The 70447-nt window shown below is 48.5% G+C and overlaps 2 protein-coding genes and 2 non-coding genes across 4 annotated transcripts; 2 read left to right on the top strand and 2 right to left on the bottom strand.

The window, feature by feature from the left end:
• Nucleotides 1-23654: 23654 nt before the first annotated feature.
• TRNAL-CAG (transfer RNA leucine (anticodon CAG)) lies at nucleotides 23655-23737 on the top strand. Its single transcript has one exon. It is a non-coding gene; the product is annotated as a tRNA-Leu (tRNA).
• A 235-nt stretch (nucleotides 23738-23972) lies between these two features.
• TRNAL-CAG (transfer RNA leucine (anticodon CAG)) lies at nucleotides 23973-24055 on the bottom strand. Its single transcript has one exon. It is a non-coding gene; the product is annotated as a tRNA-Leu (tRNA).
• A 15549-nt stretch (nucleotides 24056-39604) lies between these two features.
• PLLP (plasmolipin) lies at nucleotides 39605-60789 on the top strand. Its single transcript, XM_060084719.1, has 4 exons — nucleotides 39605-39851; nucleotides 56580-56753; nucleotides 58725-58847; nucleotides 59978-60789. The coding sequence occupies exons 1-4, from the start codon at nucleotides 39717-39719 to the stop codon at nucleotides 60092-60094; spliced, it is 549 nt and encodes a 182-aa protein (XP_059940702.1). The 5' UTR covers nucleotides 39605-39716; the 3' UTR covers nucleotides 60095-60789.
• Nucleotides 60790-62629: 1840 nt separating this feature from the next.
• ARL2BP (ADP ribosylation factor like GTPase 2 binding protein) lies at nucleotides 62630-70018 on the bottom strand. Its single transcript, XM_060083602.1, has 6 exons — nucleotides 69646-70018; nucleotides 68847-68908; nucleotides 66814-66920; nucleotides 65514-65599; nucleotides 65196-65292; nucleotides 62630-64317 (listed from the first exon to the last, which is right to left on the bottom strand). Exons 1-6 carry the CDS (start codon nucleotides 69681-69683, stop codon nucleotides 64216-64218), a joined length of 492 nt encoding a protein of 163 aa, XP_059939585.1. The 5' UTR covers nucleotides 69684-70018; the 3' UTR covers nucleotides 62630-64215.
• Nucleotides 70019-70447: the final 429 nt, after the last annotated feature.

The raw sequence follows: 70447 nt of genomic DNA, 5'->3' as shown, positions 1-70447 counted from the left end.
TCCAGCAAAATGTAAAAAGGATTAACTATGATCAAGTGGAATTTATCTCCAGAATACATGGTTAGTTTAACATACAAAAAACAATCAATGTAATACACCATATTAATAGAATAAAGGACAAAAACCACATGATCATCTCAATAGACCCAGAAAAAGAATTTGACAAAATCCCATACCCTTTTTTTTTTTTTTTTTTTTTTTGCGGAACACGGGCCCCTCACTGTTGTGGCCTCTCCCACTGCAGAGCACAGGCTCCGGACGCGTAGGCCCAGCGGCCATGGCTCACGGGCCCAGCCTCTCCGCGGCATGTGGGATCCTCCCGGACTGGGGCACGAACCATGTCCCCTGCATCGGCAGGCGGACTCTCAACCACTGCACCACCGGGGAAGCCCCCATATCCTTTAATGATAAAAAATACTCAACTAACTAAAAGTGGAAAGGAACTTCCTCAATCTGATAAAGGGCATCTATGAAAAACCCACAGCCAACACATACTTAATGGTGAAAAACCAAATGCTTTCCCCCTGAGATCTGGAGCAAGATAAGGATTTCTGCTCTAGTCACTTTAAGTCAATATTTTATTGGAGCAACAAAGAGAAATAAGAGGCATCCATACCGAAAGGGAAGAAGTAAACTATCCGTATTTGCACATGTCATGATCCTATGTACAGAAAATTCTCAGGGGATTACAAAAACAAAAACAAATAAACAAACAGAACCACAAAACCCTAGTAGAAACAACAGCAGTACAGTTGATTGTAGAGTAGATCAATATACAAAAATCACCTGTATTTCTGTACACTTATGAACAATCCAAAAATGAACAGTTCCATTCACAACAGTATCAAAAGAATAAAATACTTTGGAATAAATTTAACCAATGTGGGGCAAGGTTTGAAAAGTGAAAATTATGTCTTTGCCGAGAGTAATAGAAATCTAAATAAACAGAGAGACATTCTGTGTCTATGGATTGGAAGACTCATTATCTACAGGAAATTCTCTTCTATTTGATCAACAGATCCAACTCGATCCTTACCAAAATACAAGCAAGTTGTGGGGGGGGGGTTGAACTGGGATTGACATATATACACTAATATGTATAAAATAGATAACTAACGAGAACCTGCTGTATAGCACAGAGAACTCTACTTCCCTTTGCTGCACAGTAGAAACTAACACAACATTGTAAAACAACTATACCCCAATTAAAAAAAAAATTCAAGCAAGTCTTTTTCTTTTCCACAGAGATTGACTAGCTGTTTCTAAAGTTTATATTAAAAGGCAAAGGGCCTTGAATAACAAAAACAATCTTGAAAAAGAATAACAAAGTTAGAGGATGTAACTTCCCAATTTCAAAACTTACTATAAACTACAGTAATAAAGAGAATGTGGGACTGAATAAGGATAGACGTATAGATCAACGACACAGAAATAAACGCTTACATTTATGGTTAATTGATTTGCAACCAAGGAGCCAAGAGACAACGAGATACCTACACAAAAGAATGAAGCTGGACCCCCTACATCACACCATTCACAAAATTTAACTCAAAATGGATCAGAGACCTAAATGTAGAGTTAAAACTATAAAACTCTTAGGACGAAATCTTTGTGACCTTGGATTAGGCAAAGCTTTTGTCACCAGCAAAGCCCACTGGGGTCCAGGGAAAAATAAGATTGAATCTAGGTGATAAGGTCTAATTTCTTCTGGGCTTAGTCTACTTTCCCTTGCCTGTAGGGGACCAGGTACAGAGGCCTTGCACCTAATACCACGGATTAGAGTTTCCATAGCAGAACCACTAAGCCCAGCACCCCAACTTGGCAGGGCCGTGTGCCAGGAACGCTGCACCTGGCACTGCGATCTGGAGCGTGAGCAACATGCCTGCGCCAGACCTGCAGGAACCCCGCCCCCTCTCCACTTGACAAGAGCCCTGTAAAGCGGCCCCGCCCACGGCCTTGCTGGAAGTGGGTAGCGCGTACTCTAGAGCCAGAGCTTGCACCTGTCCATTCTTTGATTTGACCAAAGAATAAAACTTTCCTTTTCTTTAAAACCAAACTTGGTCTCGTTCTATTGGTGCAAGCAACATGGGGCAGGAGGACACTTGTGGAGGCTCGACTCGAAAGAGTCGGCAGCAGTTTCTTAGATGCAACAGCAAAAGCGTGATCCATAAAATTTTAAGTTAATAAATTGAATTTCATCAAAATGTAAAACTGTATGAATCACCATTAAGAAAATCTAATCACTACAATAAAATATTTGCAAATTACCTATCTGCTTAAAGATGTGTACCCAAAATACAAAGAACCTTTTACAGAACACGACAAGTAATCCAATTTAAAAATAGGCAAAGAGGGCTTCCCTGGTGGCGCAGTGGTTAAGAGTCCGCCTGCCGATGCAGGGGACACGGGTTCGTGCCCCGGTCCGGGAAGATCCCACATGCCGTCGAGGGGCTGGGCCCGTGAGCCATGGCCACTGAGCCTGCGCGTCTGGAGCCTGTGCTCCGCAACGGGAGACGCTACAACAATGAGAGGCCCACGTACCGCAAAAAAAAAAAAAAAAAAGATAATAACAAGTGTTAGCAAGGACGAAACTAGAGCCCTCAATAAATCAGTGGAAATGCAAAATGGTACATTTAGTTTGGAAAACAGTTTGGCAGTTTCTTAAGAAGTATAAATTTTATATATGACCCAGCAATTCACTCCTAGGAACACATTTCCCCAAGAGAAAGGAAAACATATGTCCACACAAAGACTTAAATATGAATATTCAGACCAGCATTATTCATAATAGCCCAAAAGTGGAAACAACCCAAATCTCCACTGATGGATGAATGAACAAAATGTATTATACACATACAACAGAATACTATTCAGCCATAAAAAGGAATGAAGTACTGATACACATTAAAACATGGATGAATCTCAGAAACACTATGCTAAGTGAGAGCAGCCAGACATAAAGGGCCACATATTGGATGATTCCCTTTAGGGGAGATGTCCAGAAAAGGCTTATCTACAGAGAGAGAGTAATTAGATTTAGTAGTTGACTGGGGCTAGGGATGGGGAAAGGGGAGTGACTGTAAATAAGCATGAGGTATCTTTTGGAGTAAGGGAATGTTCTACAATTTTTTTTGTTTGTTTGTTTGTTTTTTTTTGCTGTACGCGGGCCTCTCACTGCTGTGGCCTCTCCCGTTGCGGAGCACAGGCTCCGGACACACAGGCTCCGCGGCCATGGCTCGCGGGCCCAGCCGCTCCGCGGCATGTGGGATCCTCCGGGATCGGGGCACGAACCCGTGTCCCCTGCATCGGCAGGCGGACTCTCAACCACTGCGCCACCAGGGAAGCCCTGTTCTACAATTTAATTGTGGTGATGGTTGCACAACTTTGTACTTTTACTAAAAATTATTGAATTGTACACTGAAAAGTAAAATGTGTGCAAACAAAAACAACAAAAAGAATATATAATTTATTTAATCCTACTGTTAATAAACATTTGGGTAGCTTCAGTTTGGAGCTATTATAAATACTGCTGCTATGAACATTCTTGTATATGTCATTTGGTGAATATAAGTAAACATTTCTCTTAGGTCATATCTAAGAGTAGAATTTCTGGATCATAGGGTATGTATATATTCTGCTTTAGTAAATACTGCCACAGAATTTTCCCAGGTCTTATAGCAATTTACATCTCCATCAGCAGTGATGAAATTTCTGGTTGCGTTACATCCTTGCTGACACTTGGCACTAGCTCTAATTTTTTTTTAGCCATTCTGATGAATATGTAGTAGTAACTCATAATGGTTTTAATTTGCAGCCCCTAATGATTCATGAAATTGAACACCAGTTCAAGTTTGCTTTGTTTTGTTTCTTTGGCCATTCGGAAGTTCTCTTTGTGAAATGCTGTTTCAAGTATTTTTGCCCCTTTTTCCCCCTAAGTATTCTGTCATTTTCTTATTGATTTTTGTGGGAGTTCCTTATATATTCTGGATAAGAGGGGTTTTTTAATACCACTCTCTGACTTGACTTTTCACTTTCTTAACAGTGTCTTTTGACAAACACAAATTTTTGTTTTAATGTAGTCTAATTTAACGATTTTTTTTCTTATGGTTAGCATTTTTGGATATCCCCAGTTGAGATCTCCTACATCTAGGTCATGAAGATATTTTCTTGCTTTCTTCTAAAGTATTTATTGTTTTACCTCTCATATTTAGATCAACAGTCAATCTGAAATTGATTTTATATATGTAGCTTGAGATACGGGGTCAATATTCCTTTTTTTTTTTCCATTTGGATAATTGATTGATACGACATGTTTGGGTTTTTGCTTGTTTGTTTTGTTTTTTAAGCACAGCAGCTTTATAGTAAGTCTTGAATCTGATGGGCTAGTTGTTCAACTTTGCTTTCCTTCCTCAAGATTGCTTTGGCTATTCTTAGCCTTCTGCCTCTCCAAAGAAATTTTAGAATCTGCATGTAATAAAAACTATTCTGGGGGGCTTCCCTGGTGGTGCAGTGGTTGAGAGTCTGCCTGCTGATGCAGGGGACACTGGTTCGTTCCCCGGTCCGGGAAGATCCCACATGCCGCGGAGCAGCTGGGCCCGTGAGCCATGGCCACTGAGCCTGCGCGTCCGGAGGCTGTGCTCCGCAACGGGAGAGGCCACAACAGTGAGAGGCCCACATACCAGAAAAAAAAAAAAAACAAACTATCCTGGGAACAAACAATCCTAAAATTTGTATGGGACTACAAAAGACCTCAAATAGCCAAAACAATCTTGAGAAAGAAGAGCAAAGCTGAAGGCATTATGATCCTTGATTTCAAACCACATTACAGGGACTTCCCTGGTGGTCCAGTGCTTGAGACTCCATGCTTCCACTGCAGGGGGCACGGTTCAATCCCTGGTCAGGGAACTAAGGTCCCACATGCTGCATGGCCAAAAAAAACAAAAACAAAAAAAATACATTACGAAGAATGAAGTCTTGCCTTGAGGGCCTCATGCTAAGTAAAATAAGTCAGAGAAAGACAAATACCTTTAAATGTCACTTACATGTGGAATTAAAAATAAAAAACAAGTTTATGAATACAAGGAACTGGTTGCCAGAGGTGGCAGGTAGGGGTGGGCAAAATGGATCAAGGGGGTCAAAAGGTACAAACTTCCAGTTATAAAATCAAAAGTCATGGGGATCCAATGTACAGCATGACTACAGTTAGTAACACTGTATTGCATATTTGAAAGCTGCTAAGAGAGTCAATCAATCTTAAAAGTTCTCATCACACACACCAAAAAATTGTAACTATGCATGGTGACAGATATTAACTAGATTTATTGTGATGATCATTTCACAATATATACAAATATTGAATCATTATGTTCTACACCTGAAATATAATGCTGTATGTCAATTATACCTCAATAATTTTTTTTAATTTAAAAAAATTAGTTTATTATTAAGCATTTAGAGAAGAAAAAGTCACAAATGATTACGGAAAAACATTATTACAATAACATTAAAAAAGAAAAAACAAAAGAATAATAATTTGCAAGTAAATTGTAGTCATCATGACACTCTATTCTTTTTTTTTAATACTCAGTAAGTCATGCATGCAATGATTGTATAACAAACCTGTAGCACTATTGTTTCCAAGGCTACCATGAAGCTGCAAAAAGCCTAGCTTTCAAACAGGAAAAGGAGGTATCTTCCTTTCTGTGTCCTTGTGAAGACTCTTCCCACATTAGATTTATATAGATGTTTCTCACAGGCTACGTGAAAGAAATTTTAGGCACAGCGTTCTTTCAGTGAAAGGAAGCTATACTCATTGGGTCATGCATGTAGTGAATTGTATAACAGACCTGTAGCACTAGTGTTTTTAGTTATTTATTTATTTTTTTGTGGTGAGCGGGCCCTCTCACTGTTGTGGCCTCTCCCGCTGAGGAGCACAGGCTCCGGAAGCGCAGGCTCCGGAAGCGCAGGCTCAGCCGCTCCACGGCATGTGGGATCCTCCCAGACCGGGGCACGAACCCCTGTCCCCTGCATTGGCAGGCAGACTCCCAACCACTGCGCCACCAGGGAAGCCCAGCACTAGTGTTTTTAAAGCTGCTTTGAAGGTGGGAAAAGCCTAGCTTTCAAACAGGGACAGGATGTATCTTCCTTTCCATCTGCATGTAAGGGTTTCTTCCTGCATTATATACATAGATGTTTGTTACATGCTATATGAAAGAAATTTTAGGTAGAGTATTCTTTCAGTGAGAGGAAGTTATACTCAGTGATGACACTACATTCTTAAATATTTCAAACATGTATCTTTCTTTCAAGAATAAAGACATTCTATATATATGTAAAAAAAACTTGGATTTTTTTCTACTGGAATTGCCTTAAATCTATAGATCAATTTGAAGAAATGAGAAGTAGACTCTTTATAATCCTGAGTCTTTCAATCTATGGTCATGGTATATTCCTCCATTCATTTAGCTTTTCTGTAAATTTTTTTCACAAATAGTTTGTGGTTTTCAATGTAGAGGTCTTGTACAACTTTTATCAGATTTCTTTGTAGGTTTCAAATTATTTATGGTACTGTATAACATTTAAAATTTTCCTTTAAAAATTTTTAATCATCTCATCTTTAAATTTAAGTATCTATTTGTATGTTGCTTGTTTATCAAAATATAAGTAACCTTGGGTGCAGAAACCGTGCTAAATTTCCTTATCAATACCAAGAGCTAGTGTGTAGATTCTTTTGGAAAGTTCTCTGTACTCAATCATGTCATGAGTAATGATAGCTTTTTTTTTTCCTTTCTAATTCTTATGCCTTTTATTTCTTGACTTTTTGCACTGGCTACCACTCTAGTACAACGTTAAAGAGAAGTGGTGAGAGTGATCTAAATCACTTGTCCAGTATACTATCCTAATTGTAGTAAAAAGGGGAACTGGGGCTATATGTACATATATGCTTAAAATCTTTGGATCTCTCTGGAAAGATATACTAAAAACTGGTAACCTATCACTAAGGCAGCAAGTGTTGGGACCAGGGGTTAAATCTAGAGCCAATGGTAGCCACCCCAGGCCTGCCCCAGGCATGCTCTGGAGTGGAGGAATAACCTATCTCATCAGATTTTAAAGCCCACAGAGCAGAATCACAGTCAAATTCTCACACCAGGAAGAGAGGCCCAAATGGGATGCATGAATGGGAGCTTTCACCATTGTTTAGACAGGAAAGTGGCCCAGAGAAAAGACTCTTCCCTCTAACTATGTTTTCTGGGCATTTCATGGTCCTGCTTTCCTACTGCTTTCTCTTGGGACATTTCATCAGCAACACAGAAACTCTCAAATCACAAATCAACATTGAAGTTATTGTTGAAGAAACAGGCAAGAGTAGTTACCTCTGGGAAAAGTAACTGGGGGTCAGGGGACAAGGAGAGAGGCTTGTCTTTTACTGTTATACCATGTACGTGTGTTATGGACTGAATGTTTGTGTCCCCCCAAAATTCATATGCTAAAATCTAATCCCCAGTGTGATGTTGGAGGCAGGGCCTTAGGGAGATACTTAGGTCCTGAGGGTGGAGCCCTCATGAATGGGATGAGCGTCCTTATAAGAAGCCTGAAAGCTAGTTCACTCCCTTTTTCCACCATGGGAGGATAAAATGAGAAGTCAGCAGTCTACAGCCCGGAAGAGGGTCCTCACCAGAATGGACCATGCTGGCACCATGATCTTGCACTTTCAGCCTCTAAAACTGTGAGAAATAAACTTCTGTTGTTGGTAAGCCACCCGGTTCACATTATTTTGTAACAGCAGCCCAGCTGACTAAGATAACATGTAATACTGATTCAAAAACAAATTTAGTATTTATTTACCTTATAATAAATAACTCAATTAGATGTTAAATCACTCAGTTGAAAAGCCAAATTTTGGGAAAACACCCCTCTCGGAGAGTGTGGGGCTGTCAGCCCCTCTCCCCACACTGTGCTTCTGACATGGAGAAGAGAGGGGCACAGAAGCCAAGACCTCCTTGGCTTCTGTGGTACAGCAGTGAGCAGGGGCCACAGCAGTGAGGGATGTGAGGGACAGGGTGCCACGGTTGACCTAGGGAGACTGAGCAGCCACAGAAAAAGACACAGAGACCCAGAGAGAAGCTGAACCACAAAGATGGCAGAGTGCCTGGCACAGGAAACAGGAGTTCCTGTTCCTGAGTGGGGAGGACCCCCAAGGCATCCTTAGAGACACTCCCATCTCCTCAAGTCCTGTTTCCTGTGTGTCCCTATGACATACCCCACCCGAGAAGTCATGAGCATATCCTGTTCCTCCAAGACACTGGCTCAAGTGGGGCTCTTCCACTGACCCTTGAGTCGTCTTGGGAAGGCAGCTGCCTCTTCTGGCACCATATCCCCCGCCAGCTGGTCAAGGTGGGCTGGTGACTCCGGAGGCCTCCTGCCTGCCCCAGACCAGAGGAGGGGGCTGAACTGCTCAAGGCAGCCCCAGTGCTGCTCTGCCCTCCCCCACTCTTCCCCACTCCAGTTGTTTCTGGATATTCCATGTCCCTGCCTGGGAGGCCCAGGCAGATTCTTTCTGTGTTTACAAATGGCTGTAAATCTGTGACCTCCCTCTGCAGCTGACCAGTCCCGTAAGAGCTTTCCGGAGCCCTTAGGCAAGAGGGCCCCTGCGTGGGGTTGGGGGCTGTCTCTCTGCTCCATTTGGAGCAGCCCCCCTTCCTATACTCCCACCTTCCCAGAGGATCCCCTCCTCTCATGTCCTAACCCCTGCGGTTGGATCCCAATCGACAGCTGGGACTTTCCAAAGGCTCCACTAGGCCTATTCCCAGAATCTCCCCCTCTCCAGGCTACCCATCAGGGATCTTGAACACTGGGTGAGGTGAGGAGAAGGCTTCTTGGAGCCCCAAGAGCAGAGGGAAGAGCACTAGACCGCCACACTGGAATTCTCCCTGAACCCAATTACAGCATTGTTAACAGAAGCTGAGAATATGTGCCTCGCTCTCTTTTATGTGGACTAATTTATTTAATCCTCACAAAAACGCTTTGAGGTGGGTACTACTGTTTGCCCCATTTTACAGAGAAGGAAACAGGCACCAGGAGTTTAGAATGCTTGCCAAGGTCCACAGCTGTAAGTGACAGAGCCAGGGTTCAAACCTAAGTAGTCTGAGTCCAAAATCTCGGCCTTCTGGGCTTCCCTGGTGGCGCAGTGGTTGAGAGTCCACTTGCCGATGCAGGGGATGCAGGTTCGTGCCCCGGTCCGGGAAGATCCCACATGCCGCGGAGCGGCTGGGCCTGTGAGCCATGGCTGCTGAGCCTGCGCATCCGGAGCCTGTGCTCCGCAACGGGAGAGGCCACAACAGTGAGAGGCCCCAGTACCGCAAAAAAAAAAAAAATCTCGGCCTTCAACTCATACATTCTACTGCCTCTCACAGTCCCTGGGCACGATCCCACCTCTGAGCTTTTGGTCATGCCATTCCCTCCTTCTGGAATGCTTCCTCCCTTCTCCACCTGGCAAAACGTACCCTTCTGTGCCCACACAAGTGCTTTCCCTGATATGTTCCCTCTCCTTCTCTCTCCCCCACTAGACAGAATTGCACGGCATCCTCCTCTGGGCCACCAGGCTGACACTTCCTTCCACCATGGGGTGGACATGCCACAAGGTCTTTGCCCAGTCATGACGTCACTTCCCACTGAGCCATGAACATTTCCAGGGAGGGCGTGGGCTTTGTCCATCTTGATGTCGCCAGCCTCGCACACAACAGACCTCTCCAAGAGTTGTTCAGTGTTGCATATAGGGCTGGCCTCAGCCTCCAACTTTCTGCAGGACTTTGGATAAATCACTGCCCTTCTCTGGTCTCTCTCAGGAGTGAGATTTTTCTCTGTTCCTCAGCTGCTGAAAGCCCCATCTCTCCCTGGCAGAGAAATCACCTGGGGACCTTTTCTCCACACTCTATGGGAGAGAGACCGGGAGCTGCTAGTTGGGTCAGCCCGAGGTTCTGGGATCTCAGGCTGGACTTGTCCCAAAGTCTGAGTCACCTTCCTGTCTACAGATGGTGCCTGGCTGCTTTCTCTTGGGTGATGAAGGCCCAGGAAATGTCCAGACCCCTCCATCCAAACCACCACTCCTCTTGTCCAGGCCCGGGGAGAAGGGTCATCCAGTTACAACACCCCACTGATAATAATAACTGTCACTAGGTATCATGCAACACCGCCCCCCATTCATTCTCAGTGCTGTGCATTCCCAAGCCTGGGAGGCAGAGCGCTGGGATGGTTAGGACAATAGGCTGGGGTCAGGCCAGAGATCCAGCTCCAGGGCTTCCACACCTTCTGAGCCTCAGTTCCCCCATCTGTAAAATGGGTCAAGTGCCTTTCCTCAATGGGTCGTCGCTGTGAAGAAAATATGCGTGAGCCGCACAGTGCCTGGCACATAGCTACGGCTCAACGCCTGACTTAGACCACTGTATGGATCAGAAGATCTGTGAGCAACCTGGGGGCAAACTGTAGGTGTTCTATTCACCTCCCTGCCCCTGGCACCCTGTACATGATAAATATCCAAAAGACCGAAGGAAATGTTCCATTTTCTGCTCTGCCCTGGTGGCTGTGTGCCTTTGGGCACTCTGCTTTTCCTCTCTGGGCCCAGCCTCTTTGGGGGTTGATGTGAAGCTGTCTAGGCTTACACTTGAATATCAACACCCAAGGGAGTGGTAGGTCACATTAGGGACCGTGCGGTCGGCAGAGCCGGCCTGCTATGATTTCTGTCTCCAATGCTAACTAGCTGTGTAACACAGGGTACTTCCTCGACCTCCCTAAGCCTCAGTTTCCTTATCTGTAAAATGCGTAAAATGTGTCCAGTTTCTCCCTTCCCCTCAGTGTTGTTTTGAAACTTCAGTGCATGAAGACTGCTTGGCACAGACCCAGAACGTTGTAAATGCTCAATTAATTAAAGATTATTTGAGTGAAAGGAGGAAGTGGTGGGGACCGGGGAAGGATGGTTGTAAATCACGAGTTGTGGGAACCCAGAAAGGCAGCAACAAATTCCAGCTGGTGAGGCGTAGAGAGGAGCTCCTTGGGGAAGCTGAACCTGGAGGCCCAGAGAGGGAAGGTGACCTACCCAATGCTACACAGCTGTTGTGGCAGTACTGGAAGGGGGCTCAGTAGATTTGGTCCCAGTTTGGGCTGGGAGGCAGCGATCTGTGACAAGGGCAGGCATTGTCTCGCAGATGACCCCCGGGGAAGGCGGGTGCTGTTTTCTAGTGTGTACTTGGGAAGCTGTGATTTCCTCTCTTCCTCTGAGAACCAAGGGCTCTTAAACAAATCTTGGTCTAAGCCCTATTTCACTCAGTGAACTTGTTTAAAATAATATCTCTGAGTGGAAACAGTTCATCCCTGATGATTTCACCCTCCAACTTGAGGAACGCTCCCCAGACTGTGAGGCAAGACAGGGTTCTAGAGCTCTCTGGGCCTCAGTTTCCCCTTCTGTAAAATGACCAGATTCTATAGGTATTCGTGTACTCTTGCAAACAACCACCAAGATATATATATATATATATATATATATATATATATATATTTTTTTTTTTTTTTGCGGTATGTGGGCCTCTCACTGTCGTGGCCTCTCCCGTTGCGGAGCACAGGCTCCGGACGCGCAGGCTCAGCGGCCATGGCTCACGGGCCCAGCCGCTCTGCGGCATGTGGGATCTTCCTGGACCGGGGCACGAACCCATGTCCCCTGCATCGGCAGGCGGACTCTCAACCACTGCGCCACCAGGGAAGCCCCAAGATATATTGTTAAATGGTGGGGTCGGGGGAGGAACGGAGCAGAGTGTATAGGAAACTACAGCATCAGGAGGGGAAGGAGAGGAAATAACTGTATGTATCTGCTTGTGCGTGCAAAGATGTCCTGGAGGGCTGCATGAGGAACTGGGAACAGGGGTTGCCTCTGGGGAAGGAAACTGGGGTCAGGGATGAGAGGAAAGTGTTTCACTGCTTATTCTTTTGTACCTTTTGAAGTCTTTTTTTTTTTTTTTTTTTTTTTTTTTTTGTGGTACGCGGGCCTCTCACTGTTGTGGCCTCTCCCGTTGCGGAGCACAGGCTCCGGATGCGCAGGCTCAGCGGCCATGGCTCACGGGCCCAGCCGCTCCGCAGCATGTGGGATCTTCCCGGACCGGGGCACGAACCCGTGTCCCCTGAATCGGCAGGCGGACTCTCAACCACTGCACCACCAGGGAAGCCCCTTTTGTACCTTTTGAAAGTCAAATTACATAAATGTAATGCCTGTTAAAAATTTTTTTTTAATATGTAATGCGAAAAAGAGAAAATTAAGTTTTGGAAGCCAGCATTTCAGGATTTTTAAAAATTATATAACAGTGACTGCAGTTTTTATTTCCCTTTCACACACTGAGCTTCGAAGAAGAAAATCCCCAGTGGCAGGCTCTCTGGCCAGAGACTTCCTGAAACCAGTGAGAGGAGGAAGCAGGAGCACAAAGAGGAAAAAAGGATATGGTTCCAAAATTCAAACTTTACTTTGAAAGGTACAAAATGAAAAGTGAAATCCTTCCCTTTCCCTCCCCAGACATAACCTCTGATAATAGCTTTTTGTGATTCATTGTGGGGAGGAGGGGGACCTAAAAAAATAAAAATAAAAGGAGGGAAAAGAAAACAGACGTTGTGAAAGGCAAGTTTCCATTTAATTTAACCCTTAAGTCTGTTTCTGCAGGTGATTTTGTCCTGTTTCTCCGGGCACCAGGCTGGGCCCGATTCTTCTTGGCCAAGAACGCAAGTCGGGAGGCTTCCGAGAAGCAGCATTCCTGTCTTCTCCAAGTTAGGCAGTGACATCCCTAGCTGGCTCCTGGGGAGAGGGAGATCACCCAGAGCCTGCCTGGTCTGAGGATGTGACCCTGGCAAATAACCTCACACCCAGCGGTGTCCACCATGGTCATCTGTCCGCAGAACCACAAGCATCACCCCAGCCAGACTGAGAAAGGTGGTAAAGGTTTCCAGAGCACAGATGCCTTTTCCTAACATCTCCACCATAAAAATCATACATGCTCTTGGTAAGAAATTCCAAGAGTACAGAGAATGGAAACTCTATTCTCATTTCCTCTCCCCAGAGGGGGCTGAGTTACCTTGGCATCTGCCCAGAGTAGGTCAGCCCTGGGAGGCAGTGAGGGTAATGATGCCCATTCTACAGATGAGGAAACTGAGGCTTGGAAAGAAGGAGAGACTATTGAGGACACAGCTGAAACGTGGCAAAGTTGGGATTTGAACTTGGCTCTCCTGCCCTCAAGTCTTCAAATTTCCACAGGTTTCCAATGGTGAAAGCTCTAAATGGCTCCATGCCGAGTTTACAGTGCTTCTTTGCCCCATCCCTTGTCACACGTACACATAAAACACGTTCACACACAGCACACACACATGACTCAGCCACACAAAAATGCCCCACATACATATACACACACTGGCCCGGTGGGGTGCCCACACTCCCTCAGACACACAGCCATCTCTAAACCAGCATACACACTCACACATTTAATCACACATGTGCACACATCAGACACACACGTCCTCACTCCCAGAGACACACGCTTCTACACACCCACAGACACACACACTGGGACATGCCCTGTCCCCACCCAACTCCCCTCATACCCTCTGTCAGAGCCTACCCCTCAGAGAGGCCACAGTCCCCCTCTCAGCTGAGCTGTCCACAGAAGCTCTGCCCTCTCTGCCCAATTGAATTCCAGCTGCTGTTTTCTAGACCACATTTTGTGCCAGTGGATGCCACCTGCCCCCAGCCACAGCTGGGCCCCCCACCTCCCCACCCTTCCCCTCTGGCCAAGATTCCAAGGCAGCAGAATTCTAAGGCTCCTGTTCTCCCCTTGAAGCCCCGGTGCCTCATGGAATTTTGGTGAAGAACCTCGCGGTTCACCACTCCCACCTCCTGAGGTTTACATGCACAGATATCTTGAAGGGCGCCTCGGCTGGGAGATAAAAACTCCAACCCTAGGTGGAAGCCCAGCCCTAACCCTCACTCCAACCCCGGTGACCTTCATCTTCTCCAGTTGCTCCATTTGTAGAATGTTTCCAAATCCCTTGCCTCAGTTTCCCCCAGTAGTCCTCATGCAATAAGGAAGGACCTTAGTATTTGAAGTTAATCACCAAAGGGATGTTGCCTATAAGCTTAAAGTATACATAATGGCCCACCTCTGGGAATCCTGCCTCCCAGAAAATGAGTGGTAAGCTAAAGTACCTTTGTTTAGCTCACAGGAACCATCCTGACCAGGCCCACCTGTGAATGACTGCAGGGAGGGAGAAATTACCACCACCCCTCCAGAGTCTGGCTGGAACCAGGACTTTACCCCTTGCCCTTTTGGTATAAAAGAAGCCTGAGTCCTAACTTGAGGAAGTTGGTTCTTTGGGACACTAGTTCACCAACTTCTCCATCTGCTGGCTTTCCAAATAAAGTCATTATCCCTTCCCCCAACAGCTCGTCTCTTAATTTATTGGCCTGTCATGTGGTGAGCAGTACGATGAGCTCAGACTCAGTAACACTCAAGGGATGGAAGCATGTACGTTCAGTCTGACTTGAAGCTCTCCTATAAATGTGGCTTCTTAACGCACCAGAGACTGGGATGAACCTCATGAAAATGCCCTCCTGCTCCCACACCTACTTGGGGTCCTCAGGGCTGGGGTGGAGTGGGCACTCAACCAGGAGGCTGAGTAGGAAGGTGGAGAGAGGAAGGTTCCTCTCTTCCACAGACTGATGTTAACTAGGAGAGACTTGCGTCCCCTGAAATGTAATTTCGAAGATTCGAGCACAAGGACTGAGGTCCTTATTTGGGGTGCTGTAAATACCTGGGGGGTTAAACTCTGAATTTAGGATTCATTCATCTGCTCAATTAACAAATATTTCCAGGGTGCCTACCTACAAGATGCCAGGCGCTGGGGATCAGTGGTGATTCTCAGTGGCCTGAGAATCTCACACACACACACACTCACGTGTGCCATGCTGAGGGCTCTGGTGCAGACAGGGGAGCTGACCCAGGCTGGAGGTCAGCTTCCCCAGGAAGGGGTTGTCCAATGGACAGCTGAGGGCTGTTAAGATGCTGAGGCCCTTCAGCAGCACAAACTTTTTATGACCTCCTGACCTAGAAAAATATTGCATCACACTGTCTCATTTTTGTGGGGAGCTTGATAACTAAGATACTTGCTCTATATCTCTGTGGAAACCTTTGGAGAACAAACGAGACATCAGTAATGCTCTTTTTTTTTCAGAATGAAAAGTAATTTTCATGGCTTTTTTTCTTTTGCATTGCAGAAGGTGAACTGGGGGGACATGGCTCCCCCAGGATGTCTCTGGCTGGGGCACAGAGCACCCTGATTTTGTACTACTCAGTGATGCCCTATTGGGACTCAGTGAGTCCACCTGTCACCTTTCCAGGCCCCTGCTGGCATGTCCTCTGTTGAGGTCCAAGGACATGAGTATGTTTTCTAGGAGCTGGATGCCAGCAGCCACAGAAAGGGACTACAGGAAACAGGGCTAGAGAAAACAGAAAGCATTAGGCATAATCTAAAGATCAGAGGGAAACTGGGAGCTATTTGAGGATCAGAGAATTTCCAAAGGAAATGTTGAAACTCTGAGTGGCTCCATGCTGGTGGGAAAGGCCTGCAGATTCTGGTTCCTGTCCCTCCCCAGAATTAGGGCCCTTCTCTCCCTTCTTGGAAGCCCCAGTTTGATGGGTGAAATCGACGGCCCATCTTTTTTTTTTTTTTTAATCTTTCGGCCACGCTGCGCGGCATGTGGGATCTTAGTTCCCCGACCAGAGATTGAACCCGTACCCCCTGCATTGGCAGTGGAGAGTCTTAACCACTGGACCACCAGGAAATTCCCTTGACAGCCCATCTTAACCCTCAAGGCTCCCTTATTCCACCCCCGTTTCTCCTCAGACTCCTCTCCTGTTAGTTCCACGTTCAGGCCTTTGCTCATGCTGTGCCCTGACCTGGAATGCCTTCCCCTTCCTCTCAACCCCTGCAAAGCAGAGCTAATCTTTTGTGCCCACCTTCCTCAGGAAGCCTTCTCCTCCTTGGTATCTTTGGAGTGTGTTTCTGGTGAGGATGCATCATTATTTGGGTAGGCTCTGATCTCTTGATTCCTGATATTTTACAGGTGGGTCATCAAGGCCAGCACTGTCCAACAGAAGCATAACACAAGCCACATACACATGTAAAATTTTCTACTAGCAACATCGAAAAAGTAAATAAACAGATGACATTCATTTTAACAATATGTTTTAACACAACATAGCCAAAGTATTATCACTTTAACATATCAATATTAAAAATTAGTAAGAAAATAGAGTTGACCCTTGAACGACACGGAGGTTAGGGGTGCTGACCTTCCCCACGGTCAAAAATCCGTGTATAGGGCTTCCCTGGTGGCGCAGTGGTTGAGAGTCCGCCTGACGATGCAGGGGACACGGGTTCGTGCCCTGGTCCGGGAGGATCCCACATGCCGCGGAGCAGCTACGCCCGTGAGCCATGGCCGCTGAGCCTGCGCATCCAGAGCCTGTGCTCCGCAATGGGAGAGGCCACAACAGTGAGAGGCCCGCGTACCGCAAAAAAAAAAAAAATCCGTGTATAACTTAGTCTGCCCTCTGCACCTGAGTTTCCTCCATATCCGTGGTTCCTGCCTACCTGCGGTGCAGCATCCGTGGATGGATTCAGCCAACTGCAGACTGTGTAGTACTGTAGTACTTACTGCTGAAACAATCCACACGTAAGGGACCCACACCGTTCGAACCCTTATAGTTTAAGGGTCAATCGTAGTTTACATCTTTATTTTCATACTTTCTTTGAAATGTAGTTTGTATGTGACACGTGATCTGCCTCAATTCAGTGTAGCCACATTTCAAATGCTCACTAGTCGGCTCCTGACTACCGTGTAAGCCAGCACAGATCTAGGCCATATTAGTCTTTGGGTTACAGGTGACAGAAGTTCACATTAAACTGGCTTAAGTGCAAAAGGGCATTGGCTCATGAAACTGAAAAGACCAGGGGCGGATGGTTTCAGGCACAACTAAATCCAAGTGTTCGAATAATATCGATGTCAATAGAGTTCTGACTTTCTGTATTTTCCAGCTCTTCTCAAGCAGGCTCTGGATGGCATAGCAATGACAGCCACCACCAGCCTCAGACTTTACCGGCTCAGCCACCTGAGCCCCACACCCACTTTCTCTTCTCCAAGAGTCCCCTCTCGCCAGACTCCCATTGGACCAACTGGAATCATGTGTTCATTTCTGAACCAATCACTGTGTAGCTAGGTGAATGGAACTGACTGATTGGTCAGACCTGAGTCACAAGCCCATTTCCCCCCAACATGGTAGGAGAGTAGAGTCCGCTTCACGTGACCTGCCTGGACAGAGAGTGGGGGAGGGGTTGTTTCCAATGGAAAATCACGGGGCTGGTACCAGAAGAGCGGGGTGGGGAGCGGGAGAGGGAGGGGTGAGTGGTGGGAGTGGGAGGTGGCCAGAGTAGGGGTGGGATTGAATCAGAAGGGGCTCCCAAAGAGTAGTGGAGCATCAGGTCAAAGAGGAAAGCCATAATGTGGTCCTGCAGAAATGTTTAATATCTTTAATGACTTGCATCGCACCTGCCCATGACGACGGACGACAGCCTTTGTGCTGGAGCCAGCCGGGAGGTTGGTGGACTGCAGGAATCTGGAGTGGGGAGGGGCCAGGGTGGCGGTGGGGACTCAGGGCAGCCCTGTTTAGCAATTGGTACAGCAGTACTTTACTCCGTCGACAGGGCTGTGGTCACAGGGAGGGAACCAGGGTAATAACCTGAGTTATCCCTAGACCTCAGACACCACGTCCGCCTTCACCCCTGCACTGAGTACTCAGCCCACCCTGAGAGAAAGCCCTGGGCTGGTGGAGCCCTAAGCGGAACACCAAAACGTTTTAGCCAAAAGAGGCAGAGCAGATGGGGCCTGCGAGAGGTCTGGGGGTCCCTGAGCCCCAGATAGGCAAAAGGAACTGATGTGTCAATGCAGAGAGCTGGGCGCATGAGTCAGAGCTGAAGCCTCAGGGGAAGGCAAGGGGTCATAAATGGCCTCACCTGAGGAGGCTTCCTGAGCTCCACCTGAGACGGACAGAAAACTGACTTGAAGAGCCCAGGGATCTCACCTCGGAGGTGCAGACACCCCTGCAACAGAGGCAAGATAAATTTCAGACCATGTCCGACCAGATCATTGGAAGAATTGATGACATGGGCAGTCGCATTGATGACCTGGAGAAAACTATCACAGACCTCATGACGCAGACTGAGGTGGAAGAGCTGGATGGTGAAGACAGATCCCTGCCACACAGAAGAGGTGAAGGTTGCTCATCTGCACTGGAACCTGGAACAACCTTTTTACAAGCCAAGAGAAGACGATGGTTTTTTGCAACTACTATGTGTAGACAGGTTTTATATTATAAAGTGTGCATTCTTCTTACCATATACTATAGAGTTAATTTATAGAGTGATTTCTCTCCCATGCCCCCCACATTTCCTGAACACGGTAACTTCATATCTTGGACCTTGGTCAGTTGTGCTATTAAACACTAATACTTTGGCAGTTCCTGGGGGGGAAAAAGAAAGAAATGGTACATTGCTTTATTTTTCTAGGCTAACATTTAAAGCATTATTCTATTCCAGGAACTCTAAATGTATTAACTCTTCAATCTATACAACCCTTTGAGGCAGATACTATTCCTAAATTCATTTTACAGATTGGGAAACTGAGGAACAGAGGGACAGAGAGGCTAAATAACTCCCGATGGTCACAGAACTAGCAGAAACAAGATTTAAACTCAGGTGGTTCCAGAATCCACACGCTGAGGTGCTCAGCCATGCTGCCTCAAGTCAAAATGGGCCCTACACAGCTTGCTTCTCAGAGTGGCATGCTACAGAGTCTCCCCCATTCCTGGGGTTCTCCTTCTAGGGTGATCAAAGGCCTTGGGGGCATGATAAGCAGTCTACAGAACTTGAAAGTGAGCTTCTGGCCTTTGGTCCATTCTGGTCACCACTGTCCACATGATCCATTAAAAATCGGGGAACTGGGCTTCCCTGGTGGCGCAGTGGTTGAGAGTCCGCCTGCCGATGCAGGGGACACGGGTTCGTGCCCTGGTCCGGGAAGATCCCACATGCCGCGGAGCGGCTGGGCCCGTGAGCCATGGCCGCTGAGCCTGCACGTCCGGAGCCTGTGCTCCGCAACGGGAGAGGCCGCAGCAGTGAGAGGCCCACGTACCGCAAAAAAAAAAAAAAAAAAAAAAAAAAAATCGGGGAACTGGGTTGCCCAACTCTCCACATCAAGGGGGGACCTGGGGTCTTTGACTCTGGCTCCAGAGGGACCAAGCTGTTCCTATCCCACCCCATTAGAGATCCACACCTGCTTCATCCGCTTCACCCCTGAGGTCCGCCCTCAGTGGATCAAGATGCGCAAACCAGGCCTTGGCAGGGATTCACTACTGGCGCCTGATGGCTTCTGTCCCTGAACCTTGGCCAAGAAAATCAGATCCTGAGGCACAAAAACTTGGCCTTGCCACTTGGACTGGCTTGCTGGGAAAAGCCTACTCTTTCTTTTAAGTCTCCTCCAATAATGAAAACAGAACTAAAATTAACGTCTCCAAATCCAGCCTGCCACCTTAGTTGGCAAGCCCTCATGGCTTTTGCTTTTAAAAAGAAACAATGTAAATAAAGTACCTATCACAGTTCTAGGCTCAGAATAGTTCTCAAGAAGGAGTATTGAAAAAAAGAGTATTAGGCCAGAAAAATCAGGTTCCACTTTTCATCTGTGTGACTCTGGGTAAGTTACTTTGGCCTCTCTGCACCTCATTTTCCTCATCTGTAAATGGAGGTAATGATATTCGGTGTTGTGGTGATGTTATGAACGTTAAGTGAAATAATGGATGTAAAGGAGACATTCGCTAAAACTCAGCTTCCTGCCACTCTTTTCCCAAGCAGAGGTGGGTATGTGTGCCAAGGTCACAGAGATGCTAGGATTCCCCCTTTCAGGCCCCTGGGCTGGCTGAGCACCAGGTCCCCACGGGGACTGACTACATTGGTCCCTATTAGGGCTGAGCAGGGCCGTGCCGGGACTTCCCCAGTTGCTGGTAGACTTTCCAGGCTGAGCTCAGGGGACTTTCCTCTCCCGACCTGGACAAATGCCCAGAGTGGAAAATGAGTGAGGTCTGTGCCTCAAGGATCCATTGTTGGTGTCTAGGCTGCTGAAAAGGGGGAAATGGAACAAACAGGAATAGTGGCCCTTTCCCATTTTTGGTCTTGGGGGTCTGAAGCTGGAATGGGATCCTGAAATGGCTTCCCCCAAGCCACAAATCTGGCACCTGAAAGGTGTCAGGGGAGGACAGCTGACCATCCACCCAAACGCAGGAGGTAGGGCTGAGTGGGGCCTCAGCAGCTCCATCCAATGAGCACTTTCTCCCAGCCAGGCCAGGAGGGGAGCAGGCAGAGAGGGTCCGGCTTGGGCTCCAGCTCTGGGCTTGCCACTGTTTTCTTACCTCTAAAATGATGGGCCCATAGAAAGGTTGGTGCTGTAAGGCATGAGGGGAGGGTTCCAGAGGTGGAGAGCACAGGGCTTCTGCCCCAAAGAGGATGTTGGCAAATCACTCAGCCTGTGTGAGCCTGAGATCCCTGGAGTAGGAGTAGGGAGCAGCTCCTGCCCACAGCACTGATCTCAAAGGGAAGTTGTGAGCATCGGATAACCTCTATGATCTTGGTGACTTTCTGCTGCATCCCTGCATCCCCTCTCTCCACATTCACGTGCACACGTGTGCACACACACACACACATACACACCAGCCAGCCAGCAGGGCTTGTTCGTTATACCTCCAAAACACATCTTGAATCTTGAACTTGACCACCTTTTGCATCTCCACTTCCCTGGTCCAGCCACCATCATCTCTCATCCTCCTTTCCATGGCCTTCTCCCTGGACTCTTGATTTTTCTCTTGTCTCTCATGTCCTTTCTCCTACAGCAGCCAAAGGGATCATTTTGAAAGGCCAACTGAATCATGTCACTCTCCTGCTTTTAAACACTCCAATGACTCCAACACACACAGAAGAAAAGCCAAACTCCTCTTCCTGGCATCCCAGCCATGTGTGATATGGACTTCAGCCTCCTGCCACCCATACCCTTGCCCCATTGGCCTTGCTGCCCCTCCAACAGACCACAGCCCCTCCCTGCCTCAGGACCTTTGCACTGGCTATGCCTCCCACCTGGAACACTGCTACTCCCGGCTTTGACTGTGCTTGTCTCTCCCTTTGGAACTCATTGTCACCTCCTCTGAGAGTGGCCCTCCCTGACCACCCTTCCTATGAGAGACCCTAGGCACTCTTTTTTTTTCTTTTCATACATCTTTAATGGAGTATAATAGCTTTACAATGTTGTATTAGTTTCTGCTGTACAACAAAGTGAATCAGCTAGAAGATATATCCCCATAACCCCATCTCCCCTCCCTATCCCACCCCTCCAGGTCATCACAAAGCACCGAGCTGTAGCTATCTGTTTTCCATTTGCTAGTGTATATATGTCAGTGCTACTCTCTCACTTCGTCCCAGCTTCCCCTTCCCCACTGTGTCCTCAAGTCCGTTCTCTACGTCTGTATCTTTATTCTTGCCCTGCCACTAGGTCCATCAGTACCATTTTTTATGGTGGGAGCCCCTAGTCACTTTTTTTTTTTTTTGGTGGGGAGGCTGCGTTGGGTCTTTGTTGCTGCACAGGCTTTCTCTAGTTGTGGTGAGCAGGGAGCCACTCTTCGTTGGGGTGCGCAGGCTTCTCATTTCAGTGGCGCCTCTTATTGGGGACCACAGGCTCTAGGCGCGCAGGCTGCAGCAGTTGCAGCACGTGGGCCCTAGAGCGCTTGGGCTTCAATAGTAGCATCATGCGAGCTCAGTAGTTGTGGCTCACGGGCTCCACCGCATGTGGGATCTTCCTCCACCAGTGATCGAACCCATGTTCCCTGCATTGGCAGGCAGATTTTAACCACTGCGTCACCAGGGAAGTCCCCCTAGTCACCCTTGATCACTATTAAAAGAGACTTTTTTTTTAAGGTAAAATCGTGATTCTCACATAATTATAAAATGAACACAAGTCAAAGATTTCATCTAACTCAGTAATTTGTGGGGAAACCAGTAAGACGTTACAACCGACTCAAAGGACACACATATATTGGCAATCACAAATGGATTTATAATACAGATGTAAAAATGGTCAATATCGGGCCTCCCTGGCGGCGCAGTGGTTGAGAGTCCGCCTGCCGATGCAGGGGATACGGGTTCGTGCCCCGGTCTGGGAGGATCCCATATGCCGCGGAGTGGCTGGGCCCGTGAGCCATGGCCGCTGGGCCTGCGCATCCGGAGCCTGTGCTCCGCAACGGGAGAGGCCACAACAGTGAGAGGCCCACATACCGCAAAAAGAAAAAAAAAAAAAAAAAAAAAAAAAAAATGGTCAATATCCACAGGGCAATAATTAATTGCATTCCACTCCAACAAAATCCACTTGCATTTCCGTGAATAAGAATCATTTGTATGTAGAAGTAATGAAAGGTGCAGGCCCTTGAGAATCAGCCAGCCAGGACTGGTGCCCCAGACAGGACACCCAGTTATCTTTCTTGGCCTATTTCAAAGTCTCTTGCAAGTTTCCTGACATCCTCTTTCTTGCACTTAGCAGCACCTTTAACCTTTTCTTTTCTTTCTTTCTTTTTTTTCTTTTTTTTTTTGTTGTTGCCATTTTACCTTTCACGTATTTCTTATCTTTCTCCCTTCGTCCCAGGCTTGAATGTGTCTTAAGGGCGGAAATTCTGTTTTGTATGCAAGCCTCCCCGAAATCCCGTGTTGAAAGGTACCCTTGCGACCTGAGGTCTTCTGGTCCCTGGGCAGAACCAGTGCGTGGGTAAGTCTGGGGTTAGGGAGGAGACGTGAATCACGAAATGACGCACTGCGGGAAGGAGGAGGCGAGGGACGGATTAATCCGCGGTCATTCCCTGCACGCGTACTGTGTGCCAAGCAAGGTTGCGAACTAGGAACACGGTCAGGAAAAAGGGTGGATCCGGCTGTGCCGCTGCAGGACTCGGTGTAACCCGGAGCCTGAGTAAATGAGTTAAACACACATACAAATGTGAAGTTGCAGTTTTGACGAATGTACGCGTGCCAAGAGACCCTGCTATATCCGGGCTTCACCTGGTTCGGGCGCCAGCAGAGATCTATAAGCCTGTGCGAGTGTGCGGACTTGACTGTTTCTCGCGCAACAGGCAAGAGGGCATGTATGCAGAAATGCAAGGGTACTTACAGATATGCAAGAATCAAAGCTGATGTGAATAGTAAATGCATGAATGCAGAATGAATGCCTGTCGGCGGCACAAACGCACACGGGTCGAAGTGATAGTCCTCGGTCTCTCCGCCGTTCAGTGTCCACCACACCGCGCGCGCCCTCTGCCGCTGCCCAGGCGCCTAGTTCTGCACCTTCTTGTTCCGTCTCGCTCCTCCCCTTCGAGCCAACGTCAGTATCTAGCTCCTCCCAACGCAGGGAGGAGAACGAGACAGTGCCCGTGGTTCGCTACGCATGCGCACACTAGAGCCATTTTGAAGAGGATTGCTGTAAAATCACCCTACTAGTAGTCAGGATGGCCGAGCGGTCTAAGGCGCTGCGTTCAGGTCGCAGTCTCCCCTGGAGGCGTGGGTTCGAATCCCACTTCTGACAAACTTTCGGTTTTTCTTTTTTTTTTTTGCTTTTCACCTGAAGTGGCACATCAAATAGGTAATACTACTAATCTTTTTACGAAACAAGTATTTCCTTCTTAAAAGGTGTTTTTTTCTTAATGATATTTATTTGACTTTTGGAATGTAAAAGAGAAAGATCCGATCTGAAACCGCAAAGACACTCTCCTTAGACCCTGGAACGGAAAAAGAGAAAAAAAAAAAAAAAATGGGAAGGTTGTCAGAAGTGGGATTCGAACCCACGCCTCCAGGGGAGACTGCGACCTGAACGCAGCGCCTTAGACCGCTCGGCCATCCTGACCCTTGGATAAACGTTTGTGGCGTCTTTTTTAGTGTACTGTATGGTGCGATGCGGTTTGGAAATTATCCAAATGATTTTTGAGGTCCCTGGTAGCTCCAGATCCAACCACACAGCCCCTCGTCATCCGCAATCAATAACCACCCGCGTTGCCAAGATTTACCGTAATCCTTAAACTGGTTCAGTCTTTTTACTACTTATATGTTTTAAATGGAAACTCTAGCCTGAACAGAAAATGAAAATTAGTTTCTCTTGCCATCAATAGAAAATAACCATAAAAATAAATACTATGGAAATGAAACTATATTATTAAATTCTAGTCACTTGCCAACGCTCGGAACCTGAAGTTTTGACATTATTTTTAATGACAAATACTATCGAAAGGGTCGAGACTATTGTTGAGCCCCTGGGGGAAGTGAGGAGGGGGTCTACATGATTCTTTTTGGAAGGGGGTGTGCTCGGTTATGGACTTTGCCATGGGCTCCTCCATGGATGGGAAGACACGGGCAATGGGATCCCATTCCACAAGTGTTTATCTGAAGCCTCATCAAGAGAAAGTTGGCTTTTATACCTTTTTGTAAACTGGCCAAGGGCAAAGCTGGAGGATGTTAAACCTGGAGAAGAGATAATTTATGTCTATAAAACCCTCATGTGTACAAGGGATTTAGGTTGTGGCTGTTGATCCTTGCTCCGAGAACTGGGGCTTGAGGTGGGCATGCAATGGGTGAGAGGTTACCACGAAGGAAGGTTTCCACAGAAGAAAGAGTTTGCTGGAAAGAAAACAGGGTGCCTGTGGAGACAGTGATATCCCCATCATTGGAGGCATTCAAGATGAGGCTGGACATTCACTGGCAGAAAAACTGGTAAAGGGACTTGACAGTTCCTGTTTCTTATTGCTGCTGTAACAAATTACTACTAACTTAAGAGACTTAAAACCACACCATTTATTATCTTATAGTTCTGGAGGTCAACACTGTGTTCCTTCTGGAGTCTCTAGGGGATATCCATTTCCTTTCCTTTTCCAGCTTCTAAAGACCACCACATTCCTTGGCTCATATCCCCACATCACTCCACCTTCTGCTTCTGTCTTCATGATGCCTTCTCTGACTCTGACCCTCCTGTCTAACCTCTTATTCTCACCTAACGCAAGTTTGTGTGCCCAAAGCACAGTGAGGCCAAACACACCTGAACATCAGAGTTTGGAGCAGAGAAAGATTTATTGCCAGGGCCATGCAAGGAGAACATGTGGCTTGTGCTCAAAAGGCCGGAACTCCCCCATGGGTTTCAGGGAAGAAGGTTTTATACGTAAATTTGGTGGGGGAGGGCTACAGGGTGTGTAACCTTCCTCTAGTTGGCGGTGAGGTAACAGGGTGGTGTTCTAAGAATCTCAATCATCAGCCTTCCGGTTCCAACCAGTCTGGGGTCCCAGTGCTTGTACTGAGCCTGAAGTTACCATCCTCTACCTGGGCAGGGGCCTTAGTTCCTATAGAAGAACTCAGAGATGTATGTCAGGTTTTCCTTACATCCCCCCAGGAGGAACCAGGAGGAACCAGGAGCAGGCCCCATGGCTGCACTATGGATTCTTTCTGTATTCCCTCACTCTAATTACTAATTGAATCTGCCCTTTGGAACTCAGAGAAGGTCTTAGAGGCGGAAACCTTTTTCCCACAAACAGATGGGGAGTACAGAAAGGCCTTTGTACTTGAGAAGGCCCCACAGGGTCCTGTACAGTTTCAATTCCTCCTTTCCTTTGATACTCCTGTCTTCAGGGGAACAGGTGTTGAATAGAGAGGTCAATCATAAACTTGGTGAGGAACTTGGTTTTAGGGGAACTTGGTTTCATTATAAAGATGCTTGTATTTACACTGGGTCCATCCTGATAATCCAGAGTAATCTCCCCTGTCTCAAAATACTTAATTTAGCCATATCTGCAAAATCCCTTTAATCATGTAAAGTAATATAGTCACAGGTTCCAGAAATTGGAGGTAATTATCTTTGGTGAGGCAGCCTGTGTGTGTTTGAGGGGGGCAGAGGCAGGGTGAGAGGGAGACTTGTATATTTAAATTTTTGTACCATGTGCATATATTCTCTAGTCAAAAATAAATATGATTTCACCAGGTGATCAAGGTCAACATCAATAGTGATAAGTCAGATTGATAGTTTGTCAGATTGATTTGATGTGCCCTTAAATGGCACTTGGCCCCACACAATTATTCTGAGTCTAATCATGAGAAACATCTGACCAATCCCAATTTAAGAGCATCCTACAAAATACCTGAGTAGTGCCTCTCAAAACTAGCAAGGTCATCAAACACAAGGAAAGTCTAAGAAACTGTCACAGATAAGCCTAAGAAAAGACATCACTAGTAGATATAATCTGGTATCCTGGATAGGATCCTGGAACAGTAAAAGGACATTAGGGAAAAACTGAAAAAATCTGAATGAGGTATGGACTTTAATAATAATGTATCAATGTTGGCTCATTAATTCTGATAAATATACCATACTATAACTGAGCAGGACTCTAAGGGGCCTTCCCAGGACAGACCCCTCCCCCATATCCTCTGCTTTAGCTCCTCTCTGAAGTACATAGATAATAGTATCTGGTACACATTTCCTGAGTTGTTTTACTGATGCTAAAACCACCACCAAATGGAAGAAATTAACTACTTGATGATCATGAGCATGTAGCCCCCAGACCTATTGGCACCTAAGGATTGATAATGTTAGCCCCTGTGACACCACCCTGTTACCTCACCATAAACCAGTCAGAGAATTGTGCACGAGCTGATTGCATAACCTGGGACACCCAATCCTCACTTTGCCTTTAAAACTGCCTCAATGAAACCCATTGGGGAAGTTCAGGCTTTCTGAGCATTAGCTGCTCTGGACTCCTTGCTTGGCGCCCTGCAATAAACGCTGCACTTTCCTTCACCACAACCCAGGGTCAGTAGATTGGCTTTACTGCACACAGGTGAGCAGATGCAAGTTTGGTTCAGTAACACTACTAATGCAAGATATTAATAACAGAGGAAACTGTGTGTGGGGTATAAGTGAACTCTCTGTACTCTTTGCAATAATTCTGTAAATCTGAAACTATTCTGAAAAGTTTAAAACTCTTAAAAATAATACAATTTCATAGATTATATATAACAAAACATATAAACTGTAAAATATATAACTACATTGTTTACACATTTATATTGTATATAAAATTATTTATTTAAAAAAATATATAACAAAATGTGTCTATTAAAGTCTCAGAGGCCATAAAAAATCTGGATCTGTGATTATCTCTGGATGGTGGCATTTATTGTGAATTTTTCTCATCAGTTACCTGCATTTGATATTTGTATAATGAACATAGATTACTTGGGTAATTCTTTTTTAATTAAAAAACTGTCAGGAAAAATTGGAGAAGGCTTTGGAAAAGGCAAAAAGATTCCCGGATGTTCTTTCAACGGAATATTATGTGTTGTCTACAGCTGTGCTGTCTAATACAGAAGCCACTAACCACGTGTAGCTACTGAGCACTTGAGATGTTTTGCAATCTTGGTATGAAAAAAAGAATGCAAAATATCTCAATAATAATGTTTATATTGATTACATGTTTAAATGATAATATTTTGAATATATTGGGTTAAATATGATATATTATTTTATTTTATTTATTTATTTTTTTTTGCTGTACGCGGGCCTCTCACTGTTGTGGCCTCTCCCGTTGCAGAGCACAGGCTCCAGATGCGCAGGCTCAGCAGCCATGGCTCACGGGCCCAGCCGCTCTGCGGCATGTGGGATCTTCCCGGACCAGGGCACGAACCCATGTCCCCTGCATCGGCAGGCGGACTCTCAACCACTGCGCCACCAGGGAAGCCCAATATATATTATTTTAAATTGTTTAAAATTCAGTTCGTAAGTATGCAAACAAATCTTGTCTGGTAAATGGAATTGATTCCATCCTTGGTAGAGGCCAGTTTTGCATTTATTAGCAAATTCATTTCAGCATCCCTGATTGTGAGAGATATGTACATATATATATATATATGCATATATGTGTGTGTACTACACAGTTCACTGGTATTAACTACACATATTGTTGTACAAACATCACCACCATCCATCTCCAGAACTCTTTTCATCTTGCAAAACTGAGACTCTATACCCATTAAACAATAACTCTCCATTCCTTCCTCCCCCAACCCCTGGCAACCACCATTCTACTTTCTGTCTTTTTTTTTTTTTTTTTGGCCACACCACGCAGCTTGCAGGATCTTAGTTAGTTCCCCAACCAGAGATTGAACCTGTGCAGCCTGGCAGTGAAATCATGGAGTGCTAACCACTGGACCACCAGGGAATTCCCTATCTTTATTCATTTGATTACTCTAGGTACCTCATATAAGTGGAATCATATAATACTTGTCCTTTTGTGACTGACCAATTTCATTTAGGATGTCTTCAAGGTTTATCCATGTTGTAGCATGTGTCAGAATTTCCTTCCTTTTTAAGGCTGAATAATATTCCATTGTACATATATACTACATTTTGCTATCCATTCACCCATCAGTAAACACGTGGGTTGCTTCCATGTTTTAACTATTGTGAATAATGCTGCTATGAGCATGGCTGTATAAATATTTCTTCGAGATCCTGCTTTCAATTCTCTTGCACATAGTATACCAAAAAGTGGAATCTCTGGATCATATGGTAATTCTATTTTTATTTCTTTGAGGAATTGCCATACTGTTCCCACTGCACAATTTTTTTTGCATTTTACTTTAAAAATGTATCCTTTAAAAAAACCTTCTCAACATCCAGGAGGAGAATAGAAGGATGGCCCATCTACAGATGGGTACTTAACTACAGCATCTACAGAACATCGTATATAATTAGGATATGCCAATTTCCTGTTGGGCAAAGGAGGAGAAAAAGAAAACTCGGGGCAGTGGTGGGGGTGATGGAGATGGTGAAGCTTGGTGTCCTGGAGAAGAGGTTTCAGGAAGGGTCCTGGAACTGTGGGCATGGGTGGGAAGGGCCAAGGGAGGATGGAAGATGGGGGCAGCTCCCAGAAGCAGGGCCCTGGGCCAGAGTGGGGTGAGGGAGAGTGTTGATGCCCCTATGGCTATAGCTGGATCTTGCACCATTGGAAGGGAGGCTGAAGAAACTGACAGTATTCCTTCTTCTCGTGGTTGCTTCTCATATGTCACCTCCTCCAGGAAGCCTTCCCTGATGCTTCTTTCCTTTGACTAGGTATTTTGGCTTCCTCTGTGTTCCCACAACTCCCGGGCTGACCCCTCAAAGCACTGGAATTGGAATGGCCTCTCTAGGTGTCTTCCTGCCCCTGAGGCTGTGCTCTTCAAAAAGGCAGAGATTGCAAGTCTCATTTGCCCATGAATTCCCAGGGCCTAGGACACAAAAATGTGGAGAAGGAGCCAACTGAGTACAGGTTGAATAATGAATGAACGATACAACAGGATGGGGAGGGCCAGGGGGCAGGAAGTCCTGGAAACGCCACTCCAGACCTCCTCATGCATCTGGCACCTGGACAGGTTGGAGTCAGTCCACCCAAGCCCTGGCCTGGCCATCTCTCTCAGGAACATGAGTTGTGGATCCCTGAACAAATAGTTAATCTTGATGTCCTCTCTCTGGAGCTCTGACCTCCCATCCCACACAAGCTCTGTCCCCATCCTAATGGGCTGAAGGGGCCAGGCAGGGAAAATGGCCAAACCGTGTGTCCAACATATGCCTCATTCTGGGCAAATCAGTAACTGGCCCAGAGGTTGGCAGGCTCATGCCAGCATCCCACCCACTCTGTCCATACTTCGGCTGCGTCTCTCAACACAGAGACTTGCTCACAAAGGCCATCAGCCCACACCACTCTGCATGCCCACCCTTCGCTCTTGTACATCCACCTAGAACACCTCCTTCTCAAGTGGCTCTTTTCAAGGCTCTGTTCAAATGGCACCTCCACCCTGAAGGCCTCACGTCTTCTCCTACCCCGGGAGGTTCAGGCCTGGCGGAATTGCATAGACTGGCGTTTGCCTAGAAGTAATAGAGCCCCCTCTCCCTAAAGCTGTTGCTCTGTGATCTTCATGCGCACCCAGTTGCAGCCTGCTCCTTGGATGCACCCCCAGGGGGATGCACAGTGAGTGACAAGAGGAGCCACCTGGCCCCTGGTCACATTGCTCATGTACATCTTGAGCTAACTCTTGTCCGTCTCTGAGATGGACAGACGTTCCACCAGTGCCAAGAGGGCATTGGACAAGATCACTCTTCCCCAAACTTCAGGCGTTTATTACCCTATTTTCCCCTAACTACATATCACTGTTCACCTCAAAAAATATTTTTAATTAGTTATTATTATTATTATTATTATTATTTTTGGCTGCGCAACATGTGGGATCTTAGTTCCCTGACCAGGGATCACACCTGGGCCCTTGGCAGTCCTAACCACTGGCCCACTAGGGAATTCCCTGTACACTTAAATTTTTTTTCTTTAATTGTGATAAGATACATATAACAAATTTACCATTTGTAAGTGTACGGTTCTATGGCATTCACTGTTATGCAACCATCACCACATTCCATCTCCAGAATTTTTTCATCTTCTCCAACTGAAACTCTGTCCCATCAAACCATAACTCCCCATTCCTCTCTTCCTGAAGTCCCTGGCAATCAACATTCCATTTTCTCTTTCTATGGGTTTGACTTTTGCTTTTTCTTTTCTTTTTTTTAATATTTATTTATTTATTTATTTATTTGGCTTTGTCGGGTCTTAGTTGCAGCACACAGACTTCTCTCTAGTTGTGGCACACGGGTTAGTTCCCTGACCAGGGATCGAACCCACTTCCCCTGCATTGGGAGGTGGATTCTTAACCACTGGACCACCAAGGAAGTCCCTCTTTTGTTTTTTGATAGCAGCCATCCTAATAAATGTGGGGTGATATCTCACTGTGGTTTTGATTTGCATGCCTTAATGATTAGTGGTGTTGAGCATATTTTCGTATGCTTGTTGGCCATTTGTATATCTTCTTTGGAGAAATGTCTATTCAAGTCCTTTGGCCATTTTTTTTTTTTTTTTTTTTTTCGGTATGCGGGCCTCTCACTGTTGTGGCCTCCCCCGTTGCGGAGCACAGGCTCCGGATGCGCAGGCTCCGGACGCGCAGGCTCAGCGGCCATGGCTCACGGGCCCAGCCGCTCCGCGGCATATGGGATCCTCCCAGACCGGGGCACGAACCCGTATCCCCTGCATCGGCAGGCGGACTCTCAATCACTTGCGCCACCAGGGAGGCCCCCTTTGGCCATTTTTAAAATCAGTTTTGTTGTTATTGTTATTGAGTTGTAGGGGTTCTTTATATGTTCTGGAAGTTAGCCTCTTTTTAGGTTTAGATACATGATTGGTAAATATTTTCTCCCTTAGGTTGCCTTTTCACTCTATTTAACTGTGTCCTTTGATGCAGAAAGTTTTCAGTTTGATGTAATCCAATTTATCTATTTTCACTTTTGTTGCTTGTGTTTTTGGTGTCAAATCCTAGAAATCATTGCCAAACCCAACATCATGAAGCTTTTCTTTTTTTGGCTACGTTGGGTCTTCGTTGCTGCAGGTGGGCTTTCTCTAGTTGCATCACGCGGGGGCTACTATTTGTTGCGGTGCACGGGCTTCTCATCGCGGTGGCTTCTCTTGTTGCGGAGCACGGGCTCTAGAGTACAGGCTTCAGTAGTTGTGGCTCACGGGCTCTAGAGCTCGGGCTCTAGAATGCAAACTCACACAATAGTTGTGGTGCACAGGCTTATTGCTCCTCAGCATGTGGGATCTTCCCGGACCGGGGCTCGAACTTGTGTCCGCTGCATAGGCAGGCAGATTCTTAACCACTGCACCACCAGGGAAGCCCATGAAGCTTTTCCCCCTATGTTTCCTTCTATGAGTTTTATAGTTCTAGGTCTTATGTTTAAGTCTTTGATCCATTTTGAGTTAATTTTCATATATAGTATAAAGCAAGGGTCCAATTTCATTTTCTGTATGTGGATATCCAGTTTTCCCAACACCATTTGTTAAAAGACTGTCCTTTCGGGCCTCCCTGGTGGCGCAAGTGGTTGAGAGTCCGCCTGCCGATGCAGGGGATACGGGTTCGTGCCCCGGTCTGGGAGGATCCCATATGCCGCGGAGCGGCTGGGCCCGTGAGCCATGGCCGCTGAGCCTGCGCGTCCGGAGCCTGCGCGTCCGGAGCCTGCGCGTCCGGAGCCTGCGCGTCCGGAGCCTGTGCTCCGCAACGGGGGAGGCCACAACAGTGAGAGGCCCGCATACCGCAAAAAAAAAAAAAAAAAAAAGGAGATTAACAAAATTAGATGTTAAAGACATATTAGCACCAAAGAAGACTTTCTCCTTGGCATAATCAGACTGAAAGTGAAGTTAAAAACAAAGTACTCCTAATGAGGCATTTGAAGTATTTGATGACTACCCCTGGGCCATCAAAAATCATCTTACATCCCACACAAAGGTCTTTTCCAGGGGGATGCGCTGCTCTCAGATCTTAAAGGGGATTCTTGTCAATGATCCGCATTCCCCGAGCCTTTCCCACCTCTGTTTGGTACATTCTGGGCTGGGGTGGAGATGGCAATAGATTGAAAGCTGCTCTGGCCTCCACCTCCTGCTGGGGCCGTATGACAGAAGAGAGGGTAAGAAGGAGCAGAAGCAGATGGGGAGGCTGGAAATGGCGGTGGGGGGGGATACTTAGGCAGGACTGCCTCTCTCAGGGTCACTGCTGGGGATGAGAAGATGTAGATGCTAGTTCTGCTGTTGCCTCTAATTCAGTAGGTGACCCTGGGTAAGTCACTGCCCTTTACAAATGAGTAAAACCAGTTGGTGAACAGCCTCTTTGGAAGAATGGTGCAGCCACTTTCGAAAACAGTTTTGCAATGTCATATAAAGTTAATGATACACATACCACATGATCCAGAAATTCTACTCCTAGGTACATACCCAAGAGAAATAAAAACATATGTTCACACAAAAAACCTGCATGTGAATGTTCATAGCAGTTTTATTCATAGCCGTCCAAACTGGAAAGAACCCAAATGTTCATCAACCAGTGAAAGGACAAAGAAATTGTGGTATATCAATACAATGGAATACATTCCTTAATAAAAGGAAACAATCTACCTGTATGCTCATCAACATAGATGTGTCAATGAAAAATTAATTAATAGTCAATCTAAGAAAGAAATAGAAAATTTCATCCAAGCCAATCTGAGGATATAACCAGGCAGATAGCCTTTCCAAAAGCTCTGAGGACTGACTGTTCCACCTGTTAGAGGTCAAAAGAGAGTTATGTACATTTTTGAGACAAAGGGTTATGCATCACATGACGTATTGACAGTTTACACAATCCAAATCTGCATGTACAAAGCAAGTAGCGGGTCACTGTGACCCCTTACAAGATTAAGAAGGAATGTTATCTCCTATAGAGATAATGCAGACACACAATACACACTAAAAGGGAGGGAGGAGAAACATACGAAAAAACATTTTATGTTTAAATTTGTCTTGTCTTGCCATAAAATATGAATTTTATTTCATCAGATGAATTTCAAAAGCTTTATGTTACATAAAAGAGCTTTTCACAAAAGACTACTGTATAAGTTTCCTCTTGCTGCTGTGACAAATTATCACAAATTCAGTGGTCTAAAACAACACATTTATTCTATTGTAGATCTGGAGTCTAAAATGAGCCTTAAGGGGCTAAATCAAAGTGTCAGCAAGGCTGCTTGCTTCTGGAGGCTCTAGGGAGAATTTGTTCTTTGCCTCTTCCACTTCTAAAAGCTACCGGCATTCCTTGGCTCCTGACTGCATCCTGTCAATCTCTATTTCTGTGCTCACATTACTGTCATCAAATCTCCCTCTGCCTCCCTCTTTTTTTTTTTTTTTTTTTTTTTGCCTCCCTCTTATAAGGACATCTGCAGTTACATTTAGGGCCCACTCAGATAATCCAGGATAATCTCCTCATCTCGAAGTCTTCAATCACATTTGCAAAATCCCTATTTCCATAATAGGTAATGTTCACAGGTTCCAGGGATTAGGATGGAACATCTTGGCCTGCCACAAGTATATCATGTAAGATTCTATATAACATTCTGGAAAAGGCAAAACAACAATGACAGAAAACAGGTCAGCGGTTGCCTGGGGCCAGGGTGGAGGTCACAAAGGAACTTTTTGGGGTGATCAAAATGTTCTATATTTTAATTTTGGTCGTGGTTACATGACTGTCACATTTATCAAAATGCCACAGAGTGGGAGAAACAAAGTAGGAGAAAACAATAGCAACATACAAAAGTGACAATGGGGAGAGAGGATCCAAAATATAAAAGGAGCTCCAAAAATTAAAAAAAACAAACAAACACAAACTGGGCTGCAACATTGGAGGGAGTACAGTACTCCACAAGACCGCTGTCACTTCTGACGCAACTGCAGGGTTTGGGGGGGTTCCCAAAACCACCCTCAGGTTCAATAATTCATTAGCTAGAAGGCCTCACAGAACGTGCTGCAAGCTGTTATACTCACAGTTACAGTACATTACAGATAAAGAACACAGATTAAAATCAGACAGGCGGTGATGGAAATGTTCTGGAATTAGACGGTGGTGATGATTCATTATAGTGAATACACTAAAACCACTGAATTGTATACTATTTTAAAGGGTGACTTTTAAGTTCCGAAAGTGGAATGTCCATTGTCCTCTCCCCAGGGAGTCACGGACTCCATGCATTACTTACCCAGCACTGATGTGTGACAGTACACATGGAGTACTGCCAACCAGGTAAACTCACCAGCTGCCTTGGTGGCGAGAGCCCTTCTTGGGATTTCATCACCTGGCCACTGTTGATCTCAGTGTCCAACTCCTTCAGGTGGAGCTACTTGAGCTGATGGACAGTGCCTCCACCCTAAACAAAGGTATTTCTATCAGGCATGACGGTCCAAAGTTTTAGAGATTACCTCTCAGAAACTGAGGAAAAATGGCCAGACCACCCTTTGGGCAAATGTAGTTCTTCACTACACAAAGGCAAATGATTCAAAACTTAAATTCACAGAAAAGGAAATATGAAAGGCCAATATTCAGCCACACTAGCTAAATATTAGGAAATACAAATGGAAACAATGAGACTTTTTTTTTAAGCTCACTACATATAACCATAGGGGCAGGTACAAAGTTAAGCTCACTTACTCTTTTTTTTTTTAATATTTATTTTTTTATTATTTTTGGCTGACTTGGGTCTTAGCTGTTGTGCACAGGCTTAGTTACCCAACGGCATGTGGGAATCTTAGTTCCCAGACTAGGGTTCAAACCCACATCCCCTGCATTAGAAGGCGGATTTTTAACCACTGGACCACAAGGGAAGTCCCATAAACTCACTTACTCTTAATGGGGATGTCAACAAATATGGTCTTTTGGAGCAATTTGGAAGCATCTATTAAAAAAAAAACATGTAAATACCCTCAATCCAGTGGTTCTGCTTTGAAGACTGGATTCATGTGTGTGCAGAGACACATAAATAAGGCTTATATAATATTGAAACCTCATAACTCAGATGGGATTCGAACCCAGCCAAAACTCAGATTAGGACTTGAACCCATGGGCTGGGACTTGAACCTACTGTCTTTTGAGATCACACACCTGGTTTCAGGACTTAACGAAGCTCAGGTTCTTTATGTCTCAGCGCAGAAGGAATTCAGGGAGAGGTAAAGTGATAGGTAAGAAGTGTATTTATTTAGAGAGATACACATTCCATAGACAGAATGCGGTCTGTCTCAAAAGGCAAGAGCAGCTCCAAAATACGGAGTGGTTAGTTTTCATGGGCTGTGTAATTTCATAGGCCAACAAGTGGGAGGATTATTCCAACTATTTTGGAGAAGGGGCAGGGATTTCCAGGATTTGGGCCACCTCCCACTTATTGGCCTTTTATGGTTAGCCTTGGAATTGTTCTGGCTCCTGTGGGTGTGTCGTTTAGCATATGCTAATGATTATAATGAGTGTATAATGAGGGTCAGGGTCTACTGGAAGTTAAATCTTCCGCCATCTTGGGACTGATCAGTTCTAACCAGTTTTTGTTATATCCTCAATGGCTATGTCATTCTTTTAAAGGTTGTGCCCTGCCCCCTTCCCTCCTGTTTCAATATTACTTGTAATGAGGAACTGTTGGAAACCACTTATCTTTTTACCAATAAGGGAAGGGATAACGTAATAGCCATTCTATGAAATATTATACGACATATAAAAAGAATTAGGTCAGTCTTCAGGTGCTGTCATGGAGAAATTTCCAAGATATGTTAAGTGAAAAAATCAAGTTTCAATGTATACAGTATAATCCCATTTTTTTGTAAAAATGTTTAAAAGTTACAAAGTAAGCCTCTATATTTCCATATATTGTATGGTAGTGAAAAAAAAGAAGAAAGAAAAGATCTGATCGGATACTCTAAACTCTTCTCAGTGATTAACTAGAGGTGAGGGTGTAGGTTTGGAGATGTGTGTGATGTGCAATGAAATAAACTAATGAGTTAATTGGGCAATTAAAAATAAAGAAACCAAAACTAACCAGCACCAAGCATAGGGCCAGCTGGAAAAGTGTTCAATCAATATTTGCTGATTATAATCAGCACCGCCCAAAGCTGGCTTCTGGAAATTGTTGGATGACCTCCAGAGGAATCTTTCTGTGAATTTTTTAAAATTGGAAATCAAACAGTGTAACTGCCCTCTAATGGTCTATTTTTTTTTGTACAGGGGCCTTTCACTGTTGTGGCCTCTTCCGTTGCAGAGCACAGGTTCCAGACGCGCAGGCTCAGCGGCCATGGCTCACGGGCCCAGCCGCTCCGCGGCATGTGGGATCTTCCCGGACCGGGACACGAATCCGTGCCCCCTGCATCAGCAGGCGGACTCTCAACCACTGCGCCACCAGGGAAGCCCTAATGGTCTATTTTTAAATAATAAAATCCAAGAATTCTCTGGCAGTCCAGCGGTTAGGACTTGCATGCGTCCACTGCCGGGGGCACGGGTTCAGTCTCTGGTAGGGCAACTAAGATCCCGCATGCCATAAGACGAGGCCACAACACTCTCTTACCAAGGGTTTAAGACCCAGGTGACCTGCCCCCTGGCTTCCTCTTGAACTTCATCTCTCCCCAGTCCCTTCAGTTTGTAACTTTATGTCCCTCCTCAACGACTCCAAAGTCTTTCCTGCCTCAGGGCCTTTGCATGTATGGTAGTTTTCTCAGCCTGGAATGCTCTTTTCCTGTCTGATCCTTAGGCATCCTTCAAGTCTCTGCTTAAATGTTTACACTTTCCCTGACCCAGCTATCTAAACGACACCCCCAAATCTCAATTATTCTTTCCCATGGCATCTTGCTTTTTCTTGCAGTAATATCATCACAATCTGTAATTATCTATTTATCTGTGCATTTGTATATCTAGAGGCGGTCTCCCCCATCAGATTCCCTGAGGGTAGGGTCTCTGCTTGGATGGCTCTCAGGGCTGTCCCCAGTGCCTGGCGCACCCAAGGTGCACACAAAACATCTGCTCAGTGCCAGAACCCCACAGCCTCACCAGTATGCTCCATCCCCATCCCAAGGGACAGCAGGCCCAGTACACAGTAGGGGCTTGGCCAGAGTAGGGAGCCTTCGTAGAATTAAGGAGAGGTGAGACAGGACAGGTGCTGCAGGTGATCTGTGTGAAGATGGCATGCACAGACCCGAGGAGGGGGGACTAGCTCTGGGAACGGACAGACCCTCTCCTCCTCATCCCCAGCTGGCTCTGTCCCCACCCCCCACCACATCCCAAGAACCCAGGGTGACAGTGGGAGCTCTGGGTGGGCACCAGTTTCCAGCCTGGGGACAGGTTCCTTCCCACTTTTTCTGACTGGGGGCGAGTGAAGTTGGTTTGGAAGAAAAGGTCTAAGGAAAAAACAATATAGTGATTGAGTCTTGCTTGCTGCCATTTGAAAGGAATGAAAGTGGGATTAACCAAAAACACAAAATTCAAACCAAAACCAAAACACCCTACTGTTTTAGAATCTGCCTCAGAAACAATCATCTTACTGTTTTCTGTGACACTGTAAAATTAAGGGTTTACCCAACAGCTTTGTTCTGCACTTGGGCTCACACAGTCTGCAGAGAGGCTGGGCTCTGGGTAATGATTTTGCAGCTACCAAGAAGCACTCCTCATTCCCTTAGTATCTGCTGTATGTGTGGGGTGGAGAAGAGGGTCTCAGGTGCATTGGGGGTGGGGAGTGGGCATTGAACCTTAAGTTGAGTAAATATCAAAGGTCACCTTCTCTGAGAGGTCATCTTTGACCACTCTGTCTAAAAGTTGCCTCCTGGTCATCTCTGTCACACTCCTCTGTTTTATTTATTTATGTTTTGGCCACACCATGTGGCATCTTATTTCCATGACCAAGGATCGAACCCGCCCCCAGCAGTGAAAGTGCTGAGTCCTAACCACTGGACCGCCAGGGAATTCCCTGTTTTATTTTAGTTACAGGATCTGTCACTACCTGAACTTATTTTTTCTCTCCAGTTTATTGCTTGTTACCCCCAGTAGAAAGTGGGATCCAAGAAGCCCTTGGGTGATTTTTTGCTTGCTGTATTCACATGGCCTGGGACAGGGTCTGACATATAGTAAGGTCTCAGCAATCATTGGTTGATGAATAAATGAATCAATTATCCGTGCAGGTCGATATGGCCTGAGGGATGTGTGTGTGTGTGTGTGTGTGTGTGTTTCAGGGTGCAAGTGGAGCAAAGAAACCGTAAGTCCAACATCATCTTCCACCTTCTGACACCTTCACAGCCACCCCCGACCCCTGGCGTGGCAGGAGCTTTCCGTGCAGTATTTCATTTATTTTGCACAGTGGCTCCGTGGAGTGAGGTCCATTTATATCCCTATATTGCAGACGAGGAAACTGAGGCTCAGCGATCTTCTAAGTTACTGCTCAATCAGTTCAGAAGAGAAAACCACATCAACTGAGTCATAAAAGGGCCTCCCCCTTCCACGCACACCCACAATTTATCCAGACCCTCCCCTCCAGGATGCTCTGTCACCCGGGACTCCTTGGGAGTCTGCACAGGGATGCCGATCCCGCTTTACGGGGAGACTTCAGAGAAGGGCAAGGGCTCGCCCAAGGGCACACAGCGCCAGAGAGGCATTCGGCAGGGAGCCGGTAGTTGACTGCTCTGCTAGCGGCCGCCAGTTTATCCCGAGGCTCGGAAGCTAAGGGTGAGGAGGGAGCGAAGGAGCGGTCAAAGCTGCCGCGAATATGGGGGATATTGTCAGCAGGAGGCTTTCCCAGGGAGAGAAACGGGCGGCTATCTAGGCTGGTTCTGGTGGGGCCATCTCATTGACCACGGCCTCAGTTTCCGCGTCAAAGAGATGGCAACTTGGTGTGGCTCCGGGATGCACCGGCAGGCGGTGTGCGAAGGGTTAAAGGGGAGGGTTTCGTGGCGAGGGCGGGGCCGGGATTCCGGCCGCACCTGGCGGCTCCCGACCGCTCGCCCAGACGCCGCGCGTAGCCCTGGGAGACGTATCGTGATCGCGAGTCTCCTCGGAGGAGCCGCGCAGAAGCCGGCACCCGCCGCGGGGAGGGGCGGCGACGGCGGCGGGAGCAGCCTGTGGAGGCGAGCGGAGCCGCCATGGCTGAATTCCCGTCTAAAGTGAGCACGCGGACCAGCAGCCCGGCGCAGGGAGGCGGCGCCGCGGTTTCGGCGCTGCGCCCAGACCTGGGCTTCGTGCGCTCCAGCCTCGGGGCGCTCATGCTGCTGCAGTTGGTGAGCGCGCGCTTGGAGCCTGGGGTCCGGGTCCGGCGGGTGGCGGGGTGTCCCGGGGGGCCAGGAGGGGTCGGGGGCTCCAGAGCTGCCCTTTTTCCTTGCTTCTCGCACACCCCCAGCCCAAGTTCACATGCGCCCGGATGCGCCGTGCCTTCCTCGGGGGCGCCCCTAGGACGGACGCCCCCGAGATCACCCTGGAACCCTCTCACCCCGAGACGTCCTAGTTGCCGTCTCTTTGAGCACGCACAAGGTGCACCAATGTCAGAGTGCCCACCTCAGCGCCCCATCACTCCCTCCCAAATGGTCACCAAAAGGTCACCCACAGAAGCTCTCACAAAAGCCACAATCACCGCGCGCCACTCTCTCGCTCTGTTTCCCCGTCTCTGGCTCTCCCTCTGCCAGGACTAAGCCCCCAGCCCTCCAGCACCCAGCCTGAGGCAAAGTTCACTCTCATCTGACCCTCTGCCAAGCTCCCAGCGGCTCCCCGTGGCTGCACCCCAGAACACTCCTCGTCTAACCGAGTGGGCACATCCGGTCCAGCACAGACCCTTCGGCAGGGCCCTATGGGCTCCCGCGCGGGAGCCCGGCCCTTCTGTCTTCCACTGGGTAACCAGCCGGTTTCTGGCCGGTTTGACGGGCCCCTTGGGGCCGAGATACCGCGCCCAACGCTGGGGGAGGGATTTGTGGGAAGCCAGAGGCAGGACACCTCTATATCCAATACCCTTTGTAGACCCCAGCCGAGGCCGATCGGTGGGAACACCCCTCTCCCCACACACCAATTTCAGGCTTGAGGCTGTTAGCTTTCTCCCCATGGTACCCTCTGGTGCGAGTCGGGAAGCTGGGGGGCTGCCCTGTGGGAGGGGCTTGGTGCGTTTTCAGAGGACATGGGGGGAATTGGAGGTGGGCCAAGATCCATTTTGCATTAGGGCACCTCCTGCTGTCCCACTGCTGGGTCCTAGCAAGGCTGCCAGGTTTAGGACTGAAGGCAGGGTCCGAGACCAAACCTCCCTCCTTACCGCAGGTGAGCATTCTTCCTCCTGGGCCAGTGCCGTCTCTCTTTCAGAATTCCTCAAATCTCTTCCTGTGGGGCCCCTCCCCCACCTCAGCCTCAGACTCTCTCGGAGGTTTAAAATGTAGATCTTGGTCCCCACCCCCGGGAAAAATGTGGAATTGGAATCTCAGTCACTACAGCCCAGAAATCTACATTTTTAACTTCTCTCTGAGCAGTCTGGCAGATTCTTTGTGAAGGGGCGGGGCGGGGCGGGGGAGAGGTCCCGACAGAGGACTAATTTAAATCTGCAAGTAGGAAAAGCCTGTCCGGAGCACTGCTGAGCGCTAGGCTCCCGGGTGGTTGTGAAGGGTACAGAAGCCAAGCAGGAAGGGAGTCCCAGTCCCAGGGGTGAGAAAGGGCAGAGGAGAGGGGTGATCAATTCTGAGTCCAGGGAGGCTCATGGAGGACAGGTGGCTTGAGCAGGGACTTCACTGAAATCTGAGGCAGAGGTAGGGAAAGGGTGTTCAAAGGGCGGGCCACTGTGCAGAGCAAGCCTTGGGGCTGGGGAAGTGGAAGGGAAGTGGGGAGAGTAGCCAGCAGGTTGGTTTAGCCATTGTAGGGGAGGAAGAAATTTTCCTCTACCCGTCTAGTTCTTCTGGCTGGTCTAAGAGTGAGATTAACAGGAGAAGATCAAAGTTTAATCACATGTACACATGGGAAAGACCCAGAAAAACTGAGAAACTCGCAAAATGGCCAAGTCCCTCCCCTTAAATACCATCTTCAGCTAAAGACACAAGAGGTTGTTGAGGATGGGGAGCCAGTTATGGGAGGTGAGCAGGAAAAGCACAGTAAACAATTGTGATTCAGATTTAAGTCGTTACTTTTTCCAATGATATGTTTCTAGAGATTTGATCAACCTCTTCGTACTGTGAGGGAGACACCCTTACAGATGGAGATTTCCCTTACACGTGTAAATGTTTCTTACAAAAGGGTAAGAAACTTTGGTTTTCAGTTTTTCCCATGTCTGCTGTTTCTTAGATCAGCGGTTTAAAATTATTATGCCAAGAGATGAATTTTGGGGTGGCAAGTTTTGCTCCCCTACACTGGAGCTGAAGCACTTGTTTCTGGGTGGCCAGAAGCAGAAGGCTTGAATACCTTGCGAGAAGTGGTGACCATATTCTGTTCTCAGCCTTAGGGGGTTTGGAACAGCAGAGGGATCCCTACTGGGCTGAGCAGGATGAGGCTGCCTGGTGGGTCCCCAGGGTTAGCTCCCGGCAGACAGGACCTGAGCATCAGTCTCTTTTGCATTTGAACAATGAAACTTGGAATAAGGGGAACTAGAGGAAGGCCCTGCTGTGCCTGCAAGGACTGGGGTAGCTTCCTGTGGCAGAGGCTTGTGTGTCTGATTTGGGGGTCCCCGTGGGCTGAGCATCTGGGTCCCATCGTGCAAATGTAGACACTGAGGTGTCCGTGGAATGCAGGACTGGCCTGGAGAGCTGTGGTGGAGCTTGGCACTTAGACTCCCAGGGACTGAGTGTGAGTGGGATGGCCTTCTTCTGCACCCCCTGCAGTGCTTTTGGGGCCCGGGGGAAGGGGGACAAGGGTCTCCCATCAGAGTTCTGAAGTTCTGCACCTTTTAGTGCCTTCACCAATTGGCTTGTGGGAGAAGCTGCTTCCTGAACTGTTTCTCTGGCAAAGGACAGTTCCACTGGGTCTGAGACAAGGAGGGTTCCACTCAACAGGCACCCCGTCTTCTGGGAAGCCATCATAGCTCCCATCACTTAGGTGCAAACTAAGCTCCAGGCCTTCTGCCAAGAGCTTCATATTCTCTTATTCTCCTCCACTTTACAGGTGAGGAAACTGAGGCTCAGGGGTCAGTTGTTTGCCCAAGAGCTCACAGAGTGATAGAGCTGGGATCTAAGCCCTGAGTGGCCTGACTTTTCTGATCCGTGCTCTGTTACCACACTCATCTGGGCACTGGGTGTGGTGCTGTTGTGGGAGTGATGGAGACCCCAGGCTCAGGGCCTGCTGTCCAGAAGCTCTTTGTCTGTGAGCTCAAAGGATGAGCTACCTGTGGAGGGATCAGGGAAGGCTGCCTGGAGGAGGCAGTACATGGGAAGGTGAAAGCTAATTCTCCATCAGACCCTTTTGTTTCCCAGGATCTGGTGAAGAGTTCCAGATGTGGGAGGAGGGCAGTGGGAAGGGGAGGTAGAAAGGCCCCAGCTTCTTGAGAAGGAGATGTGTTCTTTGTTTATTTTAGTATTAAATGTGTCCTGAAGAACCAACCTCAGTGTTCACTGATTTATCGCTCCCCCACCCCATCTAGCTCCAGAAAGAACATGAGATGGAATATGATATCAAGTCACATATGATGGAAGAGTTAACGTAATATATTTTTAAAAGTTGGTGGTGTATGTGTGGGTTGGGTAGGGATTGACTTAAAGAGAGCTAAAAGGAGATCTGGAATCTGTCGCAAGTTTAAGGCTGTCGATTCTTTGTTGAGTTTCCTAGCAGCCTAGGCAAAAAGGGAAACATGAATTTATGCAGATAGCATCTAAAAATGGAAGCAGGCAAGTTTGATCTAGAGACAGCTCTTGGTCATTAAAAACCTGGAAGCTTTTTTTTTTTTAATACAGCAGGTTCTTATTAGTTATCTATTTTATACATATTAGTGTATATATGTCAATCCCAATCTCCCAAGTCATCACACGTGGGAGGTAGGGTGCTTTGGACGGGAAGGAGAGGAAATTCAGGAAGGGGAACTCACCAGGAGCCAGGGCCACTAGGGAAGGCTTCCTGATGGAAGTGGGCCCTGAAGGGTTTAGTTACGTGGGAGGGGCAGTAAGGAGGTGCAGAGCAGATGACCCTTGGAATACCTCGTATAAAGGCCCAGCGGTCAGAAGGCGTCCTTGAGGCTCAGGACATAGAAACCATATGAATGGCCTGTGTTGGTAGGGCAGTTGTGTTTGGCACCTTTTATCCTTCCTTCTTGCCCTGTCTCCTGGGATTGGGGGTGGTCACATGATTCCCAGTTGGCAGGTGAATAAACAGATCAGAAGCCTCACCTGCCACTTGATCACAGTGATCCATGGGTGGTGGTGAGAGTATTGGTGGAAGCAGAGAGCCTTGGGTTCAAATCCTAGCTCTGTCATGTTGGGCAAGTTCCCTAATATCCCTGAGCCTCAGTTTCCTTGTCTGTGAAATGGTGATGGTGGGATTGTGAGGAATGTGGAAGCTGATGCCTACAAAGGGCTTAGCGCTGTGTATGTTAGAACGAAGGGCAGTTAGTATTCACAGGGTCATAGAATCCTAGGGCTCTTACACTTGCTCCCAAAAGCCCCTCGGTGTGTCCTCAACATGAGCTTGCATTCTTCCAGGGACAGGGAGCTCAGTCCCTCTAAAGGCTACCTGCTCCATCTTTGTGCACCTGGGAGTGTGAGAAAGTTTTTCCTTGTGGTAGTCCTGACTCTCTCTCCAGCCCCACAAGGCATGGCAGCCCCTTTTCAGGTTGGGGGCAGGGCAGAGGCTGAAAGTCAACTCTTTAGGTTGGCTAGACAAGGCTGTGGGGATCTTCGAGGTGTGAGCAGAGGTTGGCCATATTGGAATCACAGTGTTGGGGACTCACAGGGTTTTCCATAGCACTGAGTTTCGTGAGTTCAGCCTCCTTAGGGCAGCATTCCCCGCCCTGCATACTCCCCACCTTCCTTCCTACTCCACTGTACCCAGCAAAACAATGCCTGTATTGTTAGCTCCGCCTACCCGCCCCACTTTGTGGCTAGGAGAGTGTCGAGTGTTTGGAATCAATTTATAATTATGTAACAATATATGGACACATTATCCTTAAAAAGAAAAAACCTATTACAGGTAAGGCTAAAGTTATTCTTGGATCCCCTACCCCTCTCCCCAAGGGAACTGCTGTGTTGGGGTGTTTCTAGTTCTTTTTACTGTGCATTTTAAAAAACCTTGATGGTTTTATTCTGTATCCTTTGTTGGGTTGCTTTTCTCACACCCAGGGCACCTGCATCTCTTCATGTTATGCAGAGCTGTCTGCCTCCTTCCTGTTTCGGGCTATCCCAGGATGTCACGGTAGGGCCCTAGCTCATTTAGCCATTTCTCTGTTGATGGGCCTGTTTTTATTCTTTGAAAAAATTATACAGACGCACGGCAAAAATGTTCCAGCAGTCCAAAGCGTTATCAATGAAAATGTAATCTCTCATCCCAGTCGGGTCACTCCTCACACCCCCACCCCCCGCCCTTGCCCGAGGCATCATGGGTGTGGCATTCCAGAGTGAGTCAGTGCAGTTATTTCTACACTTAACCCCTCTCAAAACACAGGTAGGCGCACTCTGCCTGTGTGCCCTGCCACGCTTTTACCCCCTTGGCAATACACCTAGGGATGTTCTATATCATTGCACATAGAGCTACACGTATCTTTCTCTTTTTAATCTTTTATTTCCTTAATTTCTTTAATAGGTAATGTATTTACAACAGTCTAGAATAAGAAAGAGTGGGAAAGAACACAGTGAAAAATCTCTGTCCCATTTGGTTAGAGTTGACCTCCCCCATGCCCATTCTTCTCCGTTTCCCGTGTAGCATTTTAGGCTTTCTTCAAGGAGATCTGCAAATGTGGCTATAGATCCCCACCTCTCCCCACTTTACTCCAGGGCTATAGTCTATCCACATCCTTCTGCACTTTTCCTTTTTCACTTAAAAGTGTGTCCTGGAGGTCTTTTCATCTCAGTACCTGAAGCGTGATCACTTCTCTTGCGGCTTCTGTAGCAGCCCATCCCGCAGCTGTGGTGTGAGTTGTGTGGCCCGTCCCTTTGTTGACAGACACTTGGGTTTCCACTCTTGCTGTTCCACACTGTGTCACGGTGAATGATCTCGCCCAAGCCACTGAGCACATCTATATGGTACATTTCTGGAAGGGGGACCGCTGGCTCAGGTTATGTGTGTTAGCGATTTTGTTACAGATTGTCAGATGCCCTCCATAGGGGTCACATTTGTGCCCCTCAGTGAGCCTTCTCATAGAGTGCCTGTTCCCTACAGCTCCCATCTGACAGGCGAAGTGGCAGGTCAGGGTAGCATTGTTTTGCATTTCTCTTATGAGTGAGGTTAAAGAACCTCACTTTTTAGAGCCATTTGCATTTCCTTGTATGTTTGCTTCTTTCCACATTCTATTAAGTTGTTGGTCTTTGTCCTATCAATTGCTAGGAGTGCTAGATTATTTGCAAATATTTTTTTCCTAGTTTGTTTTTTGACTTTGCTCAGGGTATTTTGTTTTGTTTTGTTTTTTTATGGTGTTTTTTGTTTGCTTGTTTGTTTTGTTTTGTTTTTGGTCAGAAAGACTTATTTTTATGTTGCTGAATTTCTTGTTTTCTTTCCTTTTCGTTTTTTCTTTCTGGCTTCTGGAAACTGTGTCAGAGTTAGGACTTTCCCACCTAGAGGTAATAAAGAAATTCTCCCATGTAGGGCTTGGAAAGTGTTGCATCATCCACAGTCAATCACAGTCCCAGAAGATTGCTGGAGGAGACCGCCTCATTTGGGTGCTAAAGTGTCTTTAGTGCCTTCCCAACACTTTTTTTTTTTTTTTTTGCAGTACGAGGGCCTCTCACTGTTATGGTCTCTCCCGTTGCGGAGCACAGGCTCCGGCCTCGCAGGCTCAGCGGCCATGGCTCACGGGCCTAGCCGCTCCGCAGCATGTGGGATCTTCCCGGACCGGGGCATGAACCTGCGTCCCCTGCGTCGGCAGGCGGACTCTCAACCGCTGCGCCACCAGGGAAGCCCCCCACACTTTTTAAATTTAAATCTGGAGCTCTGGATCCTGGGAAGACAACTGTATCTATCTGGGATGTATTAATATTGTTAATTTTTGTTGTATTTAATTTTATAGTTAGCTTCTATTGTGGTAGATAATGCAGGTTTTCTACTTTTTAGTGATTTAGAAGTTTCTTTTTAAAATTCTTATTTGTGTGATAAATCCACATTCATCAATGAGGACTAGTTAAATAAATTATGATACATTTATGCAGTGGCATATGATACAGTTAGTAAAAAGATAACTTCTTACCCCTCAACGAAAACAATAAGGCAGCTCTGTATGTATGTAATGATGGACAATCTCCAGGCTGTATGGTTAAGTGGAAAATGCAAGGTGAAAACCTGTGTGTGTAGAATACTGTCATTTGTCTGGGAGAAATACACGCAGGCTATATAAATATACACACTCGCCTATCTGAAGTGTATGTGTGTGCATGCCTAGGTAGTCTTTGGCAAGACACTTGAGAAATCACTCTTGGCTGCCCCCAGGGAAGAAATTGAGTATCAGGGGAAGAGGGAAACATGCTAAAAACACCATTTTGTTACCTATCATGTCATATATATCATGCATTTAAAAAATAAAATAACTTATCAAAAAAATCTTTCAAATAAATGAAAATAGTGGGTAAAAAAACAGGACAGGTCATTTATGGGTACAGCCAAAGCTATGAAGATGGCACTTGAAGTCTCCCTCAGGCCCAAAGAGGGGAAGGCACTTTCCCAGGATCACAGAGCAGCAAGCAATGGCTTTGAGTTCAGTGTTACTGGCTGGGTGACCTTTTCTTAACCATCTGTAAGTGGAAAGAGGTAAAGGCCACGGAGCTGTCCATGTGTGGTGGATGCTCTCAGTTTCTGTTGGAGTATCAGGGCCAGGTGTTGGTGGTTACTCCTTATCAGCTGATGAGTTTGTGGTGGAATTCAGTGAGGATTATGCCCTGATTTCCTGCTCTTAGATGGCCTGAGGGAGCTGCAGGGGGTCCTGCCCTGGCCCCCATGGCGATTTGGAACCTGAGTGTTGGGGGGAGAGCCTGTTTTCCTTGGCATCCAGTGAGCCCAGCCCTGGATATAAACTGGTCCTTTGCTGTTGGGCTGAGTCGGCCCCTCCTGTTTGCCCAAGGGGTGGGAGGACAGGGTGGTACCACAAGGTCTCACGGAGAGGTGAGAGCAGGAAGGCCAGGGCTGAAGGTCAGGCAGGGCCCAGCTGCTAGGGAACAGACCTGGGGCTGTTCTGGGATGTCTGAGCTTCATTCAGTTAGGAGCGGAGAGGTCAGATACCAGATGATCTGCCAGCCTGTATGAGATTAGCCAGATGGGGTCACTTGTCTGTCCTCGAAGTTTAGATGGGGTGGGGCTTGCTCAGTGTCACCCCAAACATTAGTGACAGAGTCAGGACTAGAGCTGGTGTCTGAGGAAGGAAGTCCAGGGAATAAGGAAAACCCTCACTTTAGGCTGCCCCTCCCCCCGGCCCTGTTCCTCAGCAGGTAGAGAGGCCAGGCCTCATGGGGCTAATGAAGTTCATACGCTCCCAGCAGCCAGCTCTCTCTGGAGGGCCGATGGCCGGACGGGGACCCGCCTGGGGTGCTGAGAACCTAAGACTCTGTCATCCCTCTCCACCCAGGGTTCAAGGACTGCCCCTGCCCCTTCTCTGCTCCCGCCTCCAGGGCAGTGATGCTCCCTGCAAACAAATTAGTCTCCAGGGAGTGTCCCTACCTCCTGGAATTTGGAGTTCTGTTCTCTTGTGGGCATCTCTATCTACTGGGTCACAGAACTGTCCCCACCCTTACCGCGCATGACCTTGGGCCACGTCCATCTCTTCCGAGAGCTTTGGCTTCCTCATCCGTGAAATGGGCCAAGTGCTTTACTTGAGAGAGTTGGGCTTCCTGGGAGTGAAGCACTGGCGGGGGCTGGATTTGGACTTGACCTGGGCTTTCAAGGGGACTAAGGCCTTCATGGGAAAGTTCTGTGTCGCTGTAAGGGTCTTAGTGCTGGGGAGGCACAGGTTGACTTTCTGGGGAGGACCAGGACACCCCCAAGGGAGGAAAGGGAGGAAGGTGAGCAGGTCTTAATTTCTGGAACCTCACCCAGGGGGTGCATTGCTGCTGGCTCTGGGAGCCAGGGAAGGCCTGGCGGATGCCTTGGGGATGCCTCTCTGTAGAGGGGACCTGCTTAGTCTCTGGCCCCAGAGTACAGAAAGGGAACCAGCAAGGGGGTAGGCAGGAGGCAGCTTGAGCTTCATGTTGGGAAGATTTTTCTAGAACCCTGAGAGAGACCCCAAAGGAAGAGTGGTGGCAGTGGGCTCCTTGACATGCAGGCTGCACACAGGGGCCGGAGGTCCTCATGAGGGGCTCTGGGGGCGGCGGGGCCATGGGGGCAGAAGTCACTTTCATCTCTAGTTCTGGGACTCGGGGACTCAGGAATAACAAGCAGTGTGATAAAGGCTGCATTTGGAGAGCCCTGGAGGTGAACCAGGCCCTGAGCCAGTGTTCCCATCCTCCTCCTCCTCCCTGGCAGCCCAGGCTGGGAGCGGGGTGCTCGTGGGTGGGGACCCTGGTTGCCGGGCTCCCCACTGCACTTCGGGGCCTATAACAGTGCCTGGCAGAGAGCGGGCCCTCGGGAGAGTTTCTTCAGTGACTCGATTTGGTAACTCACGTGCCTGCTTTTCAGGTAACAAAAGGGAGTCTTGGCCGAGTTAAATACCACCCCAGACCGGGTCACTTGGCTCAGACTGGGTTCTGAATCTGCCCTCGCACCTCCTGTAGAGCTGGGGTGTGATGGCCTAGGATTCTCGAAGGCTCATAGTGTACAGAGCGGGAATTCCAAGGAGACTTTCCCTAGAGCCCGGCCCCTCTGCACAGGGGGGAAGGAGGTGGTGTGTGGAGTTGTTGTGGCCACGCAGGCACCCGGAGCCTCTGTCCCCTGCGCCTTTGTCTCCTGGGACACAATGGGTGGCTTTTTGTCCCCATAAAGTCCCTTTCACTGTAGGGAGAAGGGCCAGGGCGGGGGTGGAGCATGGGCCTGGTCAGGCCAAGTCCTGAGTGTCCTCAGCTGCCCAGATGTGTCCCTGTGAGGGGGAACCCCGGGAAGGGTTCACGTGGTCCCCTGGGCCTCAGTTTTCTGGATGATGCAGTGGGGAGAAGGGAGTCCTGGGGGCTGTTGGATGGGCCCTGCCCTCAGATTGTTTCTAAAACATTTGGTTTCATTGCCAGTGTTTAAAAAGCTGAAGATTTCATGTAGAAATTCGGATTTCTAACGTCTCCTGAAAAATCAGAAGTTCTTGGGACTGCCCTGGTGGTCCAGTGGTTAAGACTCTGAGCTTCCAGTGCAGGGGGCATGTGTTCAATCCCTGGTTGGGGAACTAAAATCTGGCATGCTGCATGGTGCGGCCGGAAAAAAAAAAAAAAAAAAAAGTCAGAAGTTCTGGCTGAACTTCTGGCCTGCGTTCCCCCAGACACCAGCAGGCTGCTCTCAGCTACACAGACCTCCCCTGGCCCACCTTAGTCACTTCTGTGACCTGTGTGCCTTGGCGGCTGCTGAGTTTGAAACCCTAATGTCAGCCTCCAGGCACTGAGGTTTTGTGCCCCGCGTGGACGCTGCGGTCTGGGGTTTACTCCCCCTAAGCTGTGTAACAGCCCTCCTAGCCACTCACAACTTCTGCAACTTTTCACTTTTTCCTTTACAGTATTTTACTTGCATGACACACCTATGAGGTGACCAGGAGAGGTGTACTTGTCCAAGCCCCTCACGTGTCAGATGAAGAAACAAACCAGAAAGGTTAGGTGCCTCTTCTAAGACCACACGGCAAATCTACAAGGGTCTAACTCAGCCCAGGAGGTGGAGAGGATTAAAAGGAGAGTTGGCGTGACCATCTTTGGGCGGGAGAGGAGTTAGCCAAGTGCTCATGGGGTTGGTGGGGTCCCTCCAGTAAGTACAAGGGAGGGAAGGCTGTGGGCCCCCCTGGAGGAGCCCTGTGTTGAGGAGTGTCAGGCCTCAGACTTAGGGGATCCTTGGAGAACACTGAGCAGACCTCCCTTGCTCCCATTGTACAGGGGGGAAGACTGAGGTCTAAAGGGGGTAAAGGGTTCTGCCCAGGGACCCTTAGCCTGTGAGGAGTGGAGGGAGTGTAGCTGCAGGAGGTGACCTAGTGGGGGGGCTGGACTGGGTTCTGCTTCCTACCACCTGCGTACCTCCCTTTCTTTGGATAAGCCCAGCTGCCTTATCTGAAAGGTGGGCGGGGGCCCCACTGGCTGAGGGCCCTTATCTGCCAGGAACTGTGCCTGGTGCTTATTAGATGCATTATCTCTCTAAGGCCTCACACCCCTAGGAACTGCATACACTATTACTACTGCAGGAAACCAGCCACAGAGAATGGATTGGGAAACCCATGTTCTAACCTCTCAGAGTGATAACATTAGAGCACGGAGAGTGTTAAGTCTATGTTGGACATTGGTCTAAGTACCTTACCTTACACATATTACTTCATTTACATCTACCCTGTGAGGTAGGCACATTTTGAATATAAGGACACTGAGGCACAGAGAGGTTCAGTAACTTGCCCGAGGTCACACAGCTAGTAAGTTGGCAGGGCCAGAGCTTGAACCCAGGGAGTTAATAGACCACCTTTCCATTAGAGTTAATGCCAACATCCCCCAGTTAAATCAGATCGTAACAGCCATTTGTAGACTTAAAGAGTAGCTAAGAAAGATGTATTCGTTTCCTACAGCTGCCATAACAAAATGCCACAAACTAGGTTGCCTAAAAAACGTAACAAGGGGCTTCCCTGGTGGCTCAGTGGTTGAGCGTCCACCTGCCGATGCAGGGGACATGGGTTCATGCCCCGGTCCGGGAAGATTCCACATGCCGTGGAGCGGCTAGGCCCGTGAGCCATGGCCGCTGAGCCTGCACGTCCGGAGCCTGTGCTCCGCAACGGGAGAGGCCACAACAGTGAGAGGCCCGTGTACTGCAAAAAACAAACAAACACAAAAAACAGAGGGACTTCCCTGGCGGTCTAGTGGTTAAGACTCCATGCTTCCACTGCAGGGGGGCATGGGTTTGATCCCTAGTCAGGGAACTAAGATCCCACATGCCACGTGGTGTGGCCAAAAATAAAACAAACATTTATTGTCTCACAGTATTAGAAGTCCAAAATCAAGGTGCTGGCAAGGTTGGTTCCTTCTGGAGGCTTTGAAGGAGAGTCTGTTCCATGCCTCTCTCCTAGCTTCTGGTGGTTGCCAGCAATCCTTTGTTGTTCCTTGGCTTGGAGACACATCACTCTAATCTCTGCCTCCATCTTCACATGGTGTTCTCCCTCTGTGTGTCTCTTTGTCCAGTTTCCCTCTTATAAGAACTCCAGTCCCTGGATTGGGGCCCACCCTAACTGAGGAATGCCTCTTGGTCAGGCATTTGTGACTAATCCCTCTCCTCTCTGGCCCTGCAGATGCTTTTAACAAAAATATCTCTGTTATCCAGTCCTTGAGAAATTTTTGTTTGAAGGTGCAAAGGTCCTGGGGCATGTGTGAATGTGACCTTTTTGACAGCCATCATTTAAAGAGAAAATCCCTAATCAGAAATCTTTAGGTTTTCAGGAAGACAGGGTTTGTTTTTTTCCTTCAAGATTTCCAGACCTTTCTCTTTGTTTATCTGCAGTGCATGCCTGAGGAGGTGTTGCTGGGGTCTCAGAGAGTTTGGAAGGACCAAGGGGATGAGGTTTGGTTCTGTGTATGTATGTGTATGTGTGTGTGTCTCTCTTTAAGAGTAAGACACACAGGGCTTCCCTGGTGGCGCAGTGGTTTAGAGTCTGCCTGCCGATGCAGGGGACACGGGTTCGTGCCCCGGTCCGGGAGGATCCCACGTGCCGCGGAGCGGCTGGTCCCGTGAGCCGTGGCTGCTGAGCCTGCGCGGCCGGAGCCTGTGCTCTGCAACGGGAGAGGCCACGGCAGTGAGAGGCCCACGTACAGCAAAAAAAAAAAAAAAAAAAAAAAAAGAGTAAGACACACAGATATATGTGTAGACCCCAATGGAGAAACATGGGGACAGATGAACACGTAGGCAAGAGACAGGGACCCCCAGAGGTAAAGGCACAGAGTTCTGCTGTTCGTCACACGGCTCCCTCCCTTCACCTCTCTCATGCTCACATGTCCCAGTGAGATCTTTCTTGGCCTTCTTATCCTTCTCAGCTGGATTTTTCCCCACAGCACATATCCTGTGTTTCCCTCATGTATTGGGTTTTTATCTGCTACCCGCCCCGCTGCCCCCCACCAGGAGAGCAGGGCTTTTCATGTTTTGGCTCACACACAGTGGTAGGTGCTCAACAGAGATTTGTTGAATGAGTGAACCCAGAGGGATGCACACGGCAAGGCCTGTGGTCAGAGAGGGTGTCAGAATTGCAAGAGGGCCTGGGTGAAGCCCTGCGTGCAGGTGGCAGCGGTGGGGCCTCCTGCCTTGCTCTCCATGCTCGTCATCCTACTGCCCTCCCCCTGCACAGTGGGGTTTACTGTTCTGTACTGGACTATAAGACAAGTCCTCTGGCCTCTTCCAGCTAGACTGTGGGTCCACAGCAGGAGGGAGGGGTCCAGCGGCTCCTGCAGCTTCTGGAGATGAGGCCTGAGCCCAGCTCCCCATGCAGGGCCACCCAGGCCAGCAGAGGGTCAACACATGCATGTAGGGGTGCCCTGTCCTGGGCTGGGGCACTTCCTGCAGATTCTTGGGGCTGGGGGTGAGGGGACGGGAAAAACCAGTCTGTCTGGTTGAGATGGGGGAGGGCAGAAACCAAGGCGGCTCCCTGGGCACAGGGCCAGGGCAGCAAGGCCAGAAGGAACACCAGAAATTCCCACTGCTTATCCAGCAGCTTTGTCTCTCAGAGGCTGCGCTTGCTGATCCGGAAATCAGGGCTGGGCAGGAGGGCGAGGCAGAGACCGAAGCGCCTGGATGCCTGGGGGGCCTCGCCCCTCGGAGCCAGCGAAGTGTCCTCATTTTTTATACATCACTAAGTAACTCTCAGTAGCCCAGGTTCCAGAGAACAACAGATCTGGGTTCAAATCCTGCCCTGCCCCTTACCCACCGGTGACTGTAGATGACTCATTTTCCTCTGAGCTCCTGTTTGGAAAATGGGGATAATACATAATACTGGCTAATGAGAGGGTTAGGGGGAAGTCAATGAAATAAAAGGGAAGGTGCTTACCTGAGGCCTGGCACACAGCTGGAGGGCATTATGTGGTTATTGTGACCAAGCCCATGAGTAATACACCAACAATTGATAAGTGTACATTAGTGTAAACCCAGATCCGATCCTTTCTTGATTTTTCAGTTCACTGCATTTTCTAACTTCCTTTCAGATAGTTGGAACCAGGCAACATGATGGCATGGAGGCCTGTAAGGACCCTGCTTTAAGTGAGGAGATAATTGTCTGTCCCTGACACGTTCAGTCCTCCCCTGGGAGGGTCCTGCGCCCTGCTGCTTCGGGAGTGTCTGTTCTCCTTTGTAACAGTGACCTCCCCCAGCCCTGGGGGCTCTTGGCCCCGCTGATGTGTCTGTTTCAGGCAGGGTGTCCTGAGGATGGGTGGTTGGGGGGCTGTGCTGAGCCCCCCCGCACTCTGGGTCCTCATGGGTAAGGGCTCTGCCCCCAGCGGTGTGACTGCCCTCAAGGCTCTGCTACCTGTCCCACCTTCCTCGCCTGCAAACTGGGCCCCATGGGCCACCCAGCCTGTTGGTGGTGGCTAGAGGAGAGCGCTAGAGGCTAGAGGTGGGGCAGGGGAGGCTGGCAGGGTGCAGTGTGGGGTGGGCGTCCCTGGGGTCTCACCCCCCCACACCCCGGATCGGGAGGAGGAGCAGGTGCAAAAATCTGGAGAGAGGGGAATGGGCGCTTTCCTGAGTCTCCCACTCCCACCCCTGGGTGGAGGGAGGCAGGGCCGGGAGCACATTCACCGATTCACCCCTGCGTCCTCTTGTGACACACAGCACCTGTGGGGGGCGGGGGTCTGACCTCTTGTTTCCTGAATAAGGAAACTGAGGCCAGTTATTTCCGAGCATGTGTTTATCGAGCAGGTCTACGCGCCAGGCACTGCCGGGCACTGGAGACACAGCGATGACCAAAGAAGGATTCCTCGGGGGCCTGCGTTCTAGCAGGCGGACTAGAGTTGCCCTGGTGAGCCGCACAGAGCGGGAAGGCACTTGCCTGGTGTCCCATAGCCCAGGCAGGATGAGAGCCCAGCTCCTGACTCCCAAGCCCAGGGCTCCACCTCTCACTTCCAGGTGGTGGGGAGAAAGGAAAGTCGTCACAGGGGCTGCTGGACGCCCGGCCTCAGCTAGGCTCATTCCTGCCCTGACCCCACAGGTGTAGGGGGATCGATACAGAAACTTCCCTTTTGGTCCTTGGCAGGGGTGCTTCAGTGGGGTGCCTGGCAGGCCCCCACTCTGGCTGCTCTGGAGTGAGTGACAGCTCTCCCGTGTCTGGTCTAGGAGCTTGCGGCGGGGGGACTTTCTGTCCCCCAAACCAGCAGCAGAGGTGGGTTTCGCTCCTGAGCCACTTCCCTGCGATCTGACTGATGGTTGGCTCATCCTCGAGACGGTGGCAAGGTCACTGGGAGCCTTGGTGTCACACACTACCCACGGGAGGAAGAGTGACAGCTTTCTGTGTCTTCATCAGCAAAGCAGCCTTTCTCCACAGCCCCCCGGTAGATCCTCCCTCCCTCAGCGGCCGGTCCCAAGGCCTGCTGCCGGCCTGGGATTCTGGAGAATGAATGCCCTTGTGATGAAGGAGGACGTCCTGGCCTATGGGGTCTCAGCCAGCAGGGAAGGGGCCAGGAGAGGCTTGGGGGAGGCTAGGATGGCCACAGGTGAGGTACCACCCTGCCAAGTTCCCCATGAGGCCACTGAGGGGGGTTCAGCCAACCTACCCGTGTAGAATTCCCTGCAGCACAGTGTCCTGAGCTGGAATTGTTTATGTATACAAACCCCCGTGGGTCCTGAACCTGAGGTAGGTATGCTCTTTATACTCATGTGACAGGTGATGTGTCCAGAGCACAGATGACAGGTGATGTGTCCAGAGCACAGAGTGGTTGTGAGCTTACCCAGTGTCACACAGCTGGTAAGGGGAGTGCATTTTAAATCAGGCAGTCGGCTCCGGAGGCCATGCTGTCAGCCGCTACACACACTACAGGGATGTTGGGGCCCACCCTGCCACATAGGAATGGTGTGATAGGTCCTTTTTCTTTTCTGAGGCCCAGTTTCACCTGTAAGGCGGGGATGGTAACACCTGTATTGAGGGGCAGTTAGGAGAGTCGGAGAAGCTGAGCGTGGAAGGGGCTTGGTAGGGCACCAGGCAGAGGTCACCGTACCTCTGGGACTCTGTGATTGTGTGTCCCTCCCTCAGGGATGTGCTGGTGACTTCATCTTTCTTTCAGAGGCTTTTAGTAAGCCCCTGACCAAGCTCGGGTCCTGTACTGGGTGCTGAGATGCACCTATGAATGGGACAGTCATTGTCTTGCCCGTGGGGAACTGGGCAAGCCTGGGACACCACCCCTCGGGGGCTGCAGGGGTCTCACCCTGGAGGCAGCGGGGTGGAAGGCACTGCTGCTGTGGCTTCCAGTCTGGGGAAGGAAACAGAATTACAGTCTTGGGTGGTGGGTGCCTGGGGGGCCATGTGAGCACAGAAGAGAGTTCTGGAACCCAGACTGGAGGAGCAGGGAAGGTGCCCTGGAGCACGTAACATTTCAGCTGAGATCTGAAAGGAGCACGTTACCAGGCAAGGGCTTGGTATGTGTTGGTATGCAGTAGGTGCCAAATAAATTTTTCTTGGGCAAATGAGAAATGTGTCCTGCAGAGGGCACCCCACGGCAAAGGCCTGGAAGCCTCTGGTCTGTGGCCTCCGGCCTGAGTGCTGGGGGCTCTGGGAGACGCTGGCCCTGTCTCGCTCCCTCCAGGTGCTGGGGCTGCTGGTGTGGGCCCTGATTGCCGACACCCCGTACCACCTGTACCCAGCCTATGGCTGGGTGATGTTTGTCGCTGTCTTCCTCTGGCTGGTGACAATCGTCTTCTTCATCCTCTACCTGTTTCAGCTGCACTTGAAGCTATACATGGTGCCTTGGCCGCTGGTGGTGAGTCTGGGTAGGAACCCTGGGGGTGGGTCCAGGCTGAGCCCTCTGCCTCTGGGTGTAGCTGTGACAATGCAGCCTTCCCTAAATGAGAAGTGGCAGGTGGGGGTTGGCTGAAGTCCTCGCTGGCCTGTAGCTCTGGGTGGGGGAGGGAGGATTGGTGGTTCAGGTGTCCAGTTTTTCTGAGCACTGAGAGCCATGAATCCAGGAGGACTTAGGCTTGACTTTCTCCCACGAAGGGAGAAGAAGTGAGGGGCTGTTGAATGGAGAGACCAGAGGCCATTTGGGATCTTGAAAATATTTTTCCTTTTGGGGGGTAGTCGGGATTTGAATCTGTGGGTTCTGACTGGCAGCCCTGGGCCTGGAGGTTGGGCTGAGCTGGCAGGAACCACTGAGGCTGGGCCCGGTGTGTGCAGGATGGGCTGGGCTCAACGTGCCAGCTCACAGCACCGCCCCCCCCCCCCCAACGCACCCCGCTGTCTGCAGGGTGAGGCCCCTGCAGCCTGGCAGAGGATGGTGTCCTGGGTTGCCCGGGTCAGTCTCCTTAGGACACAGAGCTGTGAGTGTCCATAGGAAGTACCCTGGCCAGACACAGAGAAAGCTGCTAGGGCTTTTTTCTCTGACCCGGAAAACCCCTGCAGCTGGGGTCTGAGGCTTTCAGTGAGCAGAGAGAGGCAAGAGAGGCACATGATTGTAAGACAAGCAAAGCTGGGACTAGGCAGCATTGTTTGCAATTCAATGACTTTTGAAGCTGAGGAAACGTGAGTCATCCTCAAGACAGACGGGGTTTGTTAGATCTTGACATCACTGGCAGGAGCCAGGTGGTGTTTGCGGCGGGCACTGGGCTTGGAGGGGAGATCCTGGCATGAGGAGGGGGCGGCCTGACTTCCTGGCTAGGGTCCAGCCCCTGCCTCGTGTCCTAGGAGCCTTGAAGAAAGACATCCCCGGAGATGGAGGGGCCTTGATGTCTCTTAGCACAGATCTGGGGCCCAGCCACAGCTGCTGATGTGGCCTTTCCCAGGCCATGATGGCAAGGCAGTGTCTCACCCTCCTATAGGAGGCTGAATTATGATTGCCAAATTGGGCTTTTCTGGGATAGGGGGTACAAGCCCCCTTCCGGGTGCAGGTAAGAGGCGTGAGTCAAACAGGTCAGGAGGGGTTGTGGAGAACCCGCACCCATCTGTCAATAGGAAGCCGCCTCTACTCAGCTCTATTGTTAGTGGGAATACAGGTGCCAAATCTTGGTATTTTAAGACTGAAAGTTTTATATGAAATCTTAAAGTTTTCGTATGAATCAAATTTAAAATGTTCGTAATATTTTTTAAAAATCTGTGGGATGAGCCAAACATGCCTGAAGGCCACCAATTTGCGATCTCTGCTAAGTGTCAACTGGCTCCGGGGGCCAAGCGTTGGGGGAATGGGATTGTCAGCCCAGGACCCTTCCTTGCCAGTCTGGCTTAGGGGTCCTCACCCTGGCATTTGACATGGGGCCTAGAGCCTAGGATGTGGCCGAAAGGCAGACATAGGTTCTTACCACTGAGGGCAGAGAGGGCTCAGGGGCAACAGGGAGGGCTGGGCCTGGCTGGGAGCCAACACAGGCAGGCCCCGGGTTCTCCAGCTGGTGCACTCAGAGACAGGCTTGGCTTGGTCTCTTGCCGTCAGGAATGGGTTTTGCCTCGTCGAACTGTTGCTGTCCTGACCAGGTCGCTTTAGCAGCCCCTCCACACACCCCCCATCTCTCAGCCTTCGGTATGTTTACGTTCCCTGCTCATATGGCCTCCAGGCTGACCCTGTGTAGACCGCTGTCTCTTGAGGCCTTTTTAGTGGGAAAGACCCACGTGTCTCCATCCCCATCCTTGAGCCGCGGCCCCTGTTCTGGCTACTAAATGGATGTGCTCGTGGGGACCAGGAGGTTCCACAGTTCCCGGAAGTGTCTCATGTCTTAAGACTGTTCTCTCCCCCACCTACCCCCAGTTAATGATATTTAATGTGGGCGCCACCGTCCTCTACGTCACGGCCTTCGTCAGCTGCTCTGCTTCGGTTGAACTGACGTCCCTGAAGGGCACCAGGCCGTACAACCAGCGTGCAGCTGCCTCCGTGAGTATGGTTCCCTGGGGCACCCTTGGCAGTTACAGGGGAGACGGGCCAAAGCAAGGTCTGGGTCCCTGGACTCTCACTGCTCCCTGGTCCCAGGCCAGGCACCTGTCACATGCTGAATTACCCTCCTCTCAGTGGGCTCACAGTTTTCCATAATTAACAGCAAAACCCTGAGGAACCAGAATGCTTGGGAAATACTTGGGTGGCACAAATGAAGCCTGGGTTAACTTTACTGTGAATCAGTCGTGCTGCAATGATTTAGGGTCATATGTCCCCTTGGAGCATCTGTTAAAAGCGCTCTATCCTCCCCCCTCGAGAAAGGCACGCACAAAAACCTTTCGGTTTAAACCATTTGGGAGATCCTCAGGCTCTCCCATGCAGCTCAAACTCGGGCTCCACGTCGGGTAGCCAGTGAAGTACCAGAATCCCCTCCGTACCCGGCACGCCTCACCCACGAGCCCCTGCAGGCACTTCCTCAGTGTCCTTCCACTCCCTCAGTGGGGAGGGGGACAGGGACTGCCAGTCCTTTCGACAGACCAGGAAACTGAGGCTGAGAGGTGAAGGGACACGCCTAAACTGAGTCCTGGGTAGGGCGGGAGTTAGACCAGGACTTGGGTTTCCTCATTCTTTCTGGTGAGGATGCTTTTGAAATCTGTGAACTCAGTCACCAGGATAGAGACATGGAAATTCTGAACGTGGCCTTAGGTGCTAGTGTAGGGATACCTATGAATTGATTCCAGAAAACTCCTAGGGTAGCTGAACATTGCCATTTTAAAACTGAATCCCTGAAATGTGTCTATAAAGTAGCTCCTACCCCTTGGTGACTCTTAGCACACTGTCCAGTTATCCCTCTCAGTCTAAGACACACCTTGCTCGTGTGGTTAACGGTTCCCCACTAGAATATGAAGTTGGCACCCCAGAACCTGGTACCCATCAGCCCCCACGGTGGTTAAGTGGGTGTACGGTTAAGGAGGAGGTGGTGTGGCTCCAGAGCAGCTCATTCTGGTTAATTGAGGGGCCCCGGGTTTCACTGTCCGCATCTACCTTCCTGGTGCTTGTATCACTGTCATGGCCCCCAGCCCCATGTGCCGTGCTGCAGACAGACTCACCTCTGCTGTCTTCTCTTTCAGTTCTTTTCGTGTTTAGTGATGATTGCCTATGGAGTGAGCGCTTTCTTCAGCTTCCAGGTCTGGCGAGGAGTAGGCAGCAATGCAGCCACCAGTCAGATGGCTGGCGGCTATGCCTAAACCACTGGTGCCATGGGCCACCCTGGGCCTGAGGGCTCTAGCCTGGTCCCTGTGCAGGTGGCCCCACAAGCCCGAAGCCTGAGCCCTGCATGGAGTCAGCCCGGAAGGGACTACACTTGCTCTTCTCTGCTCATCAGACTCCTTGGGCTCACCCCACACTCCCAAGGAATCAGGATCCTTCCTCTGGCAGGCGCATGGGCTGGAGAGAGGCCAACAGCCAAGACCTCTCCATCCTCCATATTCAGCAGAAGGTGATGGGGGATACAGGACTCTCTCTGCTTTGTCTTTAGGACTTCGGTGTCCAAGGCTGGAACCCAGCCTTCTCATTGGCACTAAATACACTAACAATGACTCCAGACTTGCAGCCCACCATAGAATATGCCTAACAAACAAGCAGCAATTATTTATCTCTGTTTTTGTTCTGGGAAGCTGAGCAAATTCATGAAACTGTTCTGATTCCTTAAAACATAATCCTGGTCTGACCCTCCCCCAAGCCAGCATGTCACTTGTAGGGAAACATGTCGAAAGAGGGTTATGATGCTGACAGCATGGTCTTCCTTTCCTACATTTCAGACATACCAGTTATTTTAAACCAGTTTTAAGTGACTTCTCAATGATGAAAAGCTTAGCCAGGTTTCCCTCCCTTTCCCAAGCCCTTGTTTGTAGTTTTCCCTTTGGGAAAAGCTAACCTCAATGCCTACTGCCTCCTTGACACTGTTAATCAGGCACCTGGGAAATGAGGGAGGGAGGGAGGGAGGGGAGAGCAAGGCCTTGCGAGTGAGTTGTCCTGTGCTTGGTGGCGACTTTGTTGTTTTTGTTTTTTTACAAAAATAAAGATGAAAGAACTTATTTGGAAAAGATGTTGGGGAATCACGGTTATAGATGCTTATAAGCTCCAGGAAAGCTGCAGCATAAGTCAGTACAGTCAGCCCTCCATATCCGTGGGTTTCACATCTGAGGATTCAACCAATCAGCTGATATGCAGGGTCAGCTGTATTCAAAATACTCGCCATTTTACATAAGGGACTTGAGCATCTGTGGGTTTTGGTATCCCCAGGGGTCCTGGAACCAGTGCCCCACAGATACCAAGGGACAACCGTACAAAGGTTCCAAATGCCTTTTTAAAGGCAGTTCCAGTCCTGGAGTCACTCAGCACCACCAGCCACTTCTGTGACCTGAGGTAGGATGACCAACTTCCTGCCTGCTTTGCTGGGACAGTCCCATTTATGCCGCTTGTCATGGCACAAATTTAATAGCACCCCTTTTTATTCTGAAAAGGGTCTCAGTTTAACAGTAAATCATTTAGTCATCTTGATGAACTTAAGGTTGCCATAATGTCGCTTACCTTGACAGTTTGTGAAGTTCAGAGATCAGATAATCCAAGTGCCTGATGCGCGGAGCTGTTACAGACGGTAGAGAGGGGGGAGCAGCAAAGAGGGGGAGCCCTTCTGAACTTATTTTCCCACCACAGCGCAACATGCTCTGAATAATAAGCCACAGGCATTTCTGGGCACCCCTTGGTCCTGTCTTAAAAAACTGGGAACAATTAAAATGTAACTAGATTCAAACAGTTGCAGATGAGCTATTCCATTGCGAAGGGTGGTGGGGGAGGACTAAGTCTGATACCCATGTTCCAGTTGGGTCCCAGGCCTAGTTTGTGCCTGTTGTCCTGGTGTCACAATTAATAGCATCCCTTTTTACTCTCCAGTGTCTCAAGACTGAATGACAAATTATAGTCATTCTAGAATTAAGCCATGAGAGGATAGTTTTGAGGAAGCCCAACCGATTTTCTTTTGAGGCTTAAGAGAAAACAAAATCCTTGGCAAGTCTTACCAGGTTTCTGACAACCTAAAACACAGCCTATTTTGGTGGAGATGTTAACACACTTTGTCAAACAACTACCTGTTGGTTCAGGCCAATGCATCCCCCAGTCGTTAGCCCCTGGCCCTGCAGTTTGGGCGAACAGTGCTTCCCATGGCTGAGGAGGCCTAAGCAATAGGAGGCGGCAAATGTCTCCTGAGGCTGGGCCTGCACGTGGGGCCTTCTCATCCCAACCATCCCTGAGCCCCTCTGAAGGTGGCACATGATGACCTAAGTTCCTGAGCAGACGGAGAGAATTCTAGTTTGTTTTTAAAAAAATCAGAAAGCCTGTTTTCTAATGTTTTCTAATGCCTGTTTTCTAATGAAGCTACAACGGACTTGCCTGCTTTTTTTCTGAGTGGAAAAGGATGAAAAAGAACCATTTGCCTTTTTTTGTTCACTTTTCATAATTTCATCTTTGGATTTGTCCACCTGCCTTTTCTCAGCCAGACTGAATAGAGGGATTCTTCATCAAGTGCCTCCAACATGCCTGGCCTGCGATGGGCAGTCCCGTTTATAAAAAGAGCAAGAAGGGTAGGCAAGGCCAGGAGAGGAAGTGTTTTAAAAAGCCTTCGTCTTGAAAGACCAAAGTACTGATAACCTGATGGCAGCAGCAATAGTAAAGAAGGGATGACTCATTTAGAATGATGTTTTTTTTTTTCAAAACACCTGAAATTTTACTCATGGTACGAAAGTATTTAATAAGCGCCACGTTGGTACAAAAAAACGCACAGCCTACAGCTAGCTCATCTTTTAAAACCAGAACAGCCAAGTGAAAAGTCAGTAGAGATTCTTATTTTTACTTTAAAAATAAAAACAACAACAAAAAAACAACTAAGGTACACATTGGGAATTGAACTACTATAGTTTTTCTTTCTAGAGAGGTGACATACATGTTTTCTGGTCAGTAATGTTCTATCAAACATTGTACTAAACCAGTGTACTAAATCCAAGCAGACAGATGACCAGTAAAGCTGTTTGCTATCTCCTACTGAGCTAGCCCAGTGGAACACGATCTTGGTGGGATTATTTTGACAGCAAGAAGGAAGTGCAGAGCCCCCACCCCAACAGAAAACCTAAGGAGCTGTTTTACATAGAAAGGTTTTTTTTTTTTTTTTTTGCGGTACGCGGGCCTCTCTCACTGTTGTGGCCTCTCCGGTTGCGGAGCACAGGCTCCGGACGCGCAGGCTCAGCGGCCATGGCTCACGGGCCCAGCTGCTCCGTGGCATGTGGGATCTTCCCAGACCAGGGCACGAACCCGTGTCCCCTGCATCAGCAGGCGGACTCTCAACCACTGCACCACCAGGGAAGACCCATAGAAAGGGTTTTAAGCAAACCTACACAAACTCTAACATGCTCTAAGAAAAGGAAACCTTTTAGACTACTTCCAGCATACATTCATTGGTGCCCAGTAAAATAGGAACACCAACATAGAAAGCATTTTTGCTTTCATAGCACTAACAGCTAAAAAGCACACAGCAATATAATACTTTGATCTTTAAGTGGGTAATCATGGAAGTTCCAAGATTATATCCACTAGGTTAGCCTGAGTATTCATCTATAAAAATGTGTTTTCAAAAACATAAAAACGAGTTATAGAAACAATGGGACTACATCAGGACCAGGAGAAGACAGTGAAGTGATACAAGGACTGTACATATAAGACTAGGAACTGATTTTCACAAGTACCTTTTTAGGTAAAGGACAACTCTCTAAGTCGATTCCTACAGCCAAGACTATCTGTGATAGTAGGAGTTTCAGAAATCTCGGGATGGGCACCTAGCTTGCGTTAAACCCTAGATAAATACTCCCAGTCAAAAAGCCCAGAGGCTGCAGGACTGAAACTCTGACCCATATGAAAAGCTGTGAGTGCACAGAAAGCCTGGTGGGACATGCAAGGCCTGCTGGGCCAAGAGAGTTGGTGATGGTGGGCTCTTCCAACATGGACACACCAACACGTATGCTGGGGAAGTGCCCCCCCAGGTGGAATGCTGGACTTGGGCTTGGTGCAGGAGCCAGACTCAGAAGCTCCTGAAAGAGGTGTCTACTCAGGGAGGAGTACTAGGGTTACTGAAGACAAGAACGTGTCCCACGAAGGTCAGGTCATTTTCTTCTGACCCATCAATACTTAACATTAACGAAGAGTTGCAGAACAGAGTCAGTCATTCCAAGATGTATTCTTCTGACATCATCAGCCAAAGCCTCTCCCAGTCTATTGGGCTGGTGATGTCTAGAAAGATCCCATTACCTGGAGGTGGGACCTAAGGCCGCAGATTGTTCTGGGAAGCTGTCATAGAAGATGATTTGCACAATGAAGTCACCACTAAACCGCTGCTTAAGTCCAGTCCCCGGCCTTCTTTTTCCTACACGAGAAGAGAGCAACTTTAAGAGGCAAGAGACAAAAAAAAGTCCTTTCTAGCTCATAACGGGGAAGGAGGTGTTCAGGGTGGGCCACCAGGGAACACAGAGGAAGAGGGAGTATGTGATTTTGCATTTTTATTCAGAGCTGGTCACTCTTTAAAAATGCACCTCTTGGGCTTCCCTGGTGGCGCAGTGGTTGAGAGTCCGCCTGCCGATGCAGGGGACACGGGTTCGTGCCCCGGTCCGGGAAGATCCCACATGCCGCGGAGCGGCTAGGCCCGTGAGCCATGGCTGCTGAGCCTGCGCGGCCAGAGCCTGTGCTCCGCAATGGGAGAGGCCACAACAGTGAGAGGCCCGCATACCGGGGAAAAAAAAAAAAAAAAATGCACCTCTTGGGGACTTCTCTGGCAGTCGAGTGGTTAAGACTCCACGCTTCCACTGCAGGGGGCACGGGTTCGATCCCTGGTCCCTTGGTTGGGGAACTAAGATCCCACATGCAACGAGGCACAGCCAAAGAAACAAAAAAAAGACCTCTCTTCACTGAAAAACATTTCTTTTTCCTATTAAGAACCTGCATTCCAAGAAAAGCAAGGCAATTAGACCTGCTTTTTGGCTTTGTCCTTTTGATTATTTGGGAACCCTATAAGGTGCCTGGGACTTGTTTCACCAAAACCATGAGAATGTAATTCCTTGTAAGGGTCCCAGGCCCCGGCCAGCAGAGGACAGCAGCTCGCTCTGCTGAGTCACTCACTGCTGGGCACTGCTGGGCTGATACTGGCCAGTCTTACAGAGAGGAGCACAGCGGGTGGTTTGTGCTCGACAGGTCTACTTGGAACTTTCTAAGCAGTTCACTGTGACTAAACAGACAAGAGGAACTTACTGCTCTATAGTCCAGAAACATTTCTTTAAAAGCCAGAAAATCCGTAAACGTGAGCAGCATGTCGAAAATGTCACCAGCCACTTCATCTTTATGGTGCCTGCAAAAGAAAAGGGTGGCCGCTTCATGAATGAATGATGATACAGACTGTCTCTTCGAGATTTCCCTCAAAGGTCTGGAGGGCCTCCCACCCAGGACCTAACCAAGTGCTCTAAAGCTTGATATTCAAGCACTGAGGAAAACAAGGGGGAGGGTCTTCTTTCAGAGTTGAGGAGGAGGAGGGTAAAAAGACGTAAAAAAGCAGAGTCAAGCTCAACTCACTGTAAAGTTGTAGTGAAAGCCGCCATGTTAAATCCAGGAATCCGCTCCAACAGCTGTTCTTCTATATACTTTTCTACCAAAGAAATCTAACAGTGGAAAGGATCTTGGTCAGACTGTGCTTTAAGAAAACAAAGCTCCTCTTCAGAAAGCCTGTCCTCCAGCCCTTTGAAAACATTTCCTAGGAGCCTATTCTGTGTGCCTGGCTCCCCGCCGAGTGCTGGGGGCACCAAAGAGAACCCAAAGCCAGCTCCTGTCCTCAGTGAGCACACCCCCTGTGCCCTGGCCCGCCCGTGGGAGAGGCATTTGCAGGTAACTACGATGTAACAAGAGGAATGCTCCAAGGTGGGTAGGGATAGGGAGCAGAAGGGCTCCCACTCCCCACGGCAGGAAGTGAGGAGTGACGTAAGTGGGGGCTTTTCTGCCTGGGTAGACGGAATCTGTGCGGAAGGAACATATAAAAAAGCATACAGTTGGAGGTAATCGCAGGTTCCTTAAAAGCCGAGGCTTGGCTTAAGAAACCTTCATCGACTCTGCCACACTTCTGTGTTAAGGGAAGAAAGTCCTGGAGGCTCAAACCTCTTCTCGGACAGATGAGACCATAACAGGAGGCCGCGTGAGGCCTTGGCATAGTGCAAAGACCCAAGGGGTCAAGAGTCGAGGTTCCTGGGTTCTAGTCTTGGTTTTGCCACCAACTAGTTAGTGATCTTGGTCTTGGTTTTCACTGTTTTTTTTTTTTTTTTTTTTTGCAGTACGCGGGCCTCTCACTGTTGTGGCCTCTCCCGTTGCGGAGCACAGGCTCCGGACACGCAGGCTCAGCGGCCGTGGCTCACGGGCCTAGCCACTCCATGGCATGTGGGATCTTCCCGGACCAGGGCACGAACCCGTGTCTCCTGCATCGGCAGGCAGACTCTCAACCACTACGCCACCAGGGAAGCCCAGTTTTCACTTTTATCTAACAGTCGTGCATACCTGACTGGATTATGTAGTAGGAAAAAATAGCGTGTGAAAGCCAAAAGGTCAAAAGTATGTAAGTACATACTGTAACTGAAAGCAGGATTATGATAAAGCCAAACATGTTTTAAAACAGAAGACGAAGTCATTAAGTATTTGGAAAACAGCCCCAAGAACTGTGCACAGGAAAACAAAAGGAGATGAAGACTAAATCAGATTCTAATTAGGCTTCCTGGCAGGGTGCTGATGGCAGATTTTAAAAGTTGAGCAGGTTTCAACATCATTTGATCCTAAATTCATAATTTAAAGAAATCCTAATCTCCAGTAAGAGAAACAGGAATCCACTTACATATTCATTAAAAATAGGTGTGTAGGTGAGCTTATTCTCTTCTGTGTCTTCAAACTCCTGGTAGTACTTGTCCATGAAATTCCTCTGTAATAACTGGAACTCATCATCTGAACCGCAATAGGAAAAATGTACTTTTTAGTGGAGACTAAAAACCATTCTGATTTATAAACAGGCAGGAAGAAATGTCAGCAGAACTGCTTTATGGATGGCTAGTCTCTAGGAGGGGAAAGCTGAAGGTGTTAACCGTACAGTTTCGTGGCATGAAGAGCCTTCACGCTGCTGTGCAACCACCACTATCCTCTAGTCCACTTTTTTTTTTTTTTTTTTTTTGCGGTACGCGGGCCTCACTGTTGCGGCCTCTCCCATTGCGGAGCACAGGCTCCGGACGTGCAGGCTCAGCAGCCATGGCTCACGGGCCCAGCTGCTCCGCGGCATGTGGGATCCTCCCAGACCGGGGCACGAACCCGTATCCCCTGCATCAGCAGGCAGACTCTCAACCACTGTGCCACCAGGGAAGCCCCCTCTAGTCCACTTTAACCAGGGTGGCTTGGGAACTCCACAAAGGGTTCTCTTAATATAATTTCAGCAGCAGTGGTGTAAACAGTGTAGTGATTAAATGGATGGGCTCTGATAGAGGCTAGACTACCTGGGTTCAAGTCCCACCTCAGCCACTTACAATTGTGTGACCTTCGGCCTGTTACTTAATTTCTCTAAGCCCCAGTTTCTTCATTGGAAAAATGAGGATGATCAGAGTATCCTATAAGATTTGCTAGGTGGAATTTAGATGAGAATTCATGTACAGAGATTGGTTCATAGCAAACATTAAGGTTTACGGTATTTAGGGTATTTTAACAACCAAATAGAATATAACTTCTAAAAATAAAAGGAAAGCTTCATAAATGACCTAGACTTTGGAATAAATACCCTGGGCTTTCCCACAGCACACAGGTTACTCATAGAGGCCAAAAGAAAGTATTCCTCAGCATTCCCCAGAAATCCTCAGATCCACATGGGATCTTAACAGTGATACATTTGCATTTAGGAGTTAAGTGTATGAACCTTTACAGGATCCGAAGGTATAAAAACTTGGTCAATGATTTTTCACTAAACAAGACTAAGAAATACAGCTAGTAACACCAAACAACAGTGTTCTTTTCCTAATTCTCAGAAAACTTAAAGTCAACAGACAAGATTTTCTCAAATTTTTCTCTCCCACATATTTGTCTTAAATGGTTGGTGCCTATTACTGCTTATTACTTAGCAGGACTTATGGATGCCAAAATGAATCCACAAATTCGAACTCAGAACCCAGCTGAAGTATGACATCTTGTTCCTCATGGACATGTGTGCTATGGCTATGGTATTTTTTAATTAATTAATTAATTAATTTTTGGCTGCGTTGGGTCTTTGCTGCTATGTGCAGGCTTTCTCTGGTTGTGGCAAGCTGGGGGCTACTCTTCCTTGCGGTGCGTGGGCTTCTCATCGCGATGGCTCTAGGAGGCAGGCTTCAGTAGTTGTGGCTCGCGGGCTCAGCAGTTGTGACACACGGGCTTAGTTGCTCTGCAGCATGTGGGATCTTCCTGGACCAGGGCTCGAACCCGTGTTCCATGCACTGGTAGACAAACTCTTAACCACTGCGCCTCCAGGGAAGTCCCAATGGCTACAGTATTACACTGTGCTTTATGTCACAAAATATTAAAACTCAAGACTAAAAACTGATTTTACTCTCTGAAATAAACTAGGTTAATATTTTCTGAAGTTTTGCCAAGAGCCCCATAACTTCAAGGTGCCCCATTACCTGAATAAGTCCCTTCAGGGGACTGAATCTATGGTTACTAGTTACTTAAAGAAGTAGGGGCTGTAGCCTGTAAAGCAAAGCACAGTAAGGCTTACTTTGTATTACAGTACGTTACATTAAACATTACATGCAGCTTCATGTTTTCTCTCTTTTTGAAAATTAACTCTCCAAATGGATTTCAACATCCTTAAAAGCAAGGGCCTAAAACCTAAAAAGCACAGGCAAGGAAGCTTACCCATGATAATGTCTTCTAAATATCCAACCACAGCATCAAATTCTGCATCAGAGGCGGAAGAGCTGAAAAATATGCCTGGATTAGGAGCTGTTTCAGATAATTCCTTTTTTTTTCAAAATGTATTACGGACATTTTCAAATGAACTTCCCATCAACTAGCTTCAAAAATTAATGATTACTGTCTAATTCAGCAATGTCACGCAGAAGAAAACACATTTGACACATCTGTGACATCAAAGTTGAATGCAATGGCTCCACTTTCATGAAACATGATACGACCCAAGGACTTACAACAGGGACAAATAAAAGGAGCAAAGGCTCACTGAGGACATCTTAAGGCTCCTCGCATTTATTTCCTTGGGGTTCTACTCACCGCATTTTCGCTACCACCCCACACCAATCTGCTGTGGGCGGGCGTAAACTTGGTGCTGTTAAGACACTGGCCGGGGGAGGGGGGCAATTAGAGTCCCTGGGGGTAGTGGTGGTGGAGGGTCTTCTGGCCCGTGGTCGGGCCTCTGCAGCTCAAACTCGCCAGATTTTGCTGACGACCAAGGATTGGAGGCGGGGGGCATTGTGACAGAGGCGTGTATCATCGCATGACACCGCACTGCACTCCTGTTCTACAGGCCTGAACCCCGCGGTCGCCGCAGCGGCAGAATCGACCGCGGGAACTGGGGCGGGGTCTTGTTGGTCTCCCACCCACACCGGGGACACTGGTTTCGCAGGGTGGAGGCAGAGGCCGAGGCCAAACGCCGGCATCCCCGGCCTTCAGCCTCCAGGACTCGGGCGGCGTCACTCACAAGGACAGCGCGAAGCTCTCTTCCTCTAGGGCGTCCATCGCCGCCGCCCCATCCACCGCGCGCGGGGCAGCGGGCCCGCCGGGCTTCTACCCCGCCCGAGGCCCGTGCGCAGCCTCCGCTCTGCTCCGCAGAGCCCCACCCGGCATCGGGAAGGCCTTGCAGCCGAGGCCTCGGCCGGTTCACGGCCCAACCGAGTAGCGCCTGCGCACGATGCCCCGGCCTCAGGCTCCCTGGCTGCTGCCACACGCCGGCCGGGCCTCACTAAAGTCGCCGCTGCCGCCTCGTGGTCCCGGCGTCCTTTCCCGCGCCCCCCGCCTCCCGTCACCAAGGCCTCCACGACCCTTCCGCCGTCTCGGGGCTCTCAGCAGCCAATGACAGGCGTGTGTTGCCAAACGCCAGGGGCGGGGCAAAGATAGAGAGAGGAAGTGAGGGAAAGGGATGGAGGGTCGCGAACGGAAGTTGGACCTCTTTGAGCAGGTCAGGGGCTCTCTGACGTATACTCACTCTGTGGGGCGATTAAATCTGACGTAGTCCCCATTTTGAAGAGGAAGGAATCCAAGCCCAGAAAGAGGCTCGATTTCCTCACTTGCAACTTGGAATGAATTACAAGATTTAAGATGAAGCTTAAGTCGTTTAAAGCGGGTTTTAAGAGCACTGTAAATCGAAAATCTCTTGAGCCAATCCCTTAGCTTTTGAGCCAGATAATGAAGACCTCTGATTTGCGAGACAGTTACTCCCTCTCGTGGAAGGATCGCCCCACCGCAAGAAGTGGAGGTCTTGTAATTTACATCATAAATATAAT

Source organism: Mesoplodon densirostris, chromosome 19 (genome assembly GCF_025265405.1).
Source record: "Mesoplodon densirostris isolate mMesDen1 chromosome 19, mMesDen1 primary haplotype, whole genome shotgun sequence".
Lineage (NCBI taxonomy): Eukaryota > Metazoa > Chordata > Mammalia > Artiodactyla > Ziphiidae > Mesoplodon > Mesoplodon densirostris.
Note: the sequence above shows the minus strand (reverse complement) of the source record. Positions and strands in the feature narration are given on the sequence as shown.

Excerpts from the sequence above, each read along its gene's own strand:
- PLLP (XM_060084719.1), top strand. The coding sequence starts at position 39,717 with ATGGCTGAATTCCCGTCTAAAGTGAGCACGCGGACCAGCAGCCCGGCG. Across the intron at positions 56,754-58,724 it reads TGGTGCCTTGGCCGCTGGTG|TTAATGATATTTAATGTGGG; the intron begins GTGAGTCTGGGT and ends ACCTACCCCCAG. Across the intron at positions 58,848-59,977 it reads ACCAGCGTGCAGCTGCCTCC|TTCTTTTCGTGTTTAGTGAT; the intron begins GTGAGTATGGTT and ends CTTCTCTTTCAG.
- ARL2BP (XM_060083602.1), bottom strand. The coding sequence starts at position 69,683 with ATGGACGCCCTAGAGGAAGAGAGCTTCGCGCTGTCCTT. Across the intron at positions 68,909-69,645 it reads GAGAGCTTCGCGCTGTCCTT|CTCTTCCGCCTCTGATGCAG; the intron begins GTGAGTGACGCC and ends CATATTTTTCAG. Across the intron at positions 66,921-68,846 it reads TTTAGAAGACATTATCATGG|ATGATGAGTTCCAGTTATTA; the intron begins GTAAGCTTCCTT and ends ATTGCGGTTCAG.